Here is a 72089-nt window from a genome sequence, read left to right as displayed (position 1 = left end):
GGAAAGATGTGCCTCTTATTACCAAGTCTGCAGGACACAAAAGAAAATCTTTGTCCTAAGTTAAAATATTAAAGTATATGTTCTGATCCATAACTTTTCCCATTGTAGTTTCATTCCAATGCTCTTATTCTTCGGAATATTTCAGTAATGGTAGCTGAGAATGAATAAAATCCCCTTAGGGCTCTAAAAATAGAACATGCAAACAGCTTAGCATAACAAGCTTCCTTATTTTCTCCTTTACTCAATATATTCAGATGCTTCTCAGTTTTAAATAGATTTTACTTTCAGACCTTTAAAAATAAGACATGTATAATAATTGCTACCATGATCTCTGTTTACAGAATTATAGGAATATTATTCTAAGAATATAATCTGGATAATTATTTACATTTTTTACTAAAGAGTTCCTAAAGCTCCTGAGACTCATCTCTCTTACGAGACACACTTCCTTCTCCATCAGAATGGTCCAAAGTTTAAACAATGTGCTTTGTTTAAATAGTGAGTTTGGCTAATTATTTTATGGTGAAATTCTGGTATCAAATGAATATCTATTGAAACTCACTCTACTGACATTCTGTTTCCTGACTTGCCTTTCATACTTTAATTTCCTTGTGTTTCCCATTATATTTCTTATCTAGTGTATTGTTTTAAGATATAGGTAAAGCTGCATTTACAACTAAACTACTTCATTGCTATAATGAAGATCCATAAAATTAAGATTCCATCTAGAAGTCTTGGTTTTCTCAGTTGCATTGACTGACTACCAATAACATGTTCATATACCATACCAAAGTCCTTATGATGATTCTTCTAGGGACACTTCAGGCTGAGATACTGTTTTGTTCTGGAGCCATAGTTGTCTATGTACAGGGCTTACTCTTGTCTCTGCACTCAGGGATCACTCCTATTTGGTTTGGAGGACCATATGGGTGTCAAGGATCAAACCTCGATTGGTCTTATGCAATGCAAATACAGCCTTCCATGCTGTATAAATTCTCTGGGTCTCTCAGGCTAAGACATTACACACTCACCTTTTCCCTCTACATTTCTTTTAATTTTGATCATTCTATCTTACAATATGATCAACTAAAATCCCTCTTACTCACTGCCACATAATTTTTTTAAAGTACCTGCACAGGGCTAGTTTTCTGATATTCTAGCCTATCTTATTAGAGTTCATTTTCCTTATCATATCTGCCTAATATGCTGAAAATATCAGCATTTCTCTGAAGGAAATCACTCTCTTCGTTGGCTTAGTGCATATAGTCTTTTTTATTATGCTTTCATTTTCATTTCTTTTTTTGTTCAACTTGATATTGAGATCAAACAAAGCAAATATCTCAGAAAAGCATCATGCATTTAATTTAATTTTGTTTTTTGAGACACACCCAATAGTGCTCAGGGCTCATCCCTGACTCTGCACTCAGGGACCACTCCTGGGGAATTCTGGGAGCCATAAACAGTGTTAGGGATTGAGCCAAGATCAACTACATGCATTTATTCACATACTTATTTACTAAGCTCTCTCGCTAGCCCCTCCACATTCATTTTCTTACAAAAATTGATACCTGGAGACAGTGTTCAAGACATAACATTACAAAGTTGTCTCCTCAGATGTCACATTTGAGAAATTTCTATTCTATTCTTTCCTTCTGCAGTAAATTAAGAATTTCAATTAGTTTTGGACCTTTCATCTACCTTTCAGTGGATGCCTTAGTTTGGGATGTTATGACATGCTCCATACACTTAGGTCACTTAAATCAGTTCATTTTTTGGTTGTTTTTTTTGGGGGGGGGGGCGGGTCACACCCAGCAGTATTCAGGGGTTACTCTTGGCTCTATGCTCAGAAATCACTCCTGGCAGGCTTGGGGGACTGTATGGGATGCCGGGATTCGAATCACCGTCCTTCTGCATAAAAAGCAAACGCCATACCTCCATGCTATCTTTCCAGCCCCAAACCAGTTCTTTTCAATTGTGAGTTCTTTGTGGTCCCTTAGAAGCCTCAAGGGGGGCAAAGGTGTTAATCACATCAATATGATGCCATGTATATGAGTAGGGACAAAATCATAGCCTCAGAAGAGAACAGGGAGAAAACTAGGTCAGAGAGGGGTCAGTCGGAAAAAGGTTGAGAAACACTGACTTGAAAAAAATCTATTTCTCATAGACCTATGACTGGATGATGAGGCACTGGTGAGGGCATTCTTACTGGTTCGAAGGGAGATTAGGTATATTCCTCTTCTTATATGACCATGGATCCCATTATGGGCCCCACTCTTATATATGATCTCATACTCAATTATCATGAATTCATGTCAATCTAATTGTCACAAAACTGCCCAAATACCTTCACGTTAGGGGTTAGAATTCTAGCTCAATGTGAAAGGGAGATTACAAAATTAAGTCCATAGAACTGGATAAAATTCAATCTTGACTCTGAAATATGATACCAGAATGAGAATTTAAGCAATCCATATGTTTGATGTCTCCTTCAGGTCACATAGTTAAGGAGTAGGAAGCTGTGGTTGATCAGGTGTTTCAAAGAGATAGACAACCCTCCCACCTGGTCTCTATCTCTATCTGCAGTCTAAAGGGGACTGAAATCTGGGGCGATTGATTGAGTACAGCATAGAGATATTTGGCTTGAAAAACACTAGAGCTCCTAGATTATATAGACTTATGATGCTTTCACAGATCAAGGCTCCCAACATCTGTAAAATACAGTCCCCTAAAATGTGAACATTAATCTCACTTTAAATTTCCTGTGAAATCTAGCCATCTCTATCTCTATATTCATCTCTGAATAGACTCAAATTTTAGTTCCATATTTACAGTATTTTTTTTGTTTTTTTTTTGGGGGGGGGGCACATCTGGCTATCCCCTGGCTCTGCGCTCAGAAATCATTACTGGCAGGTTCAGAGGACCATGTGTGATGCTAGGGATTGAATTTGGGTCCATTCTAGGTCAGCCACGTGCAAGGCAAATGCTCTACCACTGTGCTATCTCTCCAGCCCCTACAGCACTTTGTTTTTACAAATTAATTTGTACTAAAAACAAACACTCAGTGATTTATCTCTTCACAATTTATTTGTCCCTTTCCATTCACATCTGATTGCTATCAAAAGGTCTTTGGAGGCCACTTCTGTAGGGACTACATGCTCTCAGGTTGTACACAGAGCTGGGTCTGACTAGGATAAGCTATAATTCAAATCTCCCATTATATAAAATAAAAAAATGGAAGGCACAGAACAATTATTTCTCCACTGCACCAGGAAATTTCAGCAAGACAGTATTAAGCATATCACAACTGCAAACCTGCAGGAGTTCTCTGAACATTTCCCAGCTCTGTCAGCTAGAAGGGATTTCTTGGTCCATTATTCCCATGGACCCTTGCTCTGCTCTCTGTCAGGCTCTTCCTTGTTTATTTTCCTCCATGGACTCATTGGAGGTAGTTCTTGGGAAGTAAGCCAACCTTGAAGTCATGGAGGTTGAAGGTGGAGAGCGAGGAGAGTTCAATTTCATGATAGCTCTGGCAATACAATTCATTTTTGAAAACTTGGTCAATTCTGACCTATTTGTTTTCGAGTTGAGTCTGTGGCAATGAGAGTCATCAATACTGTAGCTGAAATTATTTCTCAGTCCCTGTCCTTTAGAATGGTACAGCATATGTTTCCACTCTGATGCTTTCTCTTTCCAGTGACTATGTTAAAACTACATAGTACTATAGATAAGCAAAAAAAAAAAAAATTTTTTTTTACTCTATTTTATACTGGGAAATAAAAAATTTTAACCCCTTTGGAAAGAATTGGTTATTTTATGACCACAGAAACACACACACACACACACACACACACACACACACACACACACACACACACACACACACACACACACACGGTTTTAAATTCATCCTATTTAACCTGAAGTGACTTTGCATTTCTAAGTACGCTTTGAAATCCAGCCAAATCCAGCCAATAAACAACACCCTCATTCCAGTGAATGCTCTTCTGAAAATTCATCAACCAGCAGGTCTTATAATTTTCACGTTCTGCTTCTGAGGATAGGCCAATTTTGAACTCAGTCTTGCCTCTATAAGAGTATACGTACACATATAACTAAGTCTTTATTGATAGGTTATATATATCTCAGAATCACCGTTCTCCATTCCTTTTCTATAAATGAAGGTTTTGTTTATTTATTTGGTTTCTCCTGAAGATAGCTTTATTACTCAATGAATCAGAGGAGCTCTACTGGGCAAATGTGATTTTTGCCCCCATGTCTTATTTTGAGTGTCTAGATTTAGTGGATTTAATAACTCAAGAAAGCTAGGAATGTCTAATCATCTAAATTGCTGTATCTTTGAGGTTTATTTCAAAAAAGTTGTATACAAATATCAGTACTACCATTTGTTCTATGATTCCCTATTCTATAAAACTATAAACCAGAAGCACTCAACTCTGGTCAAATTGCCTGACCTAATAAACTCTGAATAAATATTAGCTACTATTTTCTGACAGGTTTTTTTTTTTTTTTTTTTTGGGCCTGGTCAGAAGAGGAAAAAAGACACATTGAGATGTGAATTCTCTGAATATGCAAACTTTCAGAGGAGTTCTATTTGTCGCTAATTCACACACCTTTTTGAACCTTAAAACGATTTACCCTATGATTGGGGCTGGAGAGATAGTACGGCAGTAGGGCATGTGCCCTGCACACAGCCAACTCAGGATGAATGATGGTTCAATTCCTGGCATCCCATATGGTCCCCCTTTGCCTGCCAGGGGCAATTTCTGAGTGAAGAGCCAGGAGTAACTCTTGAGTGCTGCTGGGTGTGGTCCCACAAACAAACAAATAAATAAAAACCAATGTACCCTGTGTTTAACAAGATTATATGTTATTTTCTTCTCTGTTGTTAATCTCTAGTTGTTTACATAGGCATTGAACAAGACTTATTTACTAACTTGTGAAATCAAATGTTCATCTTCATACTAAAATTGTGTTATTCTAGACTAAGCTTAGTTTTAAAATAACTAATTAACATTTTAATTAATAGAGATTTATACTGTTAGTTTAGCCACTCTGGGTAAAATAGGGCCCTATTTTATTTTATTATCTATTTTATTTCCTATAAGTTTCAGTGTTGTAGAGTGTAGAATATGGATGAGGTCTGAAATAGTACAAGGTCTTGCCTAAAAAACTAAAGAAATGCTTTTTTTTTTTTTTTAAGAAAAAAATAAAAAAGAACTTTTAAGCCACATACTGTGATGCTCAGGGTTTATTTCTGGCTCTGTTTTCAGGAATCACTTCTGGCAGGCTTGGGAGACCCTGTGAGGTGTCAGTGACCAAGTCCAGTTTGGCCAAATGCAAGTCAAGTGTCCTGCTTGCTGTACTATCACTCCAAACCCAGCAAAATAGTGTACTTATCTGGTTTATTAGCTACCACTTTGCAGATTTGTCTGTGCTTACTTGAATTTTTATGTTATTTTAGTCAAGAATTTCTTTTTATCACAGTACTTAGTTAAAATCATTGCATACTATTTATTTTTCTCTAAACCCATATTGTTTTAGATATTAAAAATACTAAAATATTATTTTTCATAGATCCAAATGTCAATTTAAAAATTCATAAAATGTTAAGTGGAATATTTGCATATAATTCAGTCCATTCGGTACTTTACATGTTCTCAAAAGTTAGGAAAATTTGAGGTAGATGAATTGTGACTGTCAGTGAATCCTTTGAGCGATTCACAGCAATAATTTTATTAGAAAATTGTTTTGTTGAAAGTTTAATAACGGCGTTCAATGAATGTATGTCAAACACTCTAAGTGGACACATGAAATTAACATGAAGTCAAATGTAGACCCTAAACCCAGACAGATGCTTGTAAGAGAACTCATTTGAGGCATCTATCATTGAGGGGTTATCAAATGCTATAAATGCTAATTGTTCTCTGTGTTATGAATCTTAACCAGACTATCCAAATCAATGCACTGAATGAACTCCTGGTAACTGTTATGACTCTGCCTCACCTTTTCTGAACCCAAGCCTTCCCTAGGAATACACCTATTTCCACATCCAGCAAAGCTGCTTGAAAGGATTGTGTGCTCCTCAGTGGACATAATCCAGACACATATGTTAGCGATGACTTCGATCATACCACATGGGACCCAAGTAGTACACATTTTCCTTTCCTTATTTTTAATGTCCATATGTTTGTTTGGCTGGAAATCAAGTTTTATTACATGCTTCGATCATTCCACTGTGTAACAAATTTATTTATAGGCTATTCGTGTAAGGCCTGATTTCTTTGATAGAATGACTGCTAATGCATAGTTAAGCTCATTATAATGAAAACAATATTGCTGAAACTCTAACAGACCTAACCTCAGAGCTACACCTTTTGCTTTTCTCCAAGACAAAATGTCACAATGCTAACCTCTTTTTGTCTTCCTATAAATATGTGCTGAAGGTAGAAAAATATTATATAAAATGCTGGCAATTTATATAGACAACAAGTATGGTCTATACTTAATCTTCATATTGGCACTGACAAGTCTTTCCAATGCCAGTAGTAGGCTTGAATCTAAGGGCTAAATGCATAATGAATAGATCTTAGAAAACTATGTAGGAAAGAGGAAATTTCATTTTTGAACACTGTGCATGTATATATTATAAAAATGGCAAGCCTGATTTCATTTTTACTCTGCAAAAAGAACATTTCTGGTCAAGTCCTACACACTCCAAGGATGAACTAAAATAGATTTAAGTATTCAGAGTTCTCTGATGTCAAGTCAGATCCTGGTCTATTTTTCCCACACTGATTCTCAGGTAATTAGATTATGCTCTGTAAATAAAGGCTTGGCTTAACAACTTCACTTTCTCATTCAGCATAGTCTGGGAGTAATCAAAGATGCCTCAGTATTAAGTTTAGAATGTGTATGTTCTCTGTGAAAGAAGTTTTCTGTTAGAGAATGTCACCTTTGTGTTTTCAGATGTTTACATTTTTGCTTACAGATGTAGCCATGAGAAAATGCACTGTTTGGTATGTGATTTAATAGTGTGGTTATTTCAACCACTGCAAAGTGTCTTGTCAACCATCTCAAACCATGTGTTCAGCCATCAAACCTCGTAATATTTTAATGAAACTAACATTATCTTTCCTGCCAATTTCTTGGTTCATCAATGATGAGGTACAAATGAGAGATTTTGAAGTCAAATTGTATAATATCTACTTAGAAAGCCAATGTGAAGAATTACTATTTTAAAAACTCACTTAAGTACCTCATCAGTCACACTCTTTTTTTTTTTTTTTTTTTTTTGGTTTTTGGGCCACACCCAGCGGTGCTCAGGGGTTACTCCTGGCTGTCTGCTCAGAAATAGCTCCTGGCAGGCACGGGGGACCATATGGGACACCGGGATTCGAACCAACCACCTTTGGTCCTGGATCGGCTGCTTGCAAGGCAAACGCCGCTGTGCTATCTCTCCGGGCCCATCAGTCACACTCTTATTTTCAAGCATAAGCACTAAAATATGTAAGTGTAAACATTTATTTTATTTATAAATAATTTTAATTGATATTCTATGGCTTGATAATTTCTTGTGCACATAATTTCAACATCACACCCAGCATAGTAATCTTAAATATTTAAATCAAAGAATTATCTCTCACTATGCCTCCAAATGTGAGATATATATATTATTCATCCACATTAGTAAATTTGACTTAGCAAATTTAGCTTATCATAGAAATTTCACAATGTACAATCAGTAAATGGAACCTTATGGATAAAAATACCAGCTTAGTAATAAAATGCTATGTTTACTAAGTAACCAACTACAAGATATTTTTAAAAAATTTTAAACCTTTATAAGAAATAAATATTTTTACTATTATTTGATACAACTTTCTAGTTATTTAATAAAATTTTGTAACAACTCATTTCACCACATAGCCAGTTCAGATTTTATGCCTCTGCCTTTTTTTTTTTCAAAAGAAGTAGGAGTATGGCCATTATGTACTTTCTCCTTTGTAAATTTTTATTGGATTTGCTTTATGAAACATAGTTTTATTATTTTAAGGTATCTAAAGTAATAAAACTCACTTTTTCTTTTTTGTTCATGATTTTTCATGAGGCAATGTGGCTCACAATCTTTTCCATATTATTCTTTTCTTCTAGCAATGTGAGTTCACCACCTTGACTGCCAGAATGAGTATATCCTTCAATTATAATATTCAATTCATAATCTAGATGTAAATTGATCCTTGTAACTTCTGCTGTCCAAGTTCCCTGTTGTACGAAAAATATCTTAGAGTTGTTTACACTGCTGACTCTTTAATCTCTTGCTTTGATTCTTTGTTCTACACCTTTGAGAAAGATCACCCATTAATTTTTCTTTTCTTTCTGGTTTACTTCACTCATTTGATACTCCCCAATACCATCCAGGTTGCAGAAAAGTACATGATTTCAAGTTTTCTAATAGCTGAATAGATTTCCACTGAGTAAATAATATAAATATACTACAATTTTGTTATCCACTCATTATATTGTGGGACATTTAGGTTGATTCCTGACCTTGGTTCATAAAAAAATGCTGGGATACACATAGGTTTACAAATATCATTGTATGTTAATATGTTCACTTTATTGGTAAAGATATTCAGGAGGAGAAAGTCTGGGTCATATGGAAGTTCTAGTCATAATTTTCCAGAGAGACTACATGGTTTTCCTAGAAAGGCTGAACTAGACAGAAGTCCCACCAGTAGTGAAATGAGAGAATGGGCCCTTTATAAAATTATCACATCATCACTAATACTGCTTATTTCCTTTTACTTACGTAGGTTAGCCTAATTATGTAAGTTATTGTAATTTGGATCATTTGTACTTTCTTGGTAGTCATTGATGATGAATTCCTTTTCCTATGTTGGACATTTTTATGTCTTACAGGAAGTGTTTATTCACTTCCTTTCTCCATTGTTTTTCTTTTGTTTTATGGGCTACACCCACTTGTGCTGTGAGGAACTACTTCTATTTCTATTACTACTTCTGCTTCTATTTTTAGAATGGAGTTGTTCCCTGTAGTACTTGGGGAACTTTGCAGTTCCAGGGATTGAACTCAGGGGCCATCTGCATACAAGGTATGCATTCAGCCATTGCACTCTTTCTGGCCTATTTAACATTTTGTTTTTTGTTGTTGATTTTTAGCCACACCCAGTGGTGCTCAGAGGTCATTCCTGGTTATTTACTCAGTGCTTGGGGGACTATATTGGATGTTGGAGATTGAACCGAAGTTGGCCTGATGAAAGCTAGTGCCCTATACACTGTATTATTGCTCCAGTTGATTGGGTTGCTTGCTTTTGTTATTAAGTTCTGTGAGTGATTTCTATATCTTGGCAATTAGCTCTGTGTTTAGTGTCTGATATGTGCACATTTATACTTATATAGTAGCATGTTTTTATACTGGGTCATTTCCTCCACTATTCAGAAGCTTTTAGGTTAGACATCTAATTTGTCTAGTTCTGCTTTTGTTTTCTCCCTCAGTGAGATCACCTCAGTGAAAACCCCTCGAATATCTACTCTGGGGAAATTCTGCCTTTATTTTTATCCTCAGTGTGTTTAATTGGTGGATTCAAACCTGATCTTCAAGCCATTTTGAATAAACCTTTGTGTATCGTTTAATATGAAAATTTAGAAATCTAACCATTTCTTCTAGATCTTCTAACTTAGTGGCATAAAGTTGCATTTTTAAAAAGTGTCACAAATGGGGCCAGAGAGATAGCACAGTGATAGGGTGTTAACCTTGCAATCAGCCGATCCAGGAGGGATGGTGGTACAAATCCTGGCATCCCATATGGTCCCCTGTGCCTGCCAGGAGCGATTTCTGAGCACAGAGCCAGGAGTAACCCCTGAGCACAGCTGGGTGTGATCCAAAAACCAAAAAAAAAATGTCACAAAGGAAGCTGGAGTGGTGGCACAAGCAGTAGGGTATCTGCCTTGCATGTGCTAGCCTAAGATGGACCGTGGTTTGATCCTCTGGCATCCTATATGGTTCCCGAAGCCAGGAGCAATTTCTGAGCACATACCAGGAGTAACCCCTGAACATAACTGGATGTGCCCCACCAAAAAAAAAGTGTCACATAAGAAAGCATTTCAATAAGTAAGTAGTGTTGGGAAAACTAGTCAAGCAAATGCCAAAAAATGAACTAAGACCTCTTCTTAAAAACCATGCAAATCAAAATATATTAAAGACCTTTACATGAGACCTGAAACCAAAAGATACATAGAAGAAAATGTAGGAAGAACACTCCATGACATTAAAGCTAAAGGCATTTTCAAGGAAGAACCACCATTGGCCAAGATAGTGAAAGCATAAATAAACAAATGGAATACATTAAACTGAGAAGCTTCTGCAATTAAATGGGAATAGTGATATAAAGATCACCTACAAAATGGGAAAAGCTATTCATCCAATATGCCTCTGATAAAAGATTAATATCTAAGCTCTATAAATCACTGCCAGAAAAATTTTAATAACCCCATCCAAAAAATGGGAAGAAATTAACAGATATTTTCTCATAAAAAATAGGAAAGGCACATGAAATATGAAAGACATATAAAAAATGTTCCAAATCACTAATCAACATGGAGATGCAAATTAAAACAACAATGAAATAAGAAAACAGAGACTTTTATGGCCTTTGGTCAGTCATAAACAGCTATTGTTCCTTTAATTGTGAAGATATCAATTACCAGAAGCCCACCCCTTTCAACTGCTGCTGGAAGGCTGTTGGACCAGGGGTATTTAAATTTGTGGGGACAAGAAGAAGAGGAAGAAAAAAAGAAAATGAGGAAGAAGAAGAAGAAGAAGAAGAAGAAGAAGAAGAAGAAGAAGAAGAAGAAGAAGAAGAAGAAGAAGAAGAAGAGAGAAGTAGTAGTAGTAGTAGTAGAAGAAGAAGAAGAAGAAGAAGAAGAAGAAGAAGAAGAAGAAGAAGAAGAAGAAGGAGGAGGAGGAGGAGGAGGAGGAGGAGGAGGAGGAGGAGGAGAAAAAGAAGAAGAAGAGAACGAGAAAGATGAAGAGAAAGAGGAAGAAGAAAAAGAAGAGAAGAAAAAAGAAGGCAAGAAAAGAAGAGGAGGAGGAGGCTAGGGATGTGGTTCAATTTGTAGAGCAGATGACTTATAGGTTTCAATGCCTATATTTAATCCCAGATGATCTCTTGTTCATGCTCTAATATTATCACAACTTGTATGAATTCATGTATATTTGTATGTATAAAAATATGTGATATATTTATGATGCTCACATCTAATAAAGCAACTGAAAAATTAAAATTCAAAATAAAAATACTGTTGTATATATACATAATGAAATACTATGTAGCTGTTAGAAATCTGAAGTCTTGAAATTTGTTTACACATGGATGGATATTGAGATATTATTTTGTTAATAATAAGTAATAATAATGTGAAATTACCCAGAGGGAAAGGTATAGATAAAAAATAATCTCACTAATTTGTGTGTCATAAAAAAAAACAAGAGATAGTATGATAACAATATCTAGAGACAATAAAAATAAGGGCCAGGCAATACAACCCTCACCAATGTGCGATGAGTTCAATTAGAGTAGGGAAGGATCTACTAGGACAATAGTCTACAAGGACAATAATATTTGGAACTGATCACTCTGGACAAGAACTTGGTGCTGAAAGGGGAGAAAGTGACAGGCAAGCACCCCTCCATTAACAATAATGCAAAATTCTGTCAAAAATTAGAGAGAGAAAGTGAGATTGAGAAAAATAGAGAAAGAGGAGAGAAAGAGAGAGAGAAAGCAAATTGCCTGTCCTAGAGACAGACAGTGGTGGGGGTAGATGGGAGGAAAACAAGAGATATCAGTGGTGGGAAGGATGCATTGGTGAATAATTTTGTACATTGTATGACTAAAACCCAATAATGAACAATTTTGTAACCACATACTTAAATAAAGCAATAATTATAAAAGTCACAAAAATATAGGTACATCACTTAAAATTATTTATCACTTATTCATTTTGGTGCAAGATTCAAGTGCACAGAATCCTCATGAGTATGCACGAAAATAGAAACAGTCCAAATACACACACAGTATTTTTTTGCAATTCATTTTTCTGGTCTAAAAATGTTTACTGAATTTGTGTATTAGAGTTGAAACATTACATTTAATTAAAAGGTATCACGGTGTTGGAAAATATGCCCTTAAGATGTTAACCCATCTGAAGATCTTTAAATTGTGAACCAACATTTGTCAATAATACTGGTTTCATTATCTGGTGTACCAGCTTCCAGCTTCCAGCAACTCATATATTACTCACATTTACTTCTTCTCTCTGACACAGTTGCAGTATTTTCAGGCCATGCCATGTATTTGAAATTCCTCTCTTTTAAAGCCTTTGATAACTGCTTTATTGAAATAATGGTCAAATTTTCCATGCACACAACAATTCGAAGGACAGGGACTTGTTACCAGCAGGCCTCAATTGGGAATTAGCACTCCTCATCCTAGCTTTGTAGAAACCACACGGTGGTCTTTAAAGAGTTTGTTTATATATATTAACAGTAGCATGAGTTAGGAATTGAAGGTTGATGGCTTGCAGTACACAAAAAGACAAATGAGCACACATAGCCATTGGTGAAAAATTGCCACTCTGTTTATCTTTAAAGCAGTGTGACCAACAAAATTAGATCCCGTGATGATCATGTGATGAAACATTATAAATCAATTCTTGAAGCCAAAAAACAGGCTGTGATGATTATATTATGAAATGTAGTATTTCTGATAAGTTCATTTTTTGCATAAGTAAATATAAAACTATTTGTACTTAGAATTCTAGGAATATTATTCACTTACTTAGGGAAGTATAAAGTACTGAAGTAAGCTATCACATCTAGTTAATACTTTCCTAAAAGTAAAACTTTCTATTGAATTGTGCCTGAATTTCTTTTTTCTTTTGGCTACTCCCAGCAGTGCTCAGGGGTTACTTCTGGCTCTGCACTCAGAAATCACTTTTTGAAGGCTCTGGAGACCATATGAGATGCATTGAATCCAGGTCAATTGTCTGCAAGGCAAACACCTATCGCTCTTAGCGCCAAATTACGCCTACTTTTAATCTCTATTCAATATATCTCTAGTAAATATTAATATTTTATGAAGTTTAAAATAATTTTGATTTGAAGCAAAAGCATTTTGAAGAAGAATAATTAATCATATGTTTTCTTTGTTCCACAAAGGGTATAGGGCACTTATAAACTGCACATTTATAAATTAAACTTAAAATGTTTTCACATTTATATTATTGATTCTTCTTAACATGAAGAATTTAGAGACTAGAAAACTTAACAATCCTAAATCTACAGGCCAGAACATTTAGTGACCTTGATTCAACATAACATATGAACCCTAGTTTACTCTACCCCAGAGTAACCCTTTCCCTAATTCCAGTATCTCTATGTTCTTTACAGTTTTCCCTGCAAACATATCATACCTCTGTTCAGAATATAGACAACAGCATCTTTGTAGTGGCATTACTTAAGGACAGTGGCTGATCTCCCCAGAAAAGCATATTCCCCAAACTTCTAATTCTGATAAAAAGGTAATTCTATATAAATTTTCTTAAATCTGCTATCCTATTACTACATCATTGCATTTGTTATTTATTTTTAATTTGAGGCAAATAATATCACTGTATATTATTATTTATCAGTGAGAAGTGTGATAATTTTTACCATGCTGTTTAGTTTGAATTTATTTATTTTATTCAGCAACTTATGTCTGTAACTTATAAAATGAAATTTTTGATCTATCAAACTATTCTTTATTCCTCTCTCTGCCAGGTATGGGGAACCGCCATCTTGTTTATTGTGTCTAAATCTGACTCTTTGAAATTCCCAACTGCAAGTGGTCATATACTATTTGTGTGATGGCCTTATCTCACAAAGGTATTGTTTTCATCATATTAAGTAATCTGTCCAATTTTTCTTTCCTTTTAAAACAGCATCATATTCCATAGTACAATAGTACATTTTATATGCTCATATATCTTTTGGATGCTACATTTGCTTGTTTGTGAATAAGGTTGGTATTTACATGAGTGTAGAAATATCTTCTTCGTGTCCTTTCAGTTCTGAGTCAGGTGACTCTGCTTATATTTTCTCAAGAATTATTCTTCTATTTTTCAGTGACCCCATCATTTGACATTTATGCAAACAATATAATCATGCTCCAGTTTCTTCATGTTTTTGCTTTCCTATTTTAAATTTATATAGTAATCATCCTAGTGGGTATGAGGTTCTTAGATCACTGTAGCTCTGATTTATTTTTCTAATTATTGGTGATATGGAACATCTCTATAGACGTTATTAGTCATTTGATTATCTTCTTTGGAGACATGTTGATTTGTGTCCATCGTTCATCAGAAAATATGTATTGAGATATTTAAGCTGTGATTATGTAGTCTAAATATTGATCCCATTTCATATTATACATTTGTAAATTTTACTCCCATTCAAAAGATGGCCTTTTCACTCTGCTGATTATATCAGTAAAGTTATCTGAGGTAGAAAGTATCATTCTGTTTCAAATACTACATGATTAGTCAACTTAACATTTCTTTAAAGCTTTACAAACTTTAGCTAGTACAACTAAAAGTTATTTATTTAAAAGTAAAAGGACTTTTCCATGAAATAAACAACTATGACAACTTAAAAGTTAAAATTTAGAATGCCAAAAAACAACCAAACTTGTCTCTTAAAATGTATGAGTGGTTTTATAGAAAATATTGTGGTAGAAGTAAGAGTACATATAATTTTAGAAATTGATTTATATTGGACATATTATACAATATTGAGAATATTTTATAGTAAATTTTGTCAATATGACTTATTGACCACAGAAATTATTTATGACAGAGCTAAGCATTTAGTGAAAATTTGGTAGCAAGCAAATACAGGCTACATAGAAAGTAACATACATATTGGCAATTGTTTAACATAACCTTTACCCTATGAGAATATTTAAGTAGTGGTCCATGGCTAGGGATATTCAGTATTTCAGAAGAATATGCCAACCTTGTCAAGTAATGGCAAGGAGTCTGCAAGAAATTCATGCAGTCAAAACACAAGTCTGGTTGGCATTCCCTGGATAATTTTGCATGCCAGTTTTGTAATGATCCTTTTTACTTTTGTATTTTCTACCTTTTTTTGTGTGTCATTAAGAAAATAAGGAAATAACAGTTTAGTGACATTTTCTATTATTCACAGGTGATATCTGTCCTCTAAATTTCTATGTACATATAAATACGTAAAAAACCTACAGATGCCATATTTGCATATTTGCACCACTCTAAGATGTATTAAACATGTGTTTATTGATATATGTCTAAAATGAAAGTTATTTATACATTCAAGTTCACCCCTTCTTGACAAGAAGAATAAATAGTGTGAGAGACTGAGAAAGACTAATGCAAACACTGCACTTGGACATTGTTCTTGCATGTTTAAGAGTGTAGGGCAGCCATTGCCTTTTCTCACCATCAGAGTGTTTGGTGTTTTTAATGTTCTCCTCTAACATGTTTTAAACAAGCCCATCTCTACTCATGTCATCTGGATCTCATCCCCATGCATACAAGATATTCACCCACATGGCCCTCATCTGCACAAAATTGTTAAGGGATCTTAAGGACGATTTACTTAAAATTCCAAGCATTTTAATATACTGACAAGAGAGACTCATTTCACAGTGAATTTCATTAGTTTAGAAGTTCCCTATACATGTTTGTTATTACTGTTGGTGGTTTTATTAACTAGTTTTATTTAAGGGTTTATGCCACAAGCATTTGACAGAAGCTAACTTTTAAGAGGGTTCTACAAGTTACTTGGGCATCAGAAAGAACCAGGTCCACATGAGTGGGTTGCTAGGTGGGCTTCTGTGAGTATGGGAGAGAAAGAGAGACAGAGACAGAGAGACTATATTGAGACTGGCTCTGGCAATGCTCTCTCATAGATTTCACTACTCACTGAACTACCCTTTGTGACAGTTACATACCACAAGCACTTATATCAGATCTTTTGCACCCATCCATGAGGATTGAAATGGAACAAATGCTCTTCCCACCTGCTCACTTAGATACTACTTCAGGCATGTAAAACCAACTGAGGAAACAATCTAAGTAAATGGAGAAGAACCTGAAGACAGGAACTTGTCTGCTAAAATTTAATTACTATTACACATTTGGTGTTTTATGAGATGGGATTAACTGCATACATATTTAACTTGTAGTTTGTTCTTAACATGTGGTGAGGACAAAGCAAACATTGTGATATGCATTTTCTTTTGACCAGTGCATTGGAATTATGGATCCAATTAAAGAACAGACAAGCTCTGCATGTATTGAGAATTTGAATTGGTGAAAGTAATTCACCAATTGATGAAAGTAACTCACCAATTTGATTATTATTTTGGGGGGGGCTACACCTGGTGATCTCAGGGGTTACTCCTGGCTATGAGCTCAGAAATCTCTCCTGGCTTGGGGGACCATATGGGATGCCGGGGGATAGAACCGTAGTCCGTCCTAGGCTAGCGTAGGCAAGGCAGATGCTTTAGCACTTGCACCACTACTCTGGCTCCATGAATTTTTTTTAAAGATCTGTGATATGGCTTATTGATAAAGCAATTATCTTTCATCTGTGAGGCCCTGAGTTTAAATCCTGTTTTCAAACAATCTCCAATAAAACAAATGAAAAACACACATTTCATGATTCTTTTTAAGTGGAAACTTAGAGAAGTCAGCTATGACCCACTTGTTAACTGAATTTGGGGTAGGGGGGTAAGGCCACACCCAGCAGTGCTCAGGAGTTACTCTTGGCTCAGCACTCCTGGCATCAGCTCTCCAGCACTTCAGGTAGGAGTGCCTCCACCCACAAGGATGGGGATAATTCCTACCTCGCTTTGGACTACAGCAGACTCTCTTAAAAGCGACTCCCAGTGACAATCAAAGAAAAACACAACAAAATCAGCTCTCCAGCACCTAACTTCAGGTAGGAGTGCCTCCGCCCACAAGGACCGAGAATAGTTCCTGCCTCGCTTTGGGCTACAGCAGACTCTTTTAAAAGCACACCTGGGGCTACTTCTTGACCCCAGTGACACTCAAAGAAGAACACAGCAAAAATAAATAAATAAATAAATAAATAAATAAATAAATAAATAAATAAATAAATAAAAAAAAAATAGAAATAAGAGCATGGCTGCATTGTTTTGCTCTGTGGCCACACACTTCTTATAGAACATGAATCCCATTGCAACACGGAGTAAGAATCACACTTCAAGTGGGGCAATGGGGAAACAACACAGGACATCTGTATGCATAGAGAATGAAAATAACAGCTCTGATGACCCAAAAAATGCCAACCACCTAATTAACCACTCAGATAAGGAGTTTAGAATAGAAATATGAAGAATGTCCACAGAAATCAAAGAAAGCATAGATCGATCTGAACAGACCACAAATACAGAAATCAGAAAACTCCAAACTGAAATAATGAGACTGAAAAATGCAGTAGAGGAAAAGAAAAACTCAATGGAATGTCGCTACAATAGAGTAACAGCAGATGAAGATAGAATTAGTGAACTCAAAGATGAGATGCACAATAACTCCATACAGCAAAAGAGATTTGAAAAAAAACTCAAAGAAAATGATCAGACAATGGAAAAAATACTCAAAGATTTTGAACAGATGAAAATAGAAGTCTTCGATAAATTCAATAGAAACAACATAAGAATCATTGGAGCCCCAGAAACCCAATAGAAAATCCCCAGGAAAAATCAACAGTCAACCTCATTACAGAGAAACTCCCACAGACTAAGATTGTATGGAACTAAATCCTGCATGCCCAAAGAGTACAACCTAAAAGAGACTCAAAGAAAAGCACCCCAAGACATATCCTAGTCACAATAATGAATCCCACAGATAGGAATAGAATACTGAAAGCAACAAGATAAAAAAGGGAAATTATATTTAAAGGAGCATCCTTAAGATTTAGAGCAGAACAGACTTCTCACAAGAAACTCTCAAGGCCAGAAGATAGTGGTGGGATATTGTGACAAGATTGAATGAAATGGATGCTTCACCTAGAATACTGCACCCAGCCCAATTCACTTTCAGTTTTGAGGAAGGATACATAGCTTCATGGATAAGCAACAGCTCAGAAACTTTACAGATGCAAAACCAGCCTTAAAGGAAAAACTGAAAGTTCTACTTTAAGACAAGACAGACCAACAGACACACCAAACTTATACACAAAGATGACATTAAATCCCATGACAATCATCTCCTTCAATGTCAGTGGACTAAATACACCAATTAAGAGACAGAGAGTGGCAAAATGGATCAAAAGGATGAGTCCAATCTTCTGCTGCCTACAAAAAAACACATCTAAATAGTCAGAACAAACAGAATAAAATCAAAGTCTGAAGAAAAAATCATCCAAGGAAACAAAACATTTAAAAAAGCTGGGTTGGCCATATTAGTATCAGACAACACAAACTTTAGACTCAGAAAAGTTGTAAGAGACAAAGATGGACACTTCGTACTAATCAAAAGATATGTGCAATAGGAAAAAATTGCACTATTAAACATATGCACCCAATGAGAGACCAGCAAGATATCTAATACAATATTGACAAATTTCAAAGAGAACATCAATAATAACACAATAATTGTGGTAAACCTCAATAAGGCCCTGTCAACACTTGATAGGTCAATCATGTCAGTATGTCAATTGAAACCCAACAAAAATATACAAGACCTGGAAAGAGAAATGGAAGAAATATGGCCTCTGTCTCTCTCTATATATATTTTTTTCTCTCTCTCTCTCTCTCTCTATATATATATATATTTCTCTCTCTCTCTCTCTCTCTCTCTCTCTCTCTATATATATATATATATATATATATATATATATATATATATACTTATAGGATACTCCATCCCCCAGAAATCTGAATACACATTCTTCTTCAGTGTACATGAGTCTCCAGGATAGGCCACATGCTGGCACATAAAACATATCTCCATAAAATCATGAGGATAGAATTTTTGCAGGCTACCTTTGCTGAAAACAAGGCTCTGACATTAGATGTGAACACAGAAGAACTTTAACAACTGGAAATTAAACAGTCTGCCACTGAACAACCAGTGGGTCCGAGATAAAACCAAAGAGGAAATCAAAATTTTCTTGGAAACAAATGACAACAAAGATACCAACTATCAGAATCTATGGGACACAGCAAAAGCGGTTCTAAGAGGAAAATTTATAGCTTTGCAAGCACACATCAAAAAGGAAGAGGAGGCATACCTCAATAGCTTAATGACGTGGCTTATAAAATTAGAAAATGATCAACAAAAGGAACCAAAAATAGGGAGACAGAAGGAAAAAACAAAGCTTAGAGCAGAAATCAATTAAGTGGAAACCCAAAAAAACAATCTGAAAGATCAATGAAAGCAGAAGTTGATTCTCTGAAAAAATAAACAAGATTGATAGACCATTAACAAAACTCACAAAAAAAGAGAAAGAAGCATGATAACTCATATTAGAAATGAAAAGGGAAAGATCATTACAGATATTGCAGAGGGTAATTAGAGACTACTTTGAGAAATTATACCACTAAACATGAGAACCTGGAAGAAATGGATAAATTCTTAGACTAATAACTAAACACCCCCATCACTTTTGAGGAAATTAAAATGGTAATCAAATGTCTGCCCAAAAACAAAAGCTCAGGCCCAGATGGATTCACTAATGAATTTTTTCAAATCTTTCAAGAGGAACTACTACCAATCCTGGCCAGGCTCTTTCATGAAATTGAAAAATCGGGAACATTTCCAAACAGATTTTATGAAGCCAACATCACCTTGATACCAAAACCAGGCAGCGATGCTATGAAAAAAGAAAATTCTAGACCAAATTCCCTGATGAATACAGATGCAAAGATCCTCAACAAAATTCTGGCAAATAGGATCCAATGCTTCCTCAAGATCACTCACTATGATTAAGTAGGTTTCATCCCAGGAATGCAAGGATGGTTTAACATCTGTAAATCTATCAACATAATACACAACATCAACAACAACAAAAAATCACATGATCATATCAATAGATGTAGAGAAAACATTTGATAAGGTCCCACACCCATTCTTGAAAAAAAAAACTCTCAGAAAGACGTGAATGAAATGAACCTTTCTCAATATAGTTAAGGCCACCTACCACAAGCCAATGGCAAATATTATTCTCAATGGAGAACAACTAAAAGCCTTCCCTCTAAATTCTGGTACAAGACAAGGCTGTCTTCTCTCAACACTCCTATTCAACATAGTACTAGAAGTACTTGCTATAGTGATTACACAAGAAAAAATATCAATGGAATTCAGATAGAAAAAGAAGAATTCAAGCTCTCACTGTTTGCAGATGACATAATAATCTACTTAGAAAACCCTAAAAACTCTACCAATAAGCTTTTTAGAAACAATATAGCAATGTGGCAGGCTACAAAATTAAAATACAGAAATCAATGGCCTTTTTATACACCAATAGTGATAGGGAAGAAATGGACATTAAGAAAACAACCCCATTCACATTATTGTCATATAAACTCAAATATCTTGGAGTGAACTTGACTAAAGACATAAAGGACCTATACAAAGAAAACTATAAATTCCTGCTCCAAAAAATAAGAGAGAACAGGCAGAAATGGAAACACACACCCTGCTCATGGATTGGCAGGGTTAATATCATTAAAATGTCAATACTCCCCAAAGCATTGTACAAATTTAATGTGATCCCTTTAAGTATACCCATGACATACTTCAAAGAATGGATCAAACACTTCTGAAATTTATTTGGAACAGAAAACACCCTCGAATAGCTAAAGCAATCATTTGGAAAAGGAATATGGTAAGCATTACTTTTCACAACTTTAAACTGTATTACAAAGCAATAGCTTTCAAAACAGCATGGTATTGGAACAAAGACAGACCCTCAGATCAGTGGAATAGGCTTGAGAACTCAGAGAATGTTTCTCAGACATACAATCACCTACTTTTTGATAAAGGAGCAGGAAATCCTACATGGAGCAAGGAAAGCCTCTTCAACAAGTGGTGTTGGCACAACTGGTTAGCCACTTGCAAAAAAGCGAACTCAGAACCCCAGCTAACATCATGTACATAGGTAAAATCCAAATTGATTAAAGAACTTGATAACAGACCTGATACCATAAGGTATACAGAACAACATGTAGGTAAAACACTATGACATTGAGACTAAAGGCATCTTTAAGGAGGAAACAGCACTCTCCAAACAAGTGGAATCAGGGATAAACAGATGGGAATATATTAAGCTAAGAAGTTTCTGCACCTCAAAGGAAACAGAGTCCAGGATACAAGAGCCCCCCACTGAGTGAAAGAAACTATTCACCCAATACCCATAAGATAAGGGGCTAATATCCAAAACACACAAGGCACTGATAGAACTTTACAAGAAAAGAACATCTAATACCATCAAACAATGGGGAGAAGAAATGAATAGATACTTTGTCAGAGAAGAAATACAAATGGCCAAAAGGCACATAAAAATGTTTCACATCACTAATAATCAGGGAGATGCAAATCAAAACAACTAGTAGGTACCCTCTCACACCAGAGAGGTTGGTGCACTTCACAAAGAATGAGAACAAGCAGTGCTGGCAGGGATGTGGAGGGAAAGGAACTCTTATCCACTGCTGGTGTGAATACCGTCTAGTCCAACCTTTATGGAAAGCTATATGGAGATTCCTCCAAAATCTGAAAATCGAACTCCCATATCATCCAGCTATACCATTCCTAGGGATATACCCTAGGAACACAAAAATACAATACAAATATCCCTTCCTCACACCCATATTCATTGCAGCGCTATTTACAATACCCAGACTCTGGAAACAACCAAGATGCCCTTTAACAGATGAGTTGGCTTAAGAAACTGTGGTACATATATACATTGGAAGATTATGAAGCCATCAGGAGAGATGAAGTCATGAAATTTTTCTATACATGGATGTGCATGGAATCTATTATGGTGAGTGAAGTAAGCAAGAGGGAGAGAGATAGATGCAGAAAAGTCTCACTCATCTATGAGTTTTAGGAAAAATAAAAGACATTTTTTGCAATAATTCTCAGAGACTAAAGAGAGGAGGGCTGGAAGGTCCAGCTCACGACATGAAGCTGACCACAAAGAGTGATGAGTGTAGTTAGAAAAATAACTACATTGAGAACTATCATAACAAAGTGAATGAATGAGGGAAGTAGAAAGCCTGTCTAGGGTATAGGCAAGGGTAGAGTGGGGAGGAGGGAGACTTGGGACATTGGTGATGGGAATGTTGCACTGGTGAAGGGGGTGTTCTTAACATGACTGGAACTGAACTACAATCATATTTGTAATCAATGTGTTTAAGTAAAGATACTAAAAAATACTTCAGGGGCTGGAGCAGTGTTGCAAGAGGTAGGGTGTTTGCCTTGCACGTGTTAACCTAGGACGGACCATGGTTCAGTCCCCCAGCATCCTATATGGTCTCCCAACCCAGGAGTGTTTTCTGAGCACATAGCCAGGAGTAACCCCTGAATGTCACTTGGTGTGGTCCCCCAAAACAAAACTAAACAAACAAAAAAAGAAACACTATGGCAGGTTCAAGGGCCATATGGGATGCCATGGATCAAACCCTGGCAGCATGCAAGGCAAACACTCTACCACTGTGCTATTACTCTGGCCCCAATTGTTTTTTTGTTTTTTTGTTTTTTTGTTTTTGTTTTTGTTTTTTTTTTTTGGTTTTTGGGTCACACCTGGCGGTGCTCAGGGGTTACTCCTGGCTGTCTGCTCAGAAATAGCTCCTGGCAGGCACGGGGGACCATATGGGACACTGGGATTTGAACCAACCACCTTTGGTCCTGAATCGGCTGCTTGCAAGGCAAATGCCGCTGTGCTATCTCTCCGGGCCCTGGCCCCAATTGTTAACTGAACTTTTTTTTTCTGACAAATAACTTCTTCATGACATTTGAATTACTTAAAAAATAAATGAAATTTAAGCATCTTTAATATATTTTATGTAACTATTGCTTTAATTTTGTTTTCTACTTATTAATACTTGTATTTTTGCTTTTGAAGAACTGGGAATATGGTTTAGTGATAGAGCATTTGACTTTCATTTGTGAGATCCTGAGTTTAATTCCTGGCACCCCACACACTCAAACCCCCCAAAATTTGTTCTAATTTTTAAGACATATTTAACAAAATATTGTTGCCTGCCCTTAACTTTTTTTTATCATTTGGATATTTAGTCTTCTAAATAATTTGTTTTTAACTATATTTTAATTTTTTAATTTATAAAGAAGAGTTTCTGCCTTAAGCTTTATTATCTGATCCACCTCTCTAAACCCACTTTTGGCCCCACCCCTCTCTACTTATTTATCATCTATCAATTTCTATCATCTCTATCATTTATCCTATTGACCTGTCATAATTCATAAATTTGTTGTCCTCTTTGAACTATTTATTCCTTTGTCCTATTTCTTTCGCCCTCCATAAATGCATACAGACATTGTAGTTAATTTCCTAAATGATTACTTTTTATATTATCATTGTCAGTTATATTCAGAACATAGGTTCTAAAAATAACTTAGTTATATTCATGAATAGGTAGTTTAATTCCCATTTCCTTTCCTGTGTAACTTGTACTATCTGGAATTAATAATAGACTGGTTTAATTATCTTGCTTAGTATCAGATGTGTTTATCAACAATCCAAATCTTAATCTCTACTTAAATTGTCATCCTATATGAATTTAGTTATTTAGGATTAAAGAAGGGTGTAAGTTGGTGATTACATTTTTCTCAGACTTGAAACTTCTGACAAAATGCCTAAAAAGAAGAAAAGTCATTCAACATATTGGTAGCCTTAAGAGCCTTCAGAATTTCTGCTTCTACCTCAGATATCCTTGCTAGATCTTTGCAGGCAGAGACCACACACTGGTTGTTGAGCTCTAGATTTCAAGCTGCTACCTTTGAATATACTTTCATAGAAGAGCCTCTGTGTACGTACCTCAAACCTTTATTTTTGTTTTTGAGGGGCAAATTGCTAGATCTACACATGTGTTCCTTGGTCCACAGAAGCTAGAAAATGTAATATAACACATCATTATGTCAACTCTTCGCTGCTAGGTTATCTTAAAAGCTTCTATTTTAAAGAGATTTAAAAAAAAGTCACATTTTTAATTCACATAGCCAAAAGGCCATTGGAGTTTAACATTGAGATGAGTTAAATGATCCTTTGAAATCTCATTCTTTAAAGACAAAAATCTATTTCAAATCATCAGAAGAATTTTGCCCTTTCAAAAATCTATTTGATTCTATTAGTTTCAGGACAAAGGTTCTCACTAGTATTTCAATATTTCCATATTCCCTATTCCATATAGTGAAAGATCCAATTTCAGCTGAGGAATTGCTTCACTAAGTGAAGCCAGGTGCATCCTGAAAAGATAATTCTAGGGAATGAACCCTGATTTGACTGAGACAGTCTGTAGCTTCTTCCACCCTTTTTGCCAGGAGAATTAATTCATTCATTGCTAACTCAGACTCAAACTTCAGTCTGCCATGGGCAAATGTTTGTCCTTGTCCAAGGTGGAGATATGAATGGCTCATGTAAAGGTATTGGGCATTTGTCTCCTCTGCCTCTGGGAAGAGATTCACTCCATCCTTAGAAATATGATAAGTATCTTTATAACAGACCAGAGGAAGATACTTCTGCTGCATGAGATTCCATGAGAAAATCTTCAGTCTGCAACCCCCAAGAAGAAATTTCCCAGAACCCATCTTCTAAGCACCTTACACTTGAATTTCTATTCTCCCCATCAGATCTCAACAACATATCAATTCCTGTTGTTTATGAGCCACTCTGTATGTGGTATTTTGTTGTCAAAGCCAAGAGGACCAAGACAGAGTCTATATTTTCGACTACATGCTGCTGCTCTTAGCATCCAGATTGAGAGAATGTCCTTTGAAAATAGACATGAAGGAGCAGGTTTAATTTAAGCACATTCTGTCCTTTAAGGAAAACCTATCATGGAGAGAGAGGGAGATAATAATGACACTCTCTTTGATAAGGTGACCAAATCCTAGTATGTTTATAATGTCATTCTTCAGCCAATGATCTTTCTTGCCAAACGCTACAGAATCTCATACATTCTCATGGTATTTTTTCCAAAGCCTTGTTGCACATCAACTGTTTCCATTAAATTATGTTTCTCTTCTATTAAGATAAACTAAATAGATAAAACAATGATTCCTCAAATTCCAAGATAGAAAATTTCTCCGCCTGATATTTGATCAACTCACTAAGATTCAACTTGGTATACTGTGGGATAAATTTAGTATAAAATAAAACAGTTACATATTAACACCATTAGGAAAATAAGAAGCTGTGATTTTATGCTGATAAATTATATTAATTTCTGATGAGTAAGATATTGCCATAAGCTCAAAATACTTTCTTAGAAAATATTTATTAACAGCAAAATGAAAACATAACCTAATTACTAATAACTCTAACATAACTATATTAATATATAAATGATCAAAATGAACATTTGCAATAATTGAAGAAATAAAAATTATGAACCCATCTGCTATTATGACAAATGTACACTGTTTTGTTCTACATATTTTGCAGAAAATTTCACCCAACAACCATTAAAATTCCTTGGAGATATTTCAATAAAGAACATATAGTAAAATAGTTCAATAAGTAATATGCACCAATAAATTGTACATAGAGTATAGTTTATACAGAATATCTATAGACATATAGATAGAAATAGATACTATCTTATTTATTTCTATCAAGAGTGCAATACTGTCAGCAAGAAGACTAAAGCAGAATGTTAAGTCATCTGAATAAAAAGAAAAGTAGAAACAAAAGGACTATGAATAAAGAGCCAACCATTAAAAGGTAATATATCTGAAAATACTAGTAAAAACAACCTGAAGACTTGAATGTCTAGAATCTAAGTATACCTGCTACATAGATACACTGCTACTGATACACAGAGCAAGCTACAGGGTGGAGAAAGTAGAACACTGAAAGAAATGATTAACAATGACCTTTACTAGCTCACAGTCCTACCACCATGGGGAAAAGTAGGTTGACCTGCCCTTACATTGTGTCCCAGAGGGATATCAATCCAGTCCTTTTAGCAAATTAGTAAAAACAGAGCCTAAAGTTGCTTGGATAAATTTCTCTAAAGAAAAGGAAAAGGTTTTATTACTAAAGCCTTCAAAATGTACTTAAGCTTTGAGTTAGACTTTCTGAGCATTAGCACAATGGAATGTGACCCCTAAAAGGAGCAGGGACGAGAGAGTGACATCTTAGCCTTATTTATTCAAGACTCTGGGTATGTCATTGAGCTTCTTTGGATCTCAGTTTCCATATGTGTAAAATGATCATCTCTGAACTCCCTTCTGGCAAAAAAATATTCTTTGATTCTATGGCAGAACTAAGACAATGTGAACCAGCTGCCCTCAAAAACACTTTACATTTCACAGAATAATTAACCCATCTGAAAAATTCTGTCAGCTAGTATATGAAATTGACATATTTTTCATTTGCCATTTAACAAATCTTGCCTTCAGACTTAAGTAGAGATTTATTGCTGTTGAAGTGAATTTTTTAAAGAGAATCATTTATTTGCCTCTGCCAGTTGCATGCCATGAACTCTGGTTTTAACACTTCTCTCCCTTTATATGATAGAAAAACTGGCTTAATGCTTAATACCCAAGGGAAAAATTTCCACCTCTTATACACACCCCCACCCAATTTTTCAATTTTAAATAATTTCATTGGCAAAAAATAGCATACCACAAGTGGCCAAAATTAATATGTCAACTAACTCATATGTCAAGCATATCTCTAGTTTCAATTGGACAAGCCAACAACTGATTTAGAAAAAAATAGGAGTGGTGAAGAAAAGGGTAACAGAAAATGAAGATAGAGCAGTTTTTAACTAAAGCAATACTATGCCCCTTAGAGTAAGAAGTGAAACACCAAAGCAAAACATATCAATATCAAACTAGTATGAATTAATTATAAGTGGAAGTAATTTAAATGTTCCCATAGTGGAACTGAAAGTAGAATCAAACTCTCCTCAAAGGATCAGATTTTCTCATCACTTCTTGAATAAAAAAAAGAAAAGAAAAGCAAGAAATATCTCAGAGTCTCTGAACTAAAAACACTGGCAAATACTCAAGTTTCTTATAGGCATTTTGCCTAAAATGATTTCTTCAAAACAGGAAGTCCACTATTTCTCACAGAACCATTAATTCTATTCTCAATGTAAGAGTCACACATGGCTTTCACAGTCATGTCAAAAGAAGAGATTTGTTTCACAAAGGCAGCCCACATTATAACTAGAGAGTAGCACAAAGAAAATGCATTTTACATTTTTGTGTGAGTCTGATCAGGATTTCAAATGGCTGTTCTCATTCATCTTCCGAAGTACTTATGGGCTAGAAAGGAAAAATGAAAGCTTTGTAAGGCCATTAACAGGACTTGAAAGTAGGTTGAAGAGAAATGGGGATGAACAGGTACACCACATAAAATAATAAATGTTTCAATTCCTCTTCATGAAACTTAGATCATAGTAGACTGGGGGATGAAATTCCAAAGCGGATATGGTTGTCTTATAGTTAAATTAACTACCCAGCACTGGCCTTAAGTCTCTACTTACTTCTAGGGGCTGTGATAGGTTCCTACTGCTTTGAACCCCTTTTCAGGCAATATGTTAACATGTTCCAGTCAAAAGCCTTACTCTTGCCACACCACTGTGGTTTCTGAAACTAAACCATATTCAATTTTGGCTTGCATTCCAGACCACTTCCAGTTTGCCAAGGATGGGTGCCTTTGACCAATGGGTGTTTCTTATATCCTGTGATTTACTGGGACCTGAGATTGTTCAGGGGTGGGTCATTCTCCCCAATAACTGATTCACAAAAAAACAAAAAATGTCTGGATCTTGCTTTTTCTTCTAGTACAGGGGTTTTCAAACTTTTTAAAGTGGAGGCCAGATTATGGTCCCTTAGAGAGCTGGAGGGCCGGACTATATGAGCTACTAATTCCTATTCACACTGCACATATCTTATATAAATAAAATGAAAACCATTTATAAATAAACAGATCACGCACCAGTATTTCAATGGGAATTATGGGCCTGCTTTTGGCTAAAGAGATGGTCAATGTCCGTTTTCATATTTGTCACTGCCAGCCGTAACAAGTGATGCAAGTGGGCATCAGTTAATCTTGATCTGGTTGGAGATTTCAGATGTTTCATTCTTGAAAAAGTCTGTTCACAGGCATAAGTGCTACCAAAGATGGTTACAATTTTGAGTGCATGGTTCCTGATATTTGGATATACAATGAGTGTATATGCTGGCAGGCAACCAAACAGCGCTCACTGCTGGCAGGCCGGATCAGACTCCTCTGCGGGCCGCAGTTTGAAGACCCCTGTTCTAGTACATACATCAAGGAAGCATTATGGTCAAAGACTTCAGCTATCCCTATCAGGAGTCCCTTCATAATTAAAGTATTAGGAGATTGTCTGATGCTGTTGTTAATATGTGAATTTCCTGCTAGGCATTCCTGAGGGCTTGCTGCAGCTTCTCCTTTGGACTGGCTAGTACAACTTTAGAGATGCCAAAAGGCTTCCTAGTGTGAACATACTTGTCACAATGATATGGTCTTAGACTAAAATTGTTATATACATTGAAAAAAATATAAGGACATGGTTCATAAAGTTTCATAAATTATTTTATTCTCAGTTCTTTTGGGAGAGGATTAGGTATAAGTAGGACTGGAACTAAAAGACAAAGTTTAAGAATAGGGCATAGTTGGGGCCGGGCGGTGGCACTAAAGGTAAGGTGCCTGCCTTGCCTGCGCTAGCCTTGGACGGACCTCGGTTCGATCCCCCGGTGTCCCATATGGTCCCCCAAGCCAGGAGCAACTTCTGAGCACATAGCCAGGAGTAACCCCTGAGCATTACCGGGTGTGGCCCAAAAACAAAAAAAAAAAAAAAAAAAAAGAATAGGGCATAGCTATTAAGTGAGTGAATGTAGGCAAGGTAACACATTTTGAGACCTCATTCTGTTGTGACTGTCCCTTGGCATTTCCCACATAATCAAGGGCTACACTCAGTTGTATGGACTGAGCAGAGAAGTCTGAGCCTAATCAGCTGATAATAGGAGTTACATAAGGTAAGTCACATGACCATCCGTGCCCTGGCCTGATGTTCCATTTGCAGGGAATTTGTCAAATGGAAAGTAGAGTTCATCTGACTCTCTGGACAATATGGTGGCTTTATTTTTCGGGAGAGTTTTCCAAGTGATTTAGGGAATAGCTTGTGGAGAGCTCAGATGACTGGGTGAACCAGTCCAGCATAAAGCTACTCTTTGTGATTTGGAAGTTTTCTATGGAAGTGATGGCCAATTTATTTATGTAAGTCCCTAGACTTGGCTTCTTATAGGAGTAAATCAATACCAGTCATTCCTCTCAGTGTGGATAATTGAATGAGATGATCTGTTAATGATACTGACATTCTGCCTTCTTTACTACATTTAATTGATAAATACATACTTACATATATATACACATATATATTTGTTCCCCATTTCTGTGTTCATAATAAAACCTTTCTCATCCTAACATAAGGATTTTTACAGGCAATATAACACTGATTAAATTTATCTTTACCTAGAATACTCAGCATCAAATAAACAAATTCTTCTTTTCTCCTAAACACATAGCAGTTTGTAACAGAAAGAATTCCTTGCTTCAAGGACTTCCCTTAGTCACTTTGAATACCTGCTAACTAATCTACACTCTAATAATGTTTGGCCAGAAAAGCATTGGACTACTGAATTTATTAGGTAAAATTCTGTACCTCTTTTATATAAGTTTTTAAAGCATTTTTGTCCACCACCACCACCACCATCACCACATTACCAAGAATAAAAAAGAAAAGAAAAGAAAAGGTGTTTTGCTTTTTTTTTTCTTTCATTCTCTGCTCTTTTTCAAAACCGGAATTTAGGAAGTTAGTCTTAGCCCCTAAACTAGAAACATGTTCCCTTAGGTAAAGAAAATTTGTTATAGGGAACCTGGCTTCTTGCTAATCTCTTAATTTACATCAGTATGACACCTAGGGCCAGGCCAGAGAGGAACTATTTTGAAATATAAAAGTTTGCCTTCCTAACTGAACTATATTCTACTCTAAGATTACAAACCACCTAGAGCCATGTGTATTGTTTTAATGATCAAACAATGTACACTGATAAGTTTCTGTACTTTGCAAATAAAACAATGTGAGCATTCTTCTCATATGTATGACTGTCCCTTTGCCCCTTTAAATAGCTTGGAGATTAAAGTGATCACAAGTTTGCCAGAACGTGGGTCCCCATAAAATTCATTTGTATGGTCTCTCATTTCTCATTTATTTCATAATTCACCATCCCTGCAATCCACTTCCCTGAAGTAGACTCATTGAAGCCCACTAGAGCTGTGGGACAGAAGCCACCCACAGCAATAACCATTCTATAATTTAACCTAATAATGATGTCACTTTTCCTTTGACCAGTTTTCTTCTGTCATATGAGAAAGTATTAAAATTATTTCAACTCTCTAAGCTTAGGAGATATTATATATATATATATATATATATGTATATATATATGGTATAAAGCAATATTAAGGTTTGAGTGATACAGAAAATGGCAGAAGTTTCTTTAAAAAGATAAAACCTTAAACCCAAGTTTTATGCAATTATTTATTTTTTTAGCCACTAATACGTGGTTTTGAGAGATTCCACATGTACTGAGGGACAAAAGGCTGCTCAAGAGTAGTAAGAGGACTACATGATTCCCTCTGAACATATTGTCTAATAGAAAGCTCTAGATTGTGTCTGGTTAAAAATGAAGTAAGAGAGTTCATGAGAATATCCTACCTCCCAATGGACAGGAAATCAGAATTGATATAAGATTATCTATATAAATGGTTTAGATTTGGGGTCTGAGAGTTAAGATAGTATGACATTTGCCTTGCACTTAGCCCACCTGGGTTTGATCCCTGGCACTCCATATGGTCCCCTGTGTCTGCCAATGGTGATCCTCAGCTGAGCCCAGAACCAGGGGTAAGTCCTTAACACTACACTGAGTGTGGCCGCAAAATACCAACAACACAAAACAAAACCCAAAAATGTTTAAATGAGTTCCCAAACACATTTCAAGTGTCCAGAAATATTTATGACCATTATGTGCATAAACTACCCCATCTCTGGCAAAGAAAACTCTTAATACTTTAAATTTATTTACTTTTACTTTTATTAAAGGTTTTTATCTGCTGTATAACTTGATCTTCCAGAAAATAATTTCCTAGGAGATAAAGTATGGTATAACATAGCTGGAATTTATCCTAGTGTATATAAATGATTATTAAATGAAGAACAAGTATTCATAAAAAACATGGCTTTCTTTCTCTTACACTGTATCTGATACAAGCACCGATGGTCTCAGCTTGGCACTGACATATATTCAAGTTAATTTTAGGTCTCGATTCACCCAAAATCATAAGAATTTTAATCATGTGTAATAGCAAGTATATTCAAAGCAAAACATTAAAAACATCAAGAGGTTGAAAATCATTAAAAACGTATGATATTCAAACACTGCATGAACTGAATTTTCTCTAAATTCTATTAAATTCTGTGTGTCTTTCCTTTAAACTTAGTTTCTAAACTTAAATACAACAGAAATGGAGGCTCGCTCTGACCCCAAGAAGTTTCCTTCCTTCCTTCCTTCCTTCCTTCCTTCCTTCCTTCCTTCCTTCCTTCCTTCCTTCCTTCCTTCCTTCCTTCCTTCCTTCCTTCCTTCCTTCCTTCCTTCCTTCCTTCCTCCCTCCCTCCCTCCCTCCCTCCCTCCCTCCCTTCCTTCCTTCCTCCCTCCCTCCCTCCCTTCCTTCCTCCCTCCCTTCCTTCCTCCCTCCCTCCCTCCCCCCCTCCCTCCCTCCCTCCCCCCCTCCCTCCTTCCCTCCCTCCCTCTCCCCCCTCCCTCCTTCCCTCCCTCCCTCCCTCCCTCCCTCTCTCTCTCTCTCTCTCTCTCTTTCTTTCTTTCTTTCTTTCTTTCTTTCTTTCTTTCTTTCTTTCTTTCTTTCTTTCTTTCTTTCTTTCTTTCTTTCTTTCTTTCTCCTTCCTTCTCTCTTTTTCTCTTTCTTTTTTCTTTCTTTTATATCTTTCCTTTTTTTTTTTTTTGCAGCCATACTTAGTGGTTTTCAGAGCTTACTCCTGACTCTATTCAGGAATCACTCTAGTCAGGTACCATGATCAGAATCGCCCAGAAAAAAATTTCAGAGCAATGAATATATAAGGGATTAAAGTGATCATTTCAGAAACAGAAAGATCTCAATTTACCAAGGGGCTATAATAATCCTACTTGGTTATGAATAGAAGCAAAATTGATAAAAATATAAGAAGAAATATGCAGTTAGGGCTGCTCCTAATTCAAAGTATAAAGCAGGCAAGCAAAAAATTAGAGCATTTGAAGAGCGGAACAAAGCAATAGTCAACTTAATTTAAGTGACGTTTACAGAGCACTCCAGCTGGCACTTGCCAGCTTATGCATTACTTCAAATACAGAAAAACCTTTGCCGGAAGAGGAGGTGTTTGGGACTAGAAAATAAGTTTCAACATATGTAAAAGGATTTGAGCCACACAAAGTATGCTTTTTGATCAAAATGAAATTAAATCAGAAATCAATAATAAAGATCTCCAGAAAATGTCTAAATATTTGGAAATAAGAAAACAGACTTTCAAATAGCCTAAGAACTAAAAAGAACTCAAAAAAGAATTTGAAGTGGATTTTACAAACATAAGCCTTATAAAAAGTGGGAAATGTGAATAATTTATGTATGGGCCCTACTGCCTGTGCCATTGCTCCGGCCCCTATGTGTGGGGACATTTATAGCACTAAGAGACTCTTAGAAAAGTTTCAAATAACCTGTTTCTATCTTAAAAAGCAAAAAGATATAAACCCAACTTAAGCAGAAAGAAATAAAAATACTTTAGATTCTATGATGAAACAGAAAACAAAAAAGTCAAATGCCCACATTTTCCTATTTATCAAATTCTGTAAACCCTTAGACAGATGGATCCAGAAAAACCGAAGCCACAAGTTATGAATTCCAGGAATAGAGGTGTTAGTCCCATGATTGATTTAGAAAGTAAATATAGTTAATAAGGGAATATGCTAATACATTTGAAAATGGAATAATTAAAGTGGAAAACTAAGATAAACAATCTATGAAAGTTCATTCAGGAACAAACCAATAATTATCACTGTTTAAAAACTAAATTAATAATTTAAAATTTCCCCATAAGAAATTTACAATTTCAGAGAATATTGAAATTTCTGATGTCTGCAATTAGCACTGTTAAATATAAACAATAACATCAATACTACTGTCAACCACAAAGACAGTGGAGAGACAGTACAGTGAGTAATAAGCCTTTGTAAGCACCAGACCTCAATTTGAGCTCTGGTACTGCATAGGGTCTTGCCAGGAGCGATTTCTGAGTAGAGCCAGGTGTAAGCCCTGAGCACCTCTAAGTGGATGTGGTTAAAACTAAAAAATACTATGCGGAGTCTTTTCATGTTGTCTTTATTTTTTCAATTATGTTTAAGATTTACAATCAAAATTACTTGGGTTTCCTAAATTCACAAAAATGTACCCAAAAAATTATAAAGAAATTTGTGAAAGTTATCATTATGAACATAACATTCTTCCATGCCAAGTATTCCAAGCACAAAACTCATCACTAATGGTATTTCCAAAGATTTCCATGATCACTATGAAGTTATAATCTGGCAGATATCACTTTTCACAGTGATATATCCACTATATCATATACTCATGGATATTCATTGATTCTCACTCATTCCTTTTGCGTTTCTACTTCTCCTGGTAGCTTTGTAAGAATCCAGGACCTCAGGTGTTCTAGCTCAGTTCTGTTCAGCTCGTGGTAAACGCCTGGTAAACTCTGAAACTTGGTGTTCACACCCAGAGATTTTAACATGGAATTCGTCTCTTCTCCCCATGAATGAAGGACCAACTCATCTGAAGTACCATGGCACTGAAATAATTCAGGAAGGGCACTGTCCACCTTCTGAAGATCCTAGAGAAGATAAAAAAAAAATGAAAAAGCTAAAGAAATACACTCAAGAACATTATTCTTAGAAATTAGAGAGCACAGAAAAATGTTATTTTTTTCCTGTGAATATTTTAGCATTTAGAGGAAATGGAAGTTCTCCCTTGAGTGATGAGGGAGATCATGGGGGTGGAGGTCAGTTGGATGGTGGCAACACCCACGCCAAGGCCTAAGAAAACCAGTATTTACTGCACATGAGGATAGTGTAAAAAACAAGCCATATATTCCATGCAGGAAGTATGCGACTTGAGAAGAACAGAACCTCCTGAAGAACTTTTTCATAAAACAGAAATAGAGGAACATGAAGCTACAGTATAAGCAAGGAGAAATTTATATTCTGGATCTTACTTGTGGTTCTGCTATTTTTGCTCCTTGTAAGAAGCAGAAGTACTACAATGTATCATATTTGAAAACTGGAATATTTCTGCAAAATAGATTGTCCATAAAATTGTTGTGATTATCTTCATGATGAGAAAACCAAGCTAAGAATATATACTTTGTTCTTTTTTTTTTTTTTTTTGGTCTTTCTTTAACCACACCCGGCAATGCTCAAGGGCTATTTCTAGCTTTGCTCAGGATGCATTCCTGGCATGCTCAGGGGGTCATGTGGGATGCTGGTGACCAAACTCAGGTCAAGCGCATGCAAGGCAAGTGCCCTACCTGTTATTCTATAGCTCCAGCCCCAAGAATATATACTTTGAAAATGTATAAAAGTTATGTATATACCTATATATCATATACCATCTATCAAATACCATGTCATTTGCTTGATAATATTCTTTACACAAGGTTACTCCTGAATATTAATGTCCAGTTGTTTCAAGAGAAAACCTGAGTCTTAAATTTTCAGGAACGTTCAGTCTATCAGTTGTTATTATTCAATTACTAATTCGGTTTTTTGGTTTTTTTTTTTTTTTTTTTTTTTTTTTTGGTTTTTAGGCCACACCCAGTGATGCTCAGGGGTTACTCCTCACTATGGCTCAGAAATAGTTTCTGGCTTGGGGGACCATATAGGAGGCTGGGTCCTTCCTAGGTCAGCCACATTCCAGGCAAATGCCCTACCACTGTGCCACCACTCCAGCCCCTACTAATTTGGTTTTAATATCTAATTTTCATAAGTATTTTGTGCTTTTTTTCTTTTTGCTATTCTGTTCTTCATACCTAGAACATACCTGGTAAACAGCAGAGTCTTTATTCAGAAAACTAGAAAGAGCAAATACTCCTGCCACATCTTGATGACTTCTATAGGCTAGATGCATGGCCATACACCCTCCCATTGAAAATCCTCCTGAAAGAAGCACAAATTACCTTCTCAAAAATCTGATAATATTCTAAAATACTTTAGAACAAGATACATCTATGCCAGATCCTCCACAAACCTTAGGAGATCTTTTATCTTTTTCCTTTAAATACCATGGTAAGAAAGTTATTCATAATACAGTTGTGCTTGTTTTCACAGATAAAATTGTTCATGATTGAGTTAGTCATACAATGTACAACAATCTTCACCAGTGCACATTTTCCACCATCAGTATACCCAGTTTCCCTCCACCCTCCCTGATGCTATCTTCCCTTCCTGTCTATCAGGAATACATTTTTCTTCTCTATTTCTCTCTTTTCTTTCCCTTTTAGACACTTTGGTTTAAGTACAGTGCATATTTCCTGCCACCAATGTCCCTTCTTCTGCCTGCCTTTGGGGCAGGCATTTTACTTCCCTCTGTCTTTTCTTTTGTGACACTGTGGTTTGCACTGTTGTTAATGAAGGTGTGCCATGTATATCACTTTATCCCCTTTCAGCAACCATTTCTTGTCTAGAATAATCATTTCCAATGATCATTGTCATAGTAGATCCTTCTTAACATTAAACGCACACACCACTCCTGTGGCAAACTTCCTACCATGGACTAGTCCTCCTGATCCTCTTCTCTATTGTCTGTGAATATTATTATACTGGATATTATTATACTCTTTTTTCTTATATCCCAAAGATGAGTGAGATTATTCTATGTCTATCCCTCTCTCTCTCTGACTCATTTCACTCAGCATAATAATCTTCATTTCCATACATGTATATGCAAACTTTGCAACTTCTTTTTTCCTAATGACTGTATAGTATTCCACTGTGTAACTGTACCACAGTTTCTTTAGCTATTCATCTGTTGTCAGACATCTGGGTTGTTTCCAGATTCTATTCATTATAAATAGTGCTGTGATGAACATACGAGTGCAAAAGGGCATTTTTGTATTGTTTTTATGTTCCTAGAGTATATCCCTACGACTGGTATTGCTGGATCATATAGAAGATCAAATTTCAGGATTCTTTGAGAAATATCCATATTGTTTTTCAGAAAGGCTGGGCTTGACAACATTACCACTGGCAGTGAATGAGAGTCCCTTTCTCCCTATATCCAGGCCAGCACTGGTTATTCTTTGTGATGTATGCCAATCTCTGTGGTGTGAGATACTTTATTGTTGTTTTGATTTGTATCTTCCTGATTATTTATGTGGAACATTTTTTCTTCTGCTTTTTAGCCATCTGTGGTTCCTTTTTGAGGAAATAACCTATTCATTTCTTCTATCTTTAGATGGGATTAAACTTATTTTTTTTTCCTTAAGTTCTGTCAGTACCTTGTATATCTTAGATATTAACCTCTTATTAGATGGCTATAGGGGGAATAGTTTCTCCCATTCCTTGGGTAGCCTTTGTATCCTATTAAATGTTTCCTTTAATGTGCAGAAGCTTCTTAAGTTTAATGTAGTCCCATTCTGCTTCCACTTGGTTGGACAGTGGTGTTTTTTGAAGATGCATTTAGTCTCAATGCCACAGAGTGTTTTGCCTATGTTTTCCTCTATGTACCTTATGGTTTCATATCTGATTATCAAGGTCTTTAATCTATTTTGACTTGATCTTTGTGCAAGGTGTTAAAGAGGTCAAAGGTAATTTTTTTGCATGAAGTTGACCATTAATCTCAATACTACTTGTTGAAGAGGCTTTCTTTGCTCCACTCTTATTTCTTACCACTATCGAAGATTATTTGATTGTATGTCTGGGAGCCAGTCTCTGAATACTCAAGTCTATTCCGTTGATCTGAGGGTCTATCTTTATTCCAATACCATGTTGTTTTAATGACAAATGCTTTATAGTACATTTGGAAGTTGGGGAAAGTAATTCTCTCCTATCTTCTTTTTTCTAAAGATTGTTCTATTCATTCACATTTGTTGTGCCAAATGAATTTCAAGAGTGTTTGATCTACTTCTTTGAAAAATGATGGACATCCTTAGAGGGACTGCATTAAATCTGTACAATATTTTGAAAAATATTGCCATTTTAATAGTTAATTTTCCCAATCTATAAGCAGAGTATATGTCTCCATGTTCTTGTATCATCTTTTGTTTCTTGAAGCAGTGTTTTGTAGTTTTCTTTGCATTGGTCTTTGTATATACCATTTTAGTTAAGTTTACTCCAAGATACTTCATTGTCTTTGGCAAAACTATGAATAAAATTTTTTGAAATTTTTAAATTATTTTTCCTTTCTATCATTACTTGTATATAAAAACAGCCATGGACTTTTGTAGGGATATACATTGGAAAAATAAAACTTGTACTTAGATCTCATTGAAAACAACCTGCTATGATTATATAATACCATGCCAGTTATGTTATTTCTGGGAAAGGAATTGGTTATAAAAGCAAAAGTTAGTCCAGAACAAAAAAATTATGCTTATTGAATGCATAGTTCACAGCATAATGTTTATTAGCAATCACATGTATATTTATCACCCTGCCCTCCATCATTGTCCACATATCTCTACCCATATTTTAAAATTCTCTCCAACTGGCCTACCTCTCCCTAGGGAGACTCAATTTTACAGGCAAGCTCTCAGATTACCTACCACTGGCCAATGGTTATGACCTTATATGCTTCTTTGTAGTCTACACATGAGAGAAATTATTCTGTATTTGTGTCTATCTATGTTTCCGTCTGATTTCATTCAGCATTATAACTTCTAGATCTGTCCAGCTCAGCATAATGCCCATTGAATCCCTGGGCATTATTTATCAGGTCAAATTTTGTTCAATGTAAAACTCAAAATAGGACTTTTACCTACAAACTCTTCTACTAGGGATTCTAATAAAAGCTCAGGTTATTAAGACTTAATAGTCACCAGAACACAAATTCTGAGAAAAGATATTTTTGTTTATTATTTGTGGATGAAACCTCCATCTGTTTAGAATGTTGTCCTGACACAAAATAGATGGTTGAAAATAAATACAAAATGTAGTTCCTAAATAAAATGTCTGGAACCAGGCAAGTAGTTTATGATTTCAAACTCATGGAATTTTGGTGATTTGATTAGAAGCTTCAAAAATGTGAGATTGAATGATGAATTTGCTCCTGGGTAATGATTTCTAAATATGGCTCCTTAAACAGCAATAATCCTATACTTAGTTCCAGACCCAATAACAAATCTCAAAGCCAACACTTTCATACCCTTAAATCAAGTGAAGAAGAATCACACCAGAGCAAAATATCAATTGTGCTAAGGTAGACAATTCAAAATTTAGTGTAATGGGTAAGAACAGAAAGTGAAATGTGGGCATGATAGAAAAGAAATCCATATGTTAGGAATACCAAAATGGTATGAAGAATGTTAACGTTTTTATTTTGATGAAATTCAAGAGCTTAAAATATGTATCTATTTCAGAAAATGACCCAAAGAACATATTAAGTGAAACTAGTATGGTGGAGGGAATATTTAATTTTATTTAATTTTAACAAGTTTAAGTTGAATCAATTGTGGCTTAGGGTTATCTTATTGGACAATGAAGTTACAGGTAATCTAAGCTGCCAATAATTGTGAAAAAATGTCAAAGCTCATAAATGGGAAAAAAAGAAAACAGTATGTCATTAGAAAGTGAAGCTGAAATCATGTGAATGTGATAATTTGAATGTGATAAAGGTTTTGTTTTTAAATCACATCACAAGAGAAAAGTGAATGATAATATCTATTAAAAGATATGGTAATATCTATTCATCTATTAAAAATACATTTCAAAACATCCCTACTGAGAACATTTTTAAACATTTTATTGACAAGACTAAGCCTGTCATTTCATCTGGTTTAAGTCTTCTTGAAGAGGGGAGTATAACAACCACAAAATAAAAAAAGTAAGTAAATAAAAGGAGAAGAAAGCACACACTTACCCACATAGGAAATGTCATTATGGGCAAACATAAATGCATATGCAGACATTTAGCTTCATGTTCAATTCACATAATTTACAGTGAAGAAAAATGTGCTCACCAAAATCTTATTATAGAAAGATTTAATCTAAGTCCCTGACCCCCTTATAATCTTATGAGGTAATCTGCAATTCCTCATCAGCCATCTTTGACAATACAATCACTTTTCAAATCAGAAACTACTGTGAAAAGGGACTTTGTGTATTTTTTTAAAAAAGGAGAAAATTTAACACAAAGGACTAGTTATTTGAATTCAATTTCCATCTAAGTGTCTAAAATGCAATATAAAATATAGTGTTCAATAAGTGGATACCAAATAGTAAACTCATTGTAGGTAATGGTTATAATGTATATTTATAGTTGCTGGAGAAGTATTAAAATGTCAGGAGTTCAAATTTCAACATACATTTAAGATTAACAAGCTGAATAAAACATGTTAAAAAATAATAAACCCAGCTTTTATGAACTCTTTAAGTAAAACAAAACAGTAACAATATATAAAAGACTGTACTGGGGAAAAGAGGCTAATCTATCTAAAAACAAAATTAGGAGAAAAAAATACTTATAACTCAAGTTTACTATCAATGGAATGGGATTTTTAAAAATGTGATAAAATCCACCCTCTCGCCAATTTTAACAATTCTTCCATTTAATATGTTTATTGTAATTATTCTTCAAACTGAACTGTGCAAATAGAGATTTGGAAATATATTAACTAGGCTCATAATATTTATTTGTATATTTTCTTTCATACAGTATTTACAGGATGAATAAAATTTTATTACCTTCTACTAAAAGCTATTAGAATGGCAACTGAAGCCTTTAAAGTTCTAGTAATTGTTGCTGAAGAAACCCAAGATGTTTAAGATATACTATGCAAAAACATAGGAGAAAGTATTATTCTAAAGCTTTAGCTCAAGAAGATCTAAAGAATAAAGAAGTAAAACTGGAATTCTTGGGATTAGGCATGCTTCTTAGGAGTCACTACAACCCCTTTAAGATATGTATCTTAAATCTTACTTAAAAAAAATTAACTTAATAATAAATGACCACTTGCCAAGTGTTTCTACCATCCCATAAATCATACATTTGGGCACATTTTTAAAAATTCACTTTCACAGCTACTTATTCTACCTGAGTAGAATGAGCTATTCCTTTTTCCCCAAAGGATACTGATTTCAAAGTCTTTTTTTCTTTGCTTATTTGCTTTATTTTTATTTTGGGGCCACACCATGTGGTGCTCTGGGGTTATACCTGGCTCTGCATTCAGGTATCACTTCTGGTAAACTCAGATTACTATATGGGATACAGGGAATCGAACCTGATTCAGTCATGTGTAAGGCAAACCTTCCTCCACCCCATACTCTCAACTCTGGCCCCTGATTTCAGTCTCTCAACAAAACACAAACTTCATAATTATTTTTAAGTCAGTAAACACATGCTAATTGCCTTTGATGTACATACACAGTATTTAATGGTCATATATAATGTTAAACCATATTAACAGCTCATAATCTTCTAAATTATTTTCCTCAGGATGGGTACACTGTATTTAGAGTTGCCAGAAAAATCACTCAGGTCTAATTTTATTTGTACTTATTTGTACTGCTTCAAAATTATGATAGCACAGTCCTATTATCAAAATCATTCTTATCTAGGCAGATAGTCGTCAGGATCTATAGGTTCTAGATTAAAGTTAAACCTAAATTACATAATTTGAACAACAAATCATCACCACCTAGTGGACAAAAAACAAATCTCATCATAGTACAAAGTTCATAAATTTGACTAGTTTGACTAGGAGTCTAGTCCCAACTCTATTTTTACCTTTGCCAGTAGTATCTTTGAATTTTAGTTCTCATACCCTATGACTTCCTCTTTTGCCTATTACAAGGTTCAAGATAAATGATGCTTATGAAAACAACTCTATATACATTACCTGTAAAACACTATGATAATAAAACCTTTTACTATAATATAAAGATTTTCCATTTTAGTAATATCTTTACCATAGATACCGTTGGAAGCTCAAAGCACAAATAATAAAAATGATTTCCCTTTATCTGTCTCTAGATTTCAAAGTATGCAGAAGCATGCTAAGAGTTTTATAATAAATATTAAAAGGCAGAATGTACTGTGAAATACTTATATTCTATACATTGCTCTTTCTCAACTTGTTTAAAAAAAACAGAGCACAGGATAATCTAACATTATTTTTCTCAGGAGACAGGATTTGATAACAAGTTTTGTCAATGACATGTTGCCAATTCTTTGAAAGCACTTTAAAAGGCACTATTACATTGTGAATCCCTCTCTGGAATCGTGTACAAAATATATAAAAGCAAACAAACCTTTTAATACCTAATATTCTTAATGCACAGAGTGCGTTTCAGGGACACCTCTCATATATACAGTAGTAGTATAAAGACCAAACTTCTTTTGCCTTCTTTTTTTTAACCAGTTCATTTGTCCATTAAGGAAGTCATTTGCCATGAATGAAAACTATAAAATGAATATACTTTCCTAGCAAATACCTACCTGATAATGATTCTTCTCCTAAAAAGGTTCTAAACCTTGACCCAGTATGTATCCAGCTAGATATTGCATTTATTCTTGTGCTGTTTTCCTGGCCCTTAGTGCTACTGGCAAATGTATATGAATTCTCTGTCTATAGTACACTAATGCAACAACTGGAACAAATGTCAGGGAAGAATTTCCTAGGTTTTGCTGTATTCCATGCTCTCTGTTAGATAAGAGTATCCCTTCTCTATAACCAGTCCCCTTTTCACTCATTCTTGAAAACTTGGAGATTTTTTCATTCCTAAGAAGGCAGTGTTTACTGCCCCCAAGATTTGCTTCTTTCATCATTGCCTGGACAGTAACTATCTTGTACACACAATTCCAATACTTGTATAAAGAATAGGTGTAAGTATTACAGCCGTCTTCCTAAAGGGCATTCTGCACTCAATATTTTATTAACTACATGGAGATCAAATTTAGTATAAAATAAGCTCTTCTTTGATTTCAGAAAGCTAGAGAACCTAAAATAAAAAAAGAGGTATCATGTACTATATAAACATAATTAAAAAAAAAAACAACTAGGTTTAGAGGGCTAAAGAGATAGTACAAAGTTTAAGGGCATTTTTATTTTGTATGGAGCTGATACTGGTTCCATCCTGGGAAGCAATCCCCTAAGCACAGAGCCAGGAATAAGCCCTGAGCACTTCTGGGAGTGGCCCAACTATGGCTAATAAAATAAAATGCTACTCAACAAAATAAAGGCATCACCTATTAAATAAAAGTAATAAGCAGAATAAGTTTTATACTTATTATCTCATTTTTCCCTTTCCAACCTTCTAATTTTTCTAGTTTAAAAATTTATTCTAATCACATTATGGTATGTGTATATCTGTGTTTAATAAAATTTATAGATAATTTTATTTGCAATTATAATCATAACTCAAGTAAAGCATGCACAAAGACTCCAAAACAGCAATGACACCACTCTTAAGCTCCATTTTCAAATTAATGAGAGATTCAGTTACACCAGTAAGACAAAAAACCACTTCTTATGGAGCTAGAATGCTTTTTCCTCTGTGCATCAATAGCTGATCGACAGCTTGTTAAAAAAAAAAAAAAAAGGTACATACCCCATACTTTGTCCAAGTGAATGAGGTAAGGAAAGTGTGTTTTAGGCCATGTGTTTAATTCCAAAGAACCATTTTTAAGTTATTAAGATTTCTTTTTACTGTCTACTTATAATAACTAACAATACAAGTAACAAAGATATGTAACCTGGATTCTTCTACGGTCCTTTTCTATATTTCATGCAAAGAAAAGTTAATAAGCTCATCTCAGTCCAAAATAAATCTTTGTTCCTAATTTAATATATTTATAAAATATATTACATACAGCATTTTATTATGGCTTTATAGTAAATTTCTAATGTAGTTAAAAAATCTGCCAAAAATAAAATTTGGTATAAAATCAAAGATACTTCAGTAAAATACTGACCATCTCCCTGATCTGCTTTATTTATTTATTTATTTTTTGGTTTTGGGGCCACACCCGGCATTGCTCAGGGGTTACTCCTGGCTGTCTGCTCAGAAATAGCTCCTGGCAGGCACGGCACGGGGGACCATATGGGACACCGGGATTTGAACCAACCACCTTTGGTCCTGGATTGGCTGCTTGCAAGGCAAACACCGCTGTGCTATCTCTCCGGGCCCTGGTCTGCTTTATTAACAAGACTAGCTTTTCTTTGTTTTGTTTTGGAGTCATACGCAGCTATATTCAGGGCTTTCTTAGGGATCTGTGTTCAGAGATCACTCCTGGCATTGCTGGGCTAAGAGGAGGAACTATATGAGATGCACAGATAAATGCAGGTTGGCTGCTTGCAATAACTTTATCCACTGTACTCTTTCTCTAGCCCAAAGATTGACTGTCTTTTAACAGGTTATTTCAGAACTAAAGAAAATAATTAATTTCCTTAATATGATAGAAAGAAAAAAATCAAAATAAATTCCAGAAGGATGAAAGAATTGAACATAAATAAGTTAATTACCAAAAAACTATCCAAGTCCACTTGGCTATTTATTTATCCAAATTCCAGGGCAAGAATCCTTCTCCTCATTTTGACTGTAAAATACCGACATATATCATGGTACACGTTCAAGTGTACCATGATATATGAGCATGCTGATTTGATTTATGGGTATTGTGAAGTGATTACCATGATAGGAGATTTCCTTCAACTGAGCAATTATGTGAAAAATAAGTATGAAAGGAAAGACTGTAATAGACAATAAAAATAAGTTATTTTTGTGTTCAATGTAGCAAAATGAATTAAAAGGAAAATAACAAAACAAAGTGCAAATTAATTATAAATATTTATTCACTTATTTTTTTCTAGCAAAGTCTTCTTGTGGGAAGGTATTATTTCAGTAAGAATATAATGAGACGAAAAATTTAATATCAACTGGACAATCTGTCAACTGGTATAACTTTCATGGAAAAAACAGGATAATATATGTCGCAATTTAAAACATTTGACCAAATCAAAGAATCATGGGATTTGAAACAAATTAAGTTAAAATACCAAATTCTTATTAGCTCTTTGCCCTTAAGATAATCCAGAGCCTCTCTGCAAAAAGAATATGATAAAATACCTGAGGGATTTAGGAAGAGAGGAAAAGGATAAGAAGAGAGGAGTTACACTACTTCAGGATAAACAGGATTGTTTTTCAAATATTGTGTGAAACACAGTGTAAGAAATTCCTTAACACTGAATACTAGCACTTTATTTTTTATTGTCAAAAGAATTACAATTTTATTTTTAAGCAATTTTGTAGCCCAAGCTTTATTTTCCCTCCATCATCTCCACAACTTTAGGAATCTCATTTGCTACCTTATTATTAAATTCAGTTCTGCTTTGCCAAAGTTCACATCTTTTTACTTTTTCAATAGAAATATTTTCCTAAAAGCAGCTTTCTGATGAACTGTCCAACTCAAGGGCAATCTTTTCTCATTTCTCCTCAACTACCTACACAATAAAGGTCAAACAGGAACTAGAAAGAATTTGTATTTTTGAGCCTGGAGTGAGCCCAGACCTCTACAAACATCATCTCCCTGATAAAATAGACACTGTATCAATCATTTCAACTTGAGGCCTGAAGGCGCAGAATGCCAGGCAGTGTAGACATGACTTTTGAACCAGGGTACACTTTCTTCTTTATGCTCCTGAGTCTCTAGGTCTGGCTAGTGGAGTGTACAAGGCATGCTGCAGTCAAACACGTTTCTGCTAAAGTCATTAATCATGTACAAAGACACCAATTATATTGCCTCATGTCCATACCATGCACACTGCTGTCTATGCCTGGGTCCTAATTTCCCTGAGACACGCTGAGTAGGACTTCTTTACCTTCTCTGGTGCTTCTTCTAGCAATTATGAGACAGATCCTGATTCATATGTGTAGGACCCACTAACCATGTAAATGGTGCCTACTAAGTCTGCAACAGGAACTTAAAAACACATGCTCAATGATGACTGTAGTATGTGTACACGCATTGTGAATTCTATCTTGTAACTGTTTTTCTGGACCTAGACTAAGAGAGAGGTATTCCCAGAAAGTTCAATGCCTGCTTCTATTCAGTTACACACAGATTCTAGATCCACTACTCAAGATAATAGAGAAATACAGAGTCCAATGTAGATGAAGAGACAGATGCCCAGAAAGTAGAGATGGGTCTGCTCAAAAGTATAAGGCTTTTAACTAATGACAGTGGCTGCTGAAGCCAAGATGTAAAATAATATTCTTTCCATTTCCTTATTTTTCCTTAGGCTTAATATTAGTTTAGATCTTTAACAAATATAAGGGAAGTTTATACATGGACCCTAACTTTGTCTCTATGGGGTTTTTCGAGTGCAATTTAATAGTATTTAGAACATAACAAAAATACTTATATCCCATGCCATCCATTGTCTACAAAATCCATATCATTGTTGTGTATATTCTAGAAATAGATGAAAATAGTTTATGTATTTGCAATTCTAAAATGTAATTATGGAGGACAAGTAGTCTAGAGAATTTATATAAAGGAATATGAAAACCTTGGAAACAGAGATTACTAAGGACACATGTAACTTATTTTATTTTTGCAGGAGTCACACCTGGTGATGTTCAAGGTTACTCCTGGCTCTGTGCTCAGAAATTATTCCTGGCAGGCAAGGGGATCATATGGAATACTGGGGTTTGAATCACTGTACATTCTCAATTGGCTGCGTGCAAGGCAAATGCCCTACTGCTGTGCTATCTTTCTGGCCTCACATGTAACACATTTTTATAAGTTGCTTTAACATGATAAATTAAGTCACATGTAACACATTTTTATGTCTCATTAAACCTGAAGAACCTTTTTATAAATTTGACATTACATTTAAACTGCACTCTAATTTAGCTTAACTGTGACAATAGCAGTATAAACAAGAATTATGAAAACATAGAAATCAATAATTTCTTAGTTAAAATACAATATAGGATTCTCAAATGATATTAACAAGAAAGTTAATTTATTGTCATAATCAATGGCTAATCATTCTAGTATCCTTGATACCCTTAATGTGTAAAGTATACCTGACAATAATAACAGATCAAATAATATAAGTACTTCTAAATAACAATCTTAAATGAGAGAGTGAAGTACAATGCCTGCCTCAAATACAGACAAGGGTTGGGAAGGAGGGAGGGGGGCATTGGTGGTGGGAATGTTGCACTGGTGAAAAGGGTATTCTATTTATAACTGAAACTCAACTGCAATCATGCTTGTAATAATGGTGCATAAATAAAGATGTTATATAAATAATCAAATAAAAGCTGAGGGGCTGGAGCCATAGTGCAGCGGTAGGGTGTTTGCCTTGCATGCAGCTGATCCAGGATGGACCTGGGTTCGATCTCTGGCATTCCAGATGGTCCCCCAAAGCCAGGAGCTATTTCTGAGCACATAGCCAGGAGCATCACCGGGTGTGGCCCCCTCATAGAAAACAAACAAAAAAATTAGCAGTTTGAGTCCAAAGCATAGGATTAAACAAAAGTAATTAGCACATTTTAAAGTTCTTACCTACTAAGATTCTGTTCTTATTAATGCCACTTTTGACTTCCTCATTAATCAAATCCGTGAGTACCTGGCACATTTTGTCAATGGACTCGAGGTGCTCAGGGCAATCAATAGAGATTTTCAGTCGGTCAAACCAGACATTGGAGATGCCGCCCTTCATAGGTGTGTAAGGCCTGTTGGGGAGCAAGTATTTTAGAATGTCACATCAAGTACTAAAATGTACGTTCCAGTGTCAACAATATTAGTGTTTTGAATAATTACTTTCAACATAAAAACTTCCCTCTGCATAATGTGTACATTGGCCTTCACTTCTAAATGTTTCATTCATATTTTCTAATGCTTATTCATCTAATTTGTTGTACCTTTCAAGAGTCATAAATTTTCCAGAAAATATCCATTAAAAAGGGGTAATATATATGTATAAAATATATATGGTATATGGGAATTTTCCACATATTTATATACTAATTCATATACATAATGTGTACATATATATGATATATTATTTTTTGGTTTTTGTTTGGGCCACACAGAGAAATACCATTAAAGGATGGATTCCAGAGCATAAATGTGCTTTCTGGGGTATGAGGGAAGAAAGGTGGGGAATGCAAAAGAAAGCAGAGAAATGGTACAAAAATACATTTATATTAAAATCGTAAAAGAAACATACACAAACACATATAAACACACAAATGCATGCCTTTGGAAGTCAGGATAAAATGCTCATGGTATTTGTAAGTACCTTCATATTTGAGAAGGTGTGTAACCAAGTAATATTTAGTATCATGTGCCAGTTAAACTTTTACCTTTGCAACAGAACTGTTTAAGAGCATCCTTTGCTCTTTACAAAGGAGCAAGACTGACTGTTTATGAACACCATCCTTTTCTGTGAGCAATGCAAATGAAGAGCACCAAATTACTGCTTGCAAGGCTATATCATAAGATGGAGTGATCCCAGGGTATTATCAGACCTTTTGCTTTGATTTTCCCATTTTGGTCTTGAATTTTTCTAGAGATCATGTTCTATACAAAATACAATATGATCTGTCAATCATTCCTGTTCTACTACTAAAAACAAAGCAAAGAAAAACAAGAGGCTGAGGGCAAAGTTCAAACAGCAAAGTAATGGCTCGCATGTTGAAGGCTCCAAGTTTGATCACTGGTATTGCCTATCACCAAAGGACTGTCAGGGGCTGCACTATTGGTTTTTCTGAACCTGAGTCCTGCAGTGGTAATGCAGAGCTGGGCTAAGAACAGAACTATCTGGCCTGCACCTTGGGGCTGAGCAACATCAATGAGAGTGAGCACTGGTAGTGTGACCCCTCCTCAAAATACAAATTAAAACCCTCGAGAACTCTGTGAGGATCAAACTCCACCTTTGGCAAATATTTGATAGTTCTAAATTTTCTAGTTTCTCAAGCTTTGTCCTATAAGATAAAGAGTGTTGTAAGACCAGCTACCCCCCACTGTCCAGAATGAATGGATTTCTCTCATATGCATGCAAAGAGGTGCCAGCTCAGCACTGTGCTGAGAAGATAAGAGTTACTAGAGTCATTTTCTGGGTTCTGAAATCCAGGTAAGGAATTCTGGCTGAGACACTCGATACCATTTCACTCAACAGCCAGTCACTGTGATCAGCTTGGTCCTGTTGTAGTAGTTTCAGACGATCCTCTGAAGGTGGGTGTTCTTGCCCTCAATGACCCCAACTGAGTCTTATTCTCTTATTTACATCCCTACTGCCTAGATACAGGTTCTAGTCATCTTTTTCTGGGGCCCAACATACAAATGATAATGAAGTAAGTGGATTTTATATAAATATCATGGAATACCAGGCAGCCACCAGAAATGATGAAGTCATGCAGTCCCCTAGAATTTGGATGGAATGGAGATTCAAGTGTTAAGAAAGTAAGGCAGAGGAAAAGAACAAATACCAGATGGTTTGGGTAATCTGTGGTATACAGAATTAAGTGTTAAGGAAATGAAAGGTATCAAAGGATGTCAAACCCTTGGCCCTAGAATACAAGGAGGGAGATAAATGAAAGGGGGGAAGCAAGACAAGGTAGGAGGGAGGTAACAGGGGAAAGGGTCAGGACTACGGACTCAGGTAAGATGTAGAGATCAGGTCTTCTGTCTACATCTCAGCTATTACAGCCAACATTACTGTAAGCATGGGGTCCAAACTATAATAATTCAACTGAAAAATGTGTTTGCCAGAGAGACAAATTGGAGGTGCGAGGAAATGTGGGGTCATTTGTGGGGAATAACTGACGGCGGAGTAGAATTGGGAGTTGGAATGTTGTATGCCTCAAACTCCATCATGAACAACTTTTTGTAAATCACCATGCCTGAGATACATACACACACCCACAATGAAAAAAGAAGTCAACCATAGAAAACTTTATTATAAATACTCAAATAATTCTGATAGTCTATGTGAGTTTTTTTTTTAATTTTTTAACTTTTAATTATGAGAACAAAAATGCAAAGAAAGAGGACAAGGTAAAGTTACAGTGGAAGGACAATCACCCATAACATAATTCTCAGAAGAAGTCCCCTGGCTGATATCTTTTTTTTTTAACATAATTTTTATTTTGATCATAGTGGCTTACATATTGTTGACAATAATATTTTAGGTACATATTTACATAAAATCAGGGGGGATTCCCATCACCAAATTGTCCTCCCTACACCTCCGTTTTTGTCCTACTTCCCATATCCTCTTCCCTCACCCCCAGGGCTGCTAGAATATGTGGTCCCCTCTGTACCTAGCCTACTACTTAGTAGTCTTGCACCTGTTTGGTCTTGGTGCCTCCCTTATTTCCCCCTTTAACTGGGAGGCAGGACTAGCTAGTTCAAGTTGCATGGTTTCGTTTGAAGAAGAGAAAAGTAATAAACTGGGGTAAAAGTCTAATATGCCGAAAATGGGTGGAATCCTTCTAGAGGCTCTCATCATCGATTTGAGAGAAGGAGAAAAAGAAGGTGAAACACTCCACCAGTACAAAAAGAAGTGTCAAATATCCAGTGAGGACTCCAACAATAACGATAAGCACCACAAAAAAAAAAAATGGTCTTGAGATAAGAAACATGGCATAGCACATAAAGAAAGAAAAGAAAAGAAGAGAAAAAATAAGTATAACTGGGACAACAACTTCAATAACCACACCCAAACAAAGAAATCGACCAAAAATAGATAGGTAAATAAAAATAATAATAATAATAATAAATGAAGATAAAAATAATATATAAAAATAAGCAATGTTATGGATACGCAAAAAATAACATAAGGATAAAGCTGGCATCTTAACGTTGAATTCTCAGCCAAAGAACATTAAGATAAATAAATAAAACAGAATCCATGTACAATTACTTTGTCCCTCAAGTCCCCAGATTGTAACACATTATAATATTTCTTAATAGCACACAAGGCAATCTAAAGCCATAAAACTTATGTAATTCCTTAAACATTAGAGGCATAGTATTTTTTACATTTCCCTGTACATGCATATTAGCTTAAGTTAACCTCAAATTTTAAGTGCGTTTTTTTAAGGATTAGAGTCAAAGGAGCACTGTAAAAACGGTGTTAAGAGTGGCAATTGTTGTTTGCATAGGCCCACCAAAATAGGAGGGGCATGGAAAGGAATAAGCTTGGCCTAAATACAAAGAGACCCTACCCCTGAAGTTTCCTGGCATAAGACCAACTCTAGGCTCCAGGCAAGCTAGATAGTCCAATCCAAGACATTGTCTGTAGTGCCAACGCACTTTTTGTTGGTATCATGTTTCTGTATTAAAGATCTTGGAATCTGCATATCCTACATTAAAGTCAGGATGTGGAGCATTCTCTCATTTCACCTCATCATTAAAGGGCAATGCAGGGAGCCCTGTCCTGTAAGCAGGTCATTGTTGTTGTTAATTCTTCTCAGTGTTAAGGGAAATCTCTTTTGAGCAGGTCGATGTCTGGCTTCCCTGTTTCAGGGGTGAATGGAAAATGCCCTTTCTTCGAGGCCTGTGCCAGGTTGTTATGTCAATGTTCAGGGTGTAAGGTCTCTTTGCACTACAAGATTTGTGTGTTACAATCTCTATTAGATAGGATCTTATTTGTATGTATAGTATTTCCTAATTTTAATGTGCCTATGAAAAAAAGGAGCAATGCCATATGGCGTTATTGGTGCATATGGGGGCCATAAGAACAAGTCCAACAATCCCTATGACATGGTTCAATCATAAGCATTAAACTGGGGGACTCTTTCACCAAAAGTCCTTATTGAACAGCTCATAAAGAGAAGATAAAAAGTGGTTAGAATCGTCACTGTATAAGAGAATATTTAGTAAGACTTATAGCTGTCAGAGAAAAAACACAAAATATTCTAAAGAAATATGTGTCCATTTTATGTCTTTTGAAACAGTTTGGGGTTGTTACACACAATGCACAGCTTTGGTCTGTAATTAGGATTGTGCAGTACTGAAGTTAGAAAGAGTAATGTGGGTTAGTGATGTTTGGGGGGTGAGAGAGTTAAGGAGTAAAAATGAGCTATGTAGGGGTGTGGGAAAGGGCAGAATACAAAATGGACATTCTGGATACGTAAAACATAACATAAGATAAGGAATACTCTTAATACATGCAGTGCCCCCCGCGCGGTTTTCCATAAGCAGAATGGTCAGAAATTGCCAGTGACAAACAGCGCAACCGAGCAAATCTCAGCATACCCCAAGTTAGGACCAACCATTTCTGGCCACCTGGGCTAGAACCCCAGAAGGTCTAGAGGCCGGGGACAGAAAAGGGGAAGGCTAAGGGCCTATCAAGACTCCCAGTGCACCCAAGTTAGGGAGAAGGCCTTCCACATGGGGTCTCCCCAAACCCCATGCCTGAGATTTTTTAAACTACTCTTGCATTACTGTCAGGGAGTCCACATTTTTTGGCATTTCAAAGGAAAGAGTGTGGCAGGTAGAATGCTTCCCCAATCTGCCCTTTTCTGGGCAGGTTCCAGGAGATAAAACCTTACACCAGCTCTGTGCCATGATTCTTCCGAAGCTCACACATCCCCAAGCCCTGCAGCCTCTGATCTCAGTAAGGGCTTGGCTTAATAAAGGTATAGAAATAGGAATCAGAAGAGAGAAGTGAATATTCAGGCCACCTAGCTTCAGGATTCCTGATGAGAATAAACTCTCCTAAAATTCATCTTAAATGAGAGTAGGAACTTCCCACATGATATCTATGTACCTAACAGGCACAATCAGATTTCAAACAGGACCCAAATAATCACTTAAATTGCAGGGCACCCATGAAGAAAAACTGAGCAAACTGTGCTGACTTTAGAGCCTTAATTCAGAGACTAATCTTCAAAATTATTTCTATCAAACTTTCCCCTTTGGTTTCTCTCTGCTCTTTTTCTAAGTATTTGTCTGTCAAAATACTTAAAGATGAGTGATATCATAGACTAACTGGTGAATCATTCTGGGAGCTTAGCCATGGAAATGCCATTCACTTCACTTTTTGTCTCTGACACTGCCTAACTAAATTAGAGATCGATGATCCAGGGAGGTGAATCCCAATTAAACCAGACTAACATATCACATCTTAGCTTTGACTTATCTCAAGTCTCTCTCTACATTAAGAGTCTGCTTAAAGGCCATAACTGGAAACATTTAATGTGACAAAGAAAATTTTAAACTGTTTTTTTAAATAAAAAGTTAATCAAACCTGCACAATTCTCCCAAGGTGCTATAATTACCTTTAACTAAGTAAGCTTTATATTAAGCATAAAACGATTGTTTTTGAAAACAGTGGTACAAATTGCTACATATGTTATACTCATTCACCCTTTCCCTCAAATGAATCACTTAATTAGCTGGGATAAAATGGCTCAGCCATTCACAATAAATTGGCAAAGAACATCTATGTGTCTCCTGAATCAATCAGTCAAACCATTAGATATCACTAAAATATTAAGCTGGACTAAATTGGCATGGCTTTAAAATATTTTTAAAAACTTGACATTCAGCTTGGTACTGAATGCCATTCAACTTGGTATACTTAAGTTCAGTTTTATCTAAATTCCTTCCAACTCCTAAAATCACAAGGTCACCCTGATCTTTCTAGATAAGACCAAAGACTGACTCAAAACACCCCAGCTTCACTCATGGGTGCCAGGCTCAGCTTACTATGGTCTGCCTTCTAGCAGGACTTCACTATTGGTCCTTGGAATATCCTTGGACCATAGTCCATCTCTTTCCCCGAGATGCTGGCTGTTTCTCCATGTGGTTCTCACCAAGCAGTTAGGTTCAACTCAAATGTCACCATATCAACTAGATGGGAAAGGAAACTTTTTAATGCTTACAATGGATAATAGCTCTCAGCACAAACATATTTTCTATCCCATTTCTCCAGATATTGTCTTAACCCAAATTCCTATTTGAAATTCACAGATGTAATTTCTCCTTCGTCTTCCAATTCCAAGTGGAAAATGAATGCAATCTCTCCTTTTCCACCTCCAGAATTAGAGTTAGTATTTGTTGAATGATGAATGTCAATAATCATCTATGACAGCTAGAAAGAACATAACATCTAGATGCCTCATTTGGCTGTGGATATCCTTGGACTTCAATTTTTGGAAAATTCACATTGAAATTTCTAGAAAAAGATGAATAGTTTCCTTTGATGTTTTCTTTTTTCTTAATAAAAAAACACTTCTAATTAGCCTTTTCATTATTGTTTTAAATAAGGGTTCCTTTAAATATATATATATATATATATATATATATATATATATATATATATATATTAGGTTAACATGGTTACAGAATTATAGAGTTCCACTATACCCCACCATCACCAAAATAGTCAAGCCCCTACACCACTATGTCAGGTTTATTTTTTTCCTACATATTTATTGTTGTTTAAAAACACTATTTGAAATGGTTAAGCAAAGAAGCAAAATAGCCATGTTTTCTGCAGATTCGACTATCTCTATCTGATCCCCCGAAAGTCAAAGATCCTGCCCAAGAACATCCTTAGGAATGGAGGACAGGTAACCCTGCAGCCTGCTACAGTTAAGTCAAAAGTGTAACCCCATTCTGAAATCCAAGTCTAATGGAAAAGTAGAAACACAGAAAAATCCCAAATCAAAATATAAAGGCACTCTGAAAGGCTACTGTGCAACAAGACAAGCTATATAATCATATAAATTATTAATGGCTTGGTAAAAAATGGTTACTAGTTTTTAAATGGAAATTCTAATAGTAGTCCTCAACTTAGAAAACTTCTAATTATAAACCCAGCGAGGTATGCCACAGAAATAAAAATCTTTATTGAACACTTCAATTCAATAGACTACAAAATAACATAAGGAAAAAAAATCAGAGCAATTTTTCCCACTTAAGTCAACAGAGCAAGGGAAATTCTAACTTTTACTTACTATGCCCCAACTTGGCTGATTAAAAACATCAATTACATGGAGTTGAGGAAAAGAACTACTTTATGCCAAAATGCCAATTCACAATTTAATTAAGTCATATTGATGTGCTGTAACTAATTACAATTGGGGTAAATACAATATCTTATTGTTCTCTTAACTTCTTCATTCTATACACAGAAAACTCTTGAAAGCAAACACATATCCCTTTTTGGCATTACCTTCAATATTTGTAGACGAGTAATATGAATAAAGAAGCTTTATGGTGTGCAAAACTTTCTACATTTTGTGTCAAGTGGTATAAATACTAACTAAATAGGTGAAAGGTTTGCCATAGAACTTCAGTTCTACTGAATACTATATTGTGACTTCAACAAGTGCAGTAAGACAATAAAAAGAAATAAAAGAAATAAAGATGAGAAAGGAAAAGCTTTTATTCAGATGATATGACTATTTACAAAAATAAGGAATCTATTAAATAACTGCTAAAAATAATTTAGGAAGGTAACAGGATTCACAAACAAGAAACAAAAATAAAATATACTTCTACAAACTTCAAACCATTAGAAATAAAATTAAACATTAAACAACTATATAAATTATTATACATAGCAGGGGTCCTCAAACTTTTTAAACAGGGGGCCAGTTCACTGTCCCTCAGACCACTGGAGGGTCTGACTATAGTAAAAACAAAACTTATGAACGAATTCTTATGCACACTGCATATATCTTATTTTGCAATGAAGAAACAAAACAGATACAAATACAATATGTGGCCCGCGGGCCATAGTTTGAGGACCACTGATATAGAGTATGGACATGAAGAAGAAAATACTTTATTACCTAAACTGAACTGCATGTAATTCCATGCAATTAAAAATAATCCAAATAGGCATTTTACAATATTGATAAGGACATTCTAATCTGTACATAAAAAAAACTAAAATTAAATACAATAAGAATAAATCTGCAATAGAACATAACATTTGATTTCAAGACCTCCTTTAAACCAAATCAAATTTTTTTATGTTGGCAGATGAGACAGAGTCCAAGGAAATAGAGTTTAGATAAAAATCCAGTAAAATTTTTCTTAATGGTACCAGGTTGCATGAACATTTAGTAGAAATAAAAAATGATCAGACCTGAACATCAAATCCAAAGTCAATGACAACAGAATCTATAACTAATCTACAGCAAGCTGTAAAGTGGGGACCAATTATACTAGTATTCTGGGGGGGTAAAGGAGGGAAATATGGATGCATGCCGGGAACAGGGGTGCGGGACGGGTGTGTGGGTGGGGGTGGGAGGGAGGACATCATTGGTGGTAGAAATGCCCCCAATTCATTGTCACTATGTACCTTAAATATTACTGTGAAAAATTTGTAATTCACTTTGGCCACAATAAAAATTAAATAAAAAAGAATCCAGTAAAATTTTCATCAAAAGATGTATAACAAGAATTTTTATGGAAGCATTATTGGAAATAATCCAAATTTTCATCAGTAATAAAGTGGAGTAATTGGGTATAGTTCACGCATAAAACCTACTCAAGATTTGTTAAATGAGCTATTAATAACATGCACAATATGCATCTTAAAAATACTAGGTTGGCAGAACAAAGCCAGAAACAAAAGATTAAATCATCCATTTAGTTGAAATTCAAGAACAGCTTGAAGAAACATGGTGCAGTGATGAAGATCTGACAATAGTAGATGGCAACAGAATGGAAGGAGGAAGAAACGTTCTGGGACACTGGAAACATCTCTGTTTTAATTCACCAAAATTTCCCAGGCCATACGTAAGGTTGTTTTGCATTTCATTGTAAATAATATCTTTTAAGAAACATATCAGAACTGCTACTCATGAGCTTTCATGAAGGCAGTGAACTTGCAAATAAATGACATGGGCAAGAGTTGGATCTATGTATCTACCACTACCAAACTATGCAAAATATAGAGCTCTAATAAATTCTAATCAATTTGGGACAACAAAATAAAAACACAGAAGAAAATTACTTTCTAATTGAATATTTCTTGAATTAACTAGACATTTCTTCAAAATCCCAATTGGGTGCTATTCATGAACAGACTGATAGGATGCTAAATTTAATATGCCTTCAAAAAACAACACACACACACACACATATATATGCATGGACATGTCAAGTTTCATCTTCTCTGAGACCCTAATGTGCCGTGTCTCTGGTCCCTGTCAAGTGTCACTTGCTATGATCATTTTTATTACAGTTCACCACAGCATGTCAGAGCTGAGCTTGCTGGTAATGAACCTATACTGCTAGTGTCCCTGGGTCCTTGCAGGCAAGACTTTGACAAAATTCTCAGTCTTATTTATTAGAAAAGTCCAGGGGCCTATTAACAACCCCTAGGCCAGAAGAGAGGTAAAGAGGGAGTGCCAGGTTTGAGACTTGGGTGAGGTCAGATTGAGGACCAGGTCAAGTAAAAGGATATAGCCAAAAGTAGCCAAAGATCTGTCCAAATCAGGGAGAAAAGCTTCAGCCAGGGGTAGAAATAGTTCAATCACTTGCTCCTTTAACTGTATCCTCAAACTGCCATAGAACTCTCCACACCCAGGCTTCACGGCCGACCCCACCCCCAGAGGGGGTGTTTATAGACCCAGCCAATCATTATTAGGGTCTTATTTAAAGGGGTGGGTCCCTTTAATGGCTGGCTGTTGCTGGACTCTAGGACAAGAATGGCACAGAAACCAAGTTTCACTTATTGCCAAACCAGTGAGTCACAGCTTTGGCTCTTACCTCCAAGATTGTTTTTGTCTTTGTTGTTGTTTTCAACTACTAAACAAACCTGGAAAGAATATCCTCAAGCATCTCTAATATTTTAATCACTACAGTGTGTGTACAGGATCAGTGAGTGGAATGAATTTCCTATTGTCTCTTGGACTTGAACAAGTTTGAAAGCTGCTGTTCTTGACAAGGATCAAGGGTATTAAACCTGGGAATGTGCAAGGCCCATGAAATGAATTGTGACCCTGAAGAAGGCGGGACACAATGGATGTTTCTCTGCTCCCTGCATCCCATCTTCTATAATATATCACTTGAATGTGATCAATATTAAAAAGACAACATTCAATATCATGAAAATTCAAGATTCCACACCCATCTTGGAAAGTGCACCTTCTTCAAGTGTCCCATTCAAGTCCCCAAGGAAATTTGAGGCACCCTGAGAAGATAGGATCATATGAATCAGATATTTTATGCTAGACAAAATATAAACAATTTTATTTTAATATGATGCCCCATGCAGATTAGCCATCACATAAGGGTCACAACTGCCAATTCAAGAAATCAGGCTCTAGACTGAGGACCAGGAAATGTTTTTTATAAAAGGGTGAGAGAGGAACCAGTTGAGGCTCTGTCTGGGGATCCGTAGGGCTCTGTAACAACTACAGATTTCTGAATTGTTGTAGCAAATTGGCTCAAGATAGTGTGTGTATGAATGTATGTGACTGTTGGAAAATTCTTCTTCTAAAATTAGGTGGGAGGTTACAGTTAGTTTGATGGCCCTTTAGACCACGGGTCCTCAAACTTTTTAAACAGGGGGCTAGTTCACTGTCCTTCAGACTGTTAGAGGGCCAGATTATAGTAAAAACAAAAATTATGAACAAATTTCTATGCACACTGCATATATCTTATTTAGAAGTGAAGAAACAAAATGAGAATAAATACAATATGTGGCCCGTGGGCCGTAGTTTGAAGACCCCTGCTTTAGACGGTCAGAACATTTAGGATTTCTGTACTGTTTGTTCTGCTTTACATCTGCTGGAAAACTAAAACACCTCTGTATCTTTATGAAAATAATACTGCTACCCAAAGTCATATATAAGACTATAATCCAAAAGCACAGTTCTGGAAAACTCCTACCAGAAATATCAGTAATTAATTATTGGCAAGTATCTCTGTATCTTGCCACAAGAATATGATAGATGATGGTTAAAACTAAACATGTATTTAGAGTTTATTTGATGCCATGATTTATGTACATGCTCAATTCTCGCTACTCTCAGGGGTGGACACAGTTAGGATCTGGACTTCATAGTTTAGAAACTAAGATACCCAGGGAAGAAGAAACATTTCTGGTTTAAGATTTTCCAGTCTTATGCAGAGCACTATGTATTTCCACACAGATCTGCTTAATTCCAACACCAATTCTTAACTACTACAGTATAGCAATTGAGTGCTTCAATATTGCCAAATATAATGCCCAATATGATGACCTGGAAATTTGCCTCAACTTTTGATCTCACAACTGGAGGCAAAAAAGGGAAAGGAGGAAAAGAAAAAGAAATCTGACAATACTGGATTTTACTTGGTCTAGATTAGATACATTGATGAATAATTTCAAATGCAACCCTTTAAAATTAATGGCTTGCAAAGGAATTCGGAAATCTAGTCCAATATGTAGATCTAGTTTTATACATGAAAAGTAAAATGCAAAAATGACAAATAATTCACTCTTCAACCCTTTTGAAACTGTGGCCCACTTCCAACTCTAATTTTTTTCTGTTTATCTCTCCCCACCTCCCACCTCCATATGGGGCTTTCTAGACCAGTCCCCCAGTTCTCCATTTATACGATTATGAATTGTGGCCTAGAATATCCTGGTGCTGCACAGGGCAGTATGGGCCCTGGTTGAGAAATACTGAGGCATTTTTTTTATTTAATTACTGGTTTCTTAAAGATTCTATATTGTACAGTAATGACCAGATTGTTGATTTGAAATAAGTAGAAGAAATAACAAGTAAATCACTTATTACTGTATTATTCACTTTGGAAATGTATTCCATGATTTACTCTAATTAGAATATGATACATCAAAATGACACAATATATAAATCAATGTATAGATGTATATTTATATATATATATATTTCCAAAGCACATAGCCATTAATAAAGCTTACAAAGAATTTCAAATGGTATGTTTTCACACTTTATACATCTTCCTCAAAATCGTATGTATAATCATGTGATCATAAAGAATTTAATAGTTCTTTGAGTTAACATGGAAAAAACACTGTTCCTTTTTTAGCTTAATGTATTAGTTTAATAATAGACTACATAATGTAATGATATTGAAAGCCTTTGTTACTTGATAACTGATAACCCTTTGAGAGTCTCACTAATAAAAGCAGAACTGATTCTTAAGATAAATTACTGCTAGCAAGTGTTGAGTGAAATGAGTAATCTAATACACTCTTGGCAATAATGCAAACTATCCCATTTTTGGAAAACAACTTTGATAAGTTAGTCCTGTAAACAAAAAGAAATAGATTTAGAGCCTCTGAATAAATATGCTCTAGAAATTTTTCCTAAGGGAAAATTAGAAATAGGATAAAAAATATGTATCATGATATAATGGAATATAAAAATCTAAGACAGTGAAATAGTGTAGGAGAGAAACATTTTTAAAGAGTGTTTTATAACTATTAAACAGTTTTCTAAAACTATTAAATGATAAATCTTTATAGAAAAAACACTATACAATTTAAAATGAATTTTGAAAAAAGCAGAATTAATCACTGCATGTTTATTTTGAACTCTTATTTATAAAACTAAGTCAGACATTAAATATATTAAAAGATAGTAATAAATTCTTAACAGTGGTCATTGAGTTTTTACAATACTTAAGAGTTTACTTAAGGTTTTGGTTTTATCTGGGAAACTGCAAAAGTTTTCTAAAATATTCCACCAGCGCAAACTTTTATTTACTCCAGTTACATTAAATCGCCATTAAAAATCCTAAACTCTGAGGCCATCTGGGCTGGATTGATAGACCATTTCTGCAGAGGCAGAGCTAAAAGAAGCATGTTTATGAGGAGAATCTTTAGAGCAAACACGATGGAACACAATGGAACAGAGAAAGAAATTAAAATGCCTGAAGAAAAACATTTGGTGTAGGTGGGGTGAGAGTTCAGAGGTCTGGAGTGTTTGCTTTGTCTGGGAGCCCTGGGTCTGATCCCTAAGCATTACTGGTAGTAAATCCTGAGTGCTGAATAGGAGTTGATGCTAAACACCCCAGGGTGGCAAGAAAATAATACAAAACAAGATAATGCAGTCTAAAATTATGAACTCAAGATATACTATAGTTCATCCCTCCTGAGATAAAGTAAACATCTTCAACAATGTCAAAATGTCAACCCAATGGAAGGAATTGAAGAGCTAAATGGGGAAGGTTGATTGTCTTGCATGCAGCCACTTACCATTTGTTTCCAAATGACATAGGGCTCTCTGAGCACTATTAGGCATGAACCCTGAGCACAGAGCCAGGAGTAAATCCTGAGCACAGCAGGGTGTGGCCCCCAAGGAAACAAAAAAAGAATGTCAACTGAAGAGAACACTACACCATGTATATTGGGGTTACAGCAACAGTACAATGGGTAAGGCATGTGCTGACTTGGGTTGAAACCCCAGCATCCCAGAGGGTCTCCTGAGCCTGCCAGGAGTAACTCCTGAATGCAGAGTAAGGAGTAACTCCTGAGCATTGCTAGGTGTGGCCTCCAAACAAAAGAAAATCAAATCCCCAAAAACACAAGTATAAATATATAGTCTGAGAACTTAGAATCTTAGAAGCAGTTAAATGAGGAAGGAAAGTATCAGAGTGCAATACTCACAGAGTAAAATTGACACTAAAAGCCTATGAAAAGAAAGAACCATTTGTTTTGAATATTTCTAGCTGAGATGAATTACGTCTAAAAATAAAGAAAGCTTAGTATGTAAAAAGCCTGCTCTTAGGTGCCATCTCAATTTCTTCTTGTTTTGATTCAAAGACAGTGATGCCATTGACACTTGAATTGCTTTAATTATTTGTTTTTCTGGAATATGACAGCTGACCACATTGTAACCTCTTCCTGTCTCTCCCTCCCCCCTTCCTTTGCTCCTCAAAAGAAGAAAGTGTGGGATGGAGGTGCCATTTCTCACAGCATTTATAAAGCCAGGCCCCATGGAGATAACAGAGTGGTCCTTTTGGGGGAATGGACTTTGTTCTGCAGAGCAAAATTTTAGCTATTGGAGGCTGCACCATTATGACTAATTGTGTTACCTCAACTGCATAAGGGAAAACAGAGATTTTACAAGAAAGTGCTCAGTTTAAAATGCCTGACATACAGTTAAACTACAGAACATCCAGCTGATCCATGCATTTATCTATATTTGATGCCACAGAGTTATACTGAGCAGAGATAAATTACAGCATACCTGGGAGGCGCTGTTGGGTAAATGATTTTGATGTGCTGGAATGTTAAATCATGATTTAAAACCTGTTTGATCCATCTTCTCATTCCTTGTCCAGAATCACCTGATGAATCACAAAATCTAGATTAAAATCAAACATTATGATATCACCCAGCTGATCTGGATTTGATCCCTGGCACCCCAGAAAGTATTCAGAGCTGGCCAGAAAGTATCCCTGAGTGCAAAGCCAGGAGAAAAGTCAAAAGGAAGGAAGGGAGGGATGGAGGAAGGAAGTGAGGGAGGGGAAGAGGGAGGGAGGGAGGGAGGAAGGGAGGGAGGAAGGAAGGAAGGAAGGAAGGAAGGAAGGAAGGAAGGAAGGAAGGAAGGAAGGAAGGGAGGGAGGGAGGGAGGGAGGGAGGGAGGGAGGGAGGGAGGGAGGGAGGGAGGGAGGGAGGGAGGGAGGGAACGAGGGAGGCAGGGCTATAAAATAACCAAAACTCATACAGGTAGGTATAACTATCTGAACATTTGTACCCTCTACAACTTCAAATTTAGGAGTAAGTTTTTCTTAAGGGCCGGAGCCGTGGCGCAGTGGTAGGGCGTTTACCTTGCATGTGGCTGGCCTAGGACAGACCAAGATTTGATTCCCCCACCCCTGGCATCCCATATGGTCCTGAGTCAGGAGCAATTTCTGAGAGCAGGAATAAGTTTTTCTTAGACAACCTTGAAGAAGACATATTGTTTGTGTGTGTCCTTAACTTTGGAGGCTCACCTGGCAGTGTTCAGGAGTTACTCTAGTCTCTGAGCTCAGAAATTACTTCTGGGGGGTGCCAATTATTTCTAGGAGCCAAATGAGATGACAGGGATCAAACCCAGGTCTGTTGTATGCAAGGGAAACATACTACTCACTGTTCTATCATTGCAGCCCACAGCTTAAAGTTTTTTAGGAGCCATTTCTTAAAGATAAAAATCCAAAAACTATTTCCTGAATACTTACTAGTGTTCGGGACTGTGCTGAAGGAGTGAAAGGGTGCATGGTTGGGGAAAGAGGTCCCTCTCTCAAAGCATAGATTGTTATGAGAAGCACACACAAGTCCCAGACTCAGAGGACTCATTGCAAAAGATAAGTCCTGCACAGAACTAGGTACCAAGCAGGTTTACTTTGAAAATAACTGGCCCATGGGGCCGGGAAGGTGGCGCTAGAGGTAAGGTGTCTGCCTTGCAAGCGCTAGCATAGGACGGACCGCGGTTCGATCCCCCGGTGTCCCATATGGTCCCCCCAAGCCAGGAGTGATTTCTGAGTGCATAGCCAGGAGTAACCCCTGAGCATCAAACGGGTGTGGCCCAAAAACCAAAAAAAAAAAAAAAAAAAAAAAATAACTGGCCCAGCAAAGGAGTGCAATGAGCACATCAGTAGCATCTAAGCTTGTCAGGGTGGTGGTGATTGTGTGATTTCCCTGAGATCTTTTGCTTAATCAGTGCTGGGTTCCAGGAGACAGTTCTGTGCAGTTGATTCTAAAACTCCAGGATGGTGAAATGGGAAGTGCAGAAAGAATCTGCAAATAGGATCTATAGGATTGGAGGGATAACATAGCAGGTTGGGCATTTGCCTTGGACATGGCTGACCCAGGTTCAATTTCCAGATAGCCTATGGTCCCTTGAGCATCACAAAGAGTAATTTCTGAGTGTAGAGATGGGAGTAGCCCCTAAATACTGCCAGGTATGGCCCCAAAACTGAAAATAAAAAAAAAAGAGAAAAAAAAAGAAAAAGAGAAGGATCTGAGATGGCATGGGGGCAAATTGTGAATGTCAGGAACTTGGAAGATCAGTGAGTGCAAGAAGAGACACTTGGTGAAGCCTGGATGGGCTTTCTGGAAAAGAAGGGGGAACACTGTAGATGGCCTTCGAATGAGGATGGGGGAAGGCACTTAGAAGCTGGAGGAAAAATCAGGTGGGAGAACAAGGGACAAAGGCTGAGACTGGAGTTACTGCTATGTACCCAAGACAAAGAAGGGAGATGCTCAGAAAATGGTGGCAGGTTAGACTGGAGGGGCCTGCAGAGAGGACTGCAGAGGTGAAGGCTTATCTAGGCAGAGCCAAAGGATGGAGGAAACAGACAGGAGGCACTTGCAGGCAGTAGCAGCTCTTCACCCCACACATGAAGGTTCCTGGTCCACATGCACCCTGGTCCTGTCCAGCAGGACAGATTTCAAAATCTTACCAGGTGAGAAGCAAACCTAGGTTTGCATGGGTTTGAAGCACTCTTTAGACAGGAACTTCCTGCATCAGCACGAGCACTACTGGAAGCAACCACATTGCCTCGATTGCAAGGGGGGAAAGTATATAAATTTTAAGAAAGAAAAAAAGTGGGGCTGGTGTGGTGGCGCTAGCCAAGGACCATGGTTCGATCCCCCGGCGTCCCATATGGTCCCCCCAAGCCAGGAGCCAATTTCTGAGCGCTTAGCCGGGAGTAGCCCCCCACCCCCCAAAAAAAAGAAAGAAAGCAAAAATGAGATCCTAGGGAAGGGATATAAAAAACAAAAGATGTGAGTACAGCCCATCAGTCCTAAAACAGGTCTATCTATCTAAGCCTTTAAGAAGGCCCTGCACTGCCCCACCTTTCTGGGGTGCCCTCTGCCTCTTCCCTCTTTAAAGCAGTTTTATTTGCTACAATGGGACTCTAAAATCAACAGGAATTGGGGCCGGAGAGATAGAAGGTCAGGATACTTGCCTTGCATGTGGGCCAACCCAAGTTTGATCCCTAGCACATCATGTAATCGATCCTCTGAGAAATGATCTCTGAGCAGAGCCAGGAATAAGCCCCAAGTACAGCCCACTCCAAAATAAAATAAACAAACTATATACACTTAATCTGGTATAATTGGTAGAACTACCCGGAGAAGTTCTTTGTTGAAAGCAAAAGGTGGAAATAAGTATGTTTCATAGACAAAAAAATGATAAAAATGTCAACCACTTGGAACAGATGAATAAGGCATGGTTACTTTAGAGAATCTCATCCTGCAGGGGAAAAATAAACAAAAAACAGGTAGGAGGTGTGTATTCTCTAAAGATACTGGTGTGTAGTCCTTTAAGAAATTGTTAAGCACTTATTGAAAGAAGTTTGGTACTTGGAAATTTGTGGGTGCTTAGAATTGAACACCATTGGACCCATGAAGAATGTCCTCCTTGAATGGCATTGTTCCTTTGGACACCTCACCTGCTAAACATTAATCAAGTTTTTACCTTAAAATGTCTTTAGCACTTTGCTTGCTCCTTTGAAATACACATTTTTTTTTTTTTCAGTTTTCCGGGCCACACCGGTTTGATGCTCAGGGTTATTCCTGGCTAAGCGCTCAGAAATTGCCCCTGACTTGGGGGGACTCTATATGGGACGCCGGGGGGGGGGGGGGAATCAAACCGTGGTCCTTTCCTTGGCTAGCGCTTGCAAGCAGACACCTTACCTCTAGTGACACCTCGCCGGCCCCGAAATACACATTTCATTAGACTTTTTCCACCTTGCTTCACAAAGACATTGATTTGGGAAGTCAGAATTGCATTCACATTCCACAGCTACTCTCTCTCCGTAATGACCAAGCAATGGGAGGCAAGTTACTCAAACTACCTGGATCTCACTACCAGTATCATTTCCAACCTGGCCTGATTTCCCACACCTGCTGATTTTTTTTCAGTCTCCATTTCACTGCTCCAATCTCTTCCAGAAACTTATCACCAAAGTCCACAAGGTAGAGAGCAATCAGTTTCTCCATCAATCTACTGGCTCAAACTTTTCTTCTTCCGAGTAACTTAGCATTAAGTGATGTACCTTCTTGAAATGTCATATCCATTCATAATTCAAACTACCTAAACTGGGTTTTCTTTTTTATTTTTCTTTTGAGGTACAACCCTCTAGGACACTAGCTGTATCTCATTTCTTTCAAGCAAAACAAATTAAGTTCACCAGTAATTAAGGATGGGCAGCATAAGCACAGTAGTAATACCTGCCCCAGGCACACAGGGTCAGTTTGTGCTGGTCCTTGGGGGAAGGCTGACCACAAGAGGGAAATGAGAAAAGAGGACAGGGGATGAGAAAAGAGAAAGACACTTGAATCCAGGCACCATACCCCATCCCGAAAGATACTCAGATTTCTAACTGAAAAGGCCTCAGTTGACTATAGAAGCATGGGAGCTCAAAAAAGGGCAACCACAAACCATCCGATGTGGTTAATACAAGACCCTGGCACATACTAACTAAACTGTCTCCAACCAAAGACTTACCTTCCTAACAGGCTGTGTTTACGTAGGGGATAGTCACAAAGACGGGGATTGAACAGTAGAGGATAGTGCAAGGAGATCATGCACTGGAGAGGATATGGAGATTTTGCATGGCAGAGGACAGCACATGGTGGTCTTGTACTAAAGCCAGTGCATGGAGATTATGGAACTGAAGAGAGCACAGTGTCAATCACCACCAGAGATGAGAAGGGGAGAGAAAGAGGGTTGCAAAGGCGAAGATAATCAAGCCCAAATTGCACTTCCATTTCCACATCCACATCCCCGGGGCCTGGCTGAGTCATCTCTTCCTTCTCTACCGGGTCCTACAGGGGGCCTGGCTCCTTCTCGGGAGGCAAAATGAGGGATCCGCGGGAAGGCTGTTCCCCCACGCCGATAAGGAGGGCAGAGAAACAGAGGTGAGCACCTGAGCCGTGCAGGAAGATGAGAGACGCACTGTGTCTACCGGCCGGAGACACCAAGCAGCGCTGCAGGCGCACAGAGCCCGATGCGGCCGCCATGGCCACTTGGCTCCGCCCCACGGGCGCGCGCACGTCGGCACGTAACGGGCGCGCGCTTGGGCTCCTTTGGAATCCTTGGGGTTGGCCTGGGCCTACCTGCGGGTCACGTGCTTCCAGCTGCTCTCAGGGTTTGTGCTCGCCACAAACTCTGCAGGTAACAGCTTTAGTGATGCGCCAGCAAGATACTCGTTTGCTTGTTACATTCATTGCAGCTTGAAAGCTGGGTACTTTTCAGGATGGATAGCTTTGGGATTCATATTTAGAAACTGGAACAACTTTTTAAATACTGTTTGAGGAGACCACGTAAGGACTCTCTCATTTTTAAATAGTTTATAGAGCCAGCTACAGCAGGAACACTTTACACTGTAAATATGTTTTTTATTATATACATTTATTATTTTTATTTATATAAATATTCATTTGATATTTATGTATTTATATAAATATTTATTATATAAAATTTATTATTTACCTTTTATTAAAAAGAAAGGAAGTAAAAACAACTCTGAATGTGGAGAAACAAATTCTAGGGCATTGCCTTTAAATGGTACAGTGGCTGCAAATAGTCTGTTATCTATCAAAAAGTTAAACATTGAGTAGAAATAAAAAAGGGTTAAACATAAACACCAAACCCAAAGTCAATGACAACAGAATCGATACCCAATCTTCAACTAGCTTCACACAGAGGGGAACAATTATACCAGCAGTCTGGGGGCCCAAGGAGGAAGATATGGGATGTATGCTGCGAACAGGGGTGGAAGGAGGACAACACTGGTAGTGGGAATACCCTCTGATTCAATGTCACTATGTACCTTAAATCTTACTGTGAAAGATTTGTAATTCACATTGGTCACAATAAAAATTATTTTTAAAAAAAGTTAAGCAGTCTTGATCATAGAATGCAGAAAAATGAATAAAAGCAGGTACTCAGTACTCCTAGCAACACTATTCACAATGACCAAAAATCAAGACATGCCCATTGAAGAGAAGAGAGAAAATCAGATTAGGGCATATGCATACAATGGAAGACTGTTCAACCTTAAGGAGGAGTGAAATTCTGGCATGTGCTACAATCTGGATGAATTTTGAAAGTAAGACGCTAAGTGAAATAAAGCAGATCAAAGGACAAATCTAATTATGTGAGGTGTCTTGATTAGGCAATTCATTAAGACAGATGCAGCATAGTGGTTACCAAGGCCTGGGGGATAGCAGAGAAATGGGAGGACGATGCTTAATAGATACAGCTTTTCTCTTAAGGAGGATGATGAAAATGTCTTAGTAATTGTTGCACAGTGCACAGCTTATAATGTTTAAAATGGTAAGTTTAAAACACGTATTTTGTTACCTGTGTTTAAACTACAAAAGGTGGGGTACATTCATTTTTGTAGAGACAAAGACTTAACTATCGAAATCTTTTTTATTCAGAGGGTAGTATACTGTCCCAGCAGCAGACTTTCCTCATATAAGATTCCACAAACAGCCCAGTAGAATTTTCGATGCCACTGTTCATCGGTTTCCCACTCATTATATTAGCATTATATTTAAGCAATTACAACTTCTCTTACATGTGTTCAAGGTAATCACCCTCTCTCTGGGACTAAACTACTTACCTTCATGCTCATTTACAATGATAAGCTCTATGTTATCAAACTCTTGGACCAAAGTTGTGCATGGACTGCTCTAATGTACCATTAGTTAACCATGTCAAAAGAGCTCTGAATTTCAGTCAAGCCTATAGAATTTTGGCTGAGAACTGCCAAGCACAAAGTGATGAATAGGACAGGCTGTGAAGACTTACCTCTGATAGCCAGTTTTCATAAAATGCTTCTATCTCTAGGGCTGTGTGAGATCCATGTGAGGGGTTGCTTGATACTTGGAGAATGAGTTTGGAGAAATACCAAGTCAATCTTTGCATGCTGCCTTTATAACACTACTTATTTCTATTAAACTTTCGTGGGTACTGCCCCCATGCTTTGGAGATAGGGGAAAAAAATCAGGAGCATAATTATTTAACAAGTAGGATGATGGTGACTGATAAAATGTAATAAAATAGCAAGCAGGTGACAGTTACTGGGATTTATTAGGTGCCAAGCGCTATCTTGAGTAAATTTCCATAAAACTGTACTATGACTATTTGTTTTTGCCAGTGAGGTTTTGAGAGGTAAGGAACTTGGATAAAGGTCCTACTGTCTGTCATTTGGAAAGCCTGGACTCACATGTTGGACTTGACTTCAGAGACCAGGAGTTACTGTTACCAATAATTAAGTGTTAGCTCATGAAAATAAGACAGAGCATGTCCCAAATATTTTATTTAAAACAAAAAACTTCTGGTGTTTGGATTCTGGTTCTTTCTCATCTATTTATTAGGAGTTTCTGTGTTTTGTTTTACTTCTTTCTTTATTTATTTCAGACTTCTTCCAGTTTCTTGTTAGATTCTGTTTTCTCCTCCACCTGCATGGGAACTAGTCTGAGCAGGTAAATGAACAGTACCTGAAGGTTGGGATTTTAAGTTTCTCCTAACACCTGAGACTTTCCAGACTCAGGATCACTGTTAGAATAAGCCAGATTCTTCTCAACCTAATCAAAGTGCTCTTTTATTCTTAGTGATTTAAATGCTTAGCTATTGTTGCTATTCCTTTCATCTTTATTTATAGAACAAACAGAAGGCTTTAGATTACTATATTTAGAAATGCCATCTGGTAGGCAAACTATTGAACAAAACGTTTTTGTTCCTTTCATGTAACTGCAATACTTTGAAATGTAATTAAGTTTTAGGATGGTTGTTTGCTTCTGTTATGATAGTTCTTTGGCCTTATTAGATTTAGGAGGGAAGTTATTTCTGGAATTTTTTGTTCGTATATTGTTATCATCTTTATGCATCTTTTAATTTTTTGGTTGTTACTCAGTTATATATGTGGGATCCCCTACTCACTACACTATACCCAAAAGTTACACGTAACTCAGGTGGTTTTTTTTTTTTTAAAGCAGATGGGTCATCTGGAGCTGTGTGACTCAGTTGAAGAGCATTGTGGATGAAGAGATATATGTGAATTAATCAGTGTCCAAGCACTTTGGGGGAATATGGATCATTATCAATTATGATTTTTGCTGGACTGTTCAGTACAAAGTGCTTCACATCCTAATAGTGGACCTGGACAGTAGAAATTCCTCCCTTGAGCTCAGGCTAGCTGGAATTTGGCAGCATCTAAACACTATTACCATCATTGATGCATGACTCCTTAGGAAAAGGTCTCCCTCCATGATGGATTCTCACATTACCAAACTTTGCAAACACTTCTTATTTGACTTCCCTTTTAAGCCTTTCTATTGCTCTTAGAACTTCCCCCATGTAATTTCTATTGTTTGTGCCTTCTAAAATTCAGTCCTTTGTTCTTGTATAATAGCTACTGATGGCTTGTTAAATCCAGAGCAAGATTTGTAAGCAATGCCTAAGCCTAAACAGATCCTGGTCCTTTGAGAGCAGAGTCTGTTCAATCTTCAAATTCTCTCAGATTTTGGCTATTGTGTGTAGTCCTGCAAGGAACATAGGGTTGCAAATATCTTTTCTCCAGGTTTGCTGAGTATGTTCCAAGTAGTGGAATTGCTGGGTCAAATAGAAGCTTAAGACCTAGAAGTTTTAGGAATGTTCATAATGTTTTCCAAAAGGACTAAATCAACAGTGAAAGTCCCTTTCTCCCTGCATCCAAGCCAGCCAGCACTAGTTCTTGTTCTTTGTGCTGTGTACCAGTCTCTGTGGTGTGAGATTGATAGCTTATTGTTGTTTTGATTTGCATCTCCCTGATGGTTTTTGATTTGGAGCATTTTTACATATGTATTCCTTTATTGAGGAAATTTCTGTAATATCTTCTCCCCATTTTTTGATGAAATTGGATTCAGTGCTACGGAGAGTTCTGCCTACCTTTTATCAGTATGTATGGATTCAGGTCTGATATTAAGGTCTTTAATCTATTTTTATTTGATGTTCACACATGATGGTAGAAAGAGGTCCTAGTTCATTTTTTGTTTTTAATTTGGCATGTAGCTGGCCAGTTTTCCAATACCACTTGTTGAAGAGGCTTTCCTTTATCTACTTTATATTCTTTGTTCTTTTTATTAGAGAGATCTTTTACCACACATCTACTAAAGAGAAAAGAAATGCAACTAAGAGCAATTTCTTTCTCAATATAGTCTAAGGTTTATACCCTGCTTCATTCCTTTAAAAGAAATGATTTAAATAAACAATCATAATAGCATTCAGTGGGAAGAATTTTGAAATGAGAAATGGCAAGTCTGTGTTCTAGCTACAGGAATAACAAGCTGTGTGACATTAAACAGGCTCCTTAGTCTCTTTGGACCATTTTCTCCAAGCGTGAAATTAGGGAGCAGAGTTTGGTAAGCTCTTTCTTCTCCATTCAACAGTTTTGAAAATAGAAATACTAACACGCCATTCCAAAGTAATTATAGACAAAATGTGCATTGGATTTGAGTCATGAAAACATATGTTGGAATACTTCCCTATCAGCCCTGAGACCTATGAAACTAGATTGTCTTTAAGAGCAAGGAGTATTGTATTTTTCCTCCTCTCTTCCAGAAGGACCTAGAATTGTATCTTAGAGATTTCTTATTGAGATGCAATTATGTATTTAATTGTGTCATATGTTGAAGAAAAAAGAGGAGTGGAATTTGCCCTCTTCAATCTACTTGTTATAAGAACATGCCTGTAGAGGCCAGGAAGCATAGAGGGAGGTGCCTAGGCTCACACTTGGAATAATCAAGACTGCCACCACCATGGGTCCAAGTAGAATTGGTGTCCAGCTTCCTCTGGGAAATAAAAATCTGGGGATAAACATAAAGACAAGAAATCTTGTAATGGAAATCAAAACTGGGACATGAGAGGAAAAAATGTTTGTTTATAAGAGATAAGGGAAAGAAAGATCCATAGTTCAGGAACTCAGTGTAATTGCTTAACATGAGTCATATGTGACTGCAGGATAGAGGCCTTCCTGATCATGGGAGAAGGTGGATGTATCTTGTAGGATACAGCGGTCACATTGTGGCCAGTAGCTTAAGATTTAGCTTATGAACTGTCGCAAGTGAATGGAACACACACACACACACACACACACACACACACACACACACACACACACACACACACCACTTTGTATATAATTTCGGGAACTCCCTATAAATATGTAGATCTCAGGCTTGACTCTCTAGACTCTGATTTTGTTCTTGTAAGGGCAAGAGTAGATAAGTTTAATGGCTATAGCCTCTTCCAGTTGCCAATCAGTCAAGGCTACAGTGAGAGAGCCTGGACTTTAAACTAAATAATGTGAATATATTCATCTGCTATTACCTAATGTATTATCCAGCTTTAATAGAAAAGGTAATTGACTTCATGCTGGTTTTCTATTTACTGACCCATCAGTAAAAATATGATATAAATAAATATGATATAAATATCTCATATATATATACTGA

At 36.4% G+C, this 72089-nt stretch overlaps 1 protein-coding gene across 1 annotated transcript; it reads right to left on the bottom strand.

Moving 5' to 3' along the window:
• Positions 1-33786: 33786 nt before the first annotated feature.
• On the bottom strand, positions 33787-66616 carry LYPLAL1 (lysophospholipase like 1). Its single transcript, XM_049769540.1, has 5 exons — positions 66512-66616; positions 61840-61939; positions 47204-47373; positions 35513-35628; positions 33787-34307 (listed from the first exon to the last, which is right to left on the bottom strand). Exons 1-5 carry the CDS (start codon positions 66603-66605, stop codon positions 34068-34070), a joined length of 720 nt encoding a protein of 239 aa, XP_049625497.1. The 5' UTR covers positions 66606-66616; the 3' UTR covers positions 33787-34067.
• Between the last annotated feature and the right edge of the window lie 5473 nt (positions 66617-72089).

This window comes from Suncus etruscus, chromosome 3, assembly GCF_024139225.1.
Source record: "Suncus etruscus isolate mSunEtr1 chromosome 3, mSunEtr1.pri.cur, whole genome shotgun sequence".
Classification (NCBI taxonomy): Eukaryota; Metazoa; Chordata; class Mammalia; order Eulipotyphla; family Soricidae; genus Suncus; species Suncus etruscus.
Note: the sequence above shows the minus strand (reverse complement) of the source record. Positions and strands in the feature narration are given on the sequence as shown.

Excerpts from the sequence above, each read along its gene's own strand:
- LYPLAL1 (XM_049769540.1), bottom strand. The coding sequence starts at position 66,605 with ATGGCGGCCGCATCGGGCTCTGTGCGCCTGCAGCGCTGCTTGGTGTCT. Across the intron at positions 61,940-66,511 it reads CATCTTCCTGCACGGCTCAG|GTGATTCTGGACAAGGAATG; the intron begins GTGCTCACCTCT and ends GTGATTCATCAG. Across the intron at positions 47,374-61,839 it reads TACCCAACAGCGCCTCCCAG|GCCTTACACACCTATGAAGG; the intron begins GTATGCTGTAAT and ends GCTCCCCAACAG.